The sequence below is a fragment of the Anomalospiza imberbis genome, chromosome Z, assembly GCF_031753505.1.
Source record: "Anomalospiza imberbis isolate Cuckoo-Finch-1a 21T00152 chromosome Z, ASM3175350v1, whole genome shotgun sequence".
Taxonomy (NCBI): Eukaryota; Metazoa; Chordata; class Aves; order Passeriformes; family Viduidae; genus Anomalospiza; species Anomalospiza imberbis.
Genome location: NC_089721.1, coordinates 58,346,948 through 58,416,644, shown reverse-complemented (window position 1 = coordinate 58,416,644; position 69,697 = coordinate 58,346,948). Strand labels below are relative to the sequence as shown.

At 47.8% G+C, this 69,697-nt stretch overlaps 4 protein-coding genes across 4 annotated transcripts in view; 2 read left to right on the top strand and 2 right to left on the bottom strand.

The window, feature by feature from the left end:
* FOXE1 (forkhead box E1) overlaps positions 1 to 708 on the top strand; it is a 3,800-nt gene extending 3,092 nt beyond the window's left edge. Inside the window, exon 1 of the mRNA XM_068175888.1 lies at positions 1 to 708. This exon is cut by the window's left edge and continues 3,092 nt beyond it. The gene's annotated coding sequence lies outside the window, so the exon portion shown is untranslated.
* Positions 709 to 10,149: 9,441 nt separating this feature from the next.
* Positions 10,150 to 14,869, bottom strand: HEMGN (hemogen). The gene is made up of 4 exons (XM_068175841.1): positions 14,677 to 14,869; positions 12,280 to 12,373; positions 11,586 to 11,860; positions 10,150 to 10,410 (listed from the first exon to the last, which is right to left on the bottom strand). Exons 1-4 carry the CDS (start codon positions 14,756 to 14,758, stop codon positions 10,325 to 10,327), a joined length of 537 nt encoding a protein of 178 aa, XP_068031942.1. The 5' UTR covers positions 14,759 to 14,869; the 3' UTR covers positions 10,150 to 10,324.
* A 6,807-nt stretch (positions 14,870 to 21,676) lies between these two features.
* SPINK4 (serine peptidase inhibitor Kazal type 4) lies at positions 21,677 to 24,242 on the bottom strand. Its single transcript, XM_068176366.1, has 4 exons — positions 23,981 to 24,242; positions 22,965 to 22,999; positions 22,543 to 22,655; positions 21,677 to 21,848 (listed from the first exon to the last, which is right to left on the bottom strand). Exons 1-4 carry the CDS (start codon positions 24,036 to 24,038, stop codon positions 21,794 to 21,796), a joined length of 261 nt encoding a protein of 86 aa, XP_068032467.1. The 5' UTR covers positions 24,039 to 24,242; the 3' UTR covers positions 21,677 to 21,793.
* A 12,492-nt stretch (positions 24,243 to 36,734) lies between these two features.
* On the top strand, positions 36,735 to 63,767 carry B4GALT1 (beta-1,4-galactosyltransferase 1). Its single transcript, XM_068176865.1, has 6 exons — positions 36,735 to 37,065; positions 49,205 to 49,440; positions 56,498 to 56,685; positions 58,126 to 58,248; positions 59,747 to 59,851; positions 60,420 to 63,767. Exons 1-6 carry the CDS (start codon positions 36,792 to 36,794, stop codon positions 60,553 to 60,555), a joined length of 1,062 nt encoding a protein of 353 aa, XP_068032966.1. The 5' UTR covers positions 36,735 to 36,791; the 3' UTR covers positions 60,556 to 63,767.
* The last annotated feature ends 5,930 nt before the right edge of the window (positions 63,768 to 69,697 follow it).

Below are 69,697 nucleotides of genomic sequence, written 5' to 3'. Positions count from 1 at the left end.
GTAGACCTGTCTGTGGCAATGCGGGAAGCTGCTGTCCGTACATAGAGCTGGGGAGGCTGCTCCATGTACGGAGCCAGTGGGGGGCAAGCACAGACAGCAAGTGTAAGCACCACTCAACTCTTTGGCGTGCTGAGGCCAGTCAGATTTTTCCCTTCCTATCCTTTCTGAAGAGGTACGTTTTATCTTCCTTGTTCTTCCTGGTCCTGGCACATCCAGAAGCTGCTACCATCCTGGAAAGAGCTGTCTCAGCCAGGGGCAGGTCTCCCCAGCAGCTGTGCTAACACGTCTCCCAACTCTCCCTTCACCATTTGGAAGAGGATCTGTACACTTAGCTGTGCCAGCTCCTAGTATTTTTGATAGCTGCTGGCTATGTTTTCATTGCCTACAAAGACTGGACTGTGTCACTTTGACAGAAAGCCATGCCAACCTCTTGCTCATTTGAGGGTAGCTGGGAGAAAAGCTGTCCTGCCTTTTAATGCCTTTCTTTCCTTCCTGTAGAAGCAGTTATCAATGTGGACCAGATAATTTTCATGGAATCATAGCAGTGCTGGGTCGGAAGGGACTCATCAGGATCATCAAGCCCAGCTGCTGTACCTGTGCAGGACACCCCGAGAATTGTACCGTGTGCCTGAGAGTATAATCCAAATGCTTCTTGAATACTCTCAGCCTTGGTGCTTGCTCCCTGGAGAGCCTGTTCCAGTGCTCAGCCACCATGAATCTTGTCATTGGTCAAGAGAGTGAAGAGCTTAGATGTCTTCTATGTCTTCTGGCCCTTGTTCCTCTCATTTTGTTTCCTCCTTCAGCCCTCATGCCAGTTTAGAGTTCAGTCTAAAAAAAGGTCACCAGTGATGATACAGGTTTTGAGGAAGATGCTTCTGAACTTAGATGGCATCTGTAGGTAGTTCAGAAAGCAAAACTCAGTGTCTGAAGGACAGGCCTGACTGATCTTGGTGACTTAGAATGCACAGATTAGGTAGGTTCAGTTGTGTATTGTTTGCAGAGAAGGTCTAGATGCTTGTTGTTTCTCTCCAGATCTTTTATACCTACAAACTAGGGAAACTGGGCATATCTAGATGGTAATTTTTTTGCAGCAGGTACAGTGATGATCTTGCTGTATTAAGAACCAGAGATATGGTCAAAAACTGCTTAAACTTTGGTCACAAACAGCTAGAAACCCTGGTCAGAACTGAAGAGCTACTGGGACCATTCAAGGGACTCTATATCTGCGTGGGGTCAGTGCTTCGAGCTTTTTTAGGCAAGACTAGACAAAGCTGTACCTGACCTTTGCTAGTGCTGGCAGTCCTCCAACCTCCTGCTTGCAGCAGGCCTGGAGACTCCAGCAACCCTTTCCCACCAGCACTGCTGTGGTTTTGTGGCTATTCTAACCTCTCTGAGCTGTCCTGTAGGCTCAGGTACCAAGGGTGTGCTGAACACTGCGGGTCTGTCCAGGCTGTGCGTTGTGGTGCTGAGATGTGCTGCCCCTGTGCCCACGTGTGACATGGGACTGCCTGACCACTGACAGAGGAAGATATGCTTGTTGTGTCCTTGGGGAGCCATGGGGTTGGGTCTCTCTGTGAGGATATGGGGATATGCCAAGGGGATATGTTAGACAACTGGATCTCAGTGTATTCTTGTGCCATGGGGATATGTTAAACATGTGGATCTCAATGTGGTTTTGTCTAGCACATTGCTTGTAATTCTCAGGCACCACCAAGAATAAGAAAAAGATTTGATTTCTATAAGTTTTATTGTAAATATCTGAGAGCCTTCCTTTTAGCAAAGTTAGTCTAAGTTTCAAACTACTCTTTTGATTTCTGTCAGAAGAATCCAATAAATCTGGATTGTAAACCTGTAGGAAACTCTTAAATGTGAGCACTGATAGAAGAGAAAGGGGCCTTGAAAATGCTCATTCCTCAAAGGACAGAGCCTCTCGGTTCCTCTTCTGCCCAGGTTCTGGTATAGTCAGGCCCTGTGCAGACTTTGAGAAAGAAGTGGACTGTACAGCCTAGGAGAACATTATATTCTGTATTGGAGATTTTTTTTTTTTTTTTACTCTTCTACTTCACTTGAAATGGAAATAAATCTTTGCATTGTTTGTAATAAAGTGTCTCTGAGTTTACTCTTTCAAGCCTTCCTTGTACTCTTGAGACTGGGAGACATACAGAGACATGTGTGACCTGTGCTGCTCATTGGTATTTTTTGGTGTGCTGGGTTGCTGAAGACATCAAAAGGAAGGAGGAGGGATGGTCAGCAGCGCCAGGCTACAGGTGGCATATCAAACGTCCACAACCCCTTGAGTCATCAGTCTGCTTTGAGGGTCTCCTGTCAGGCCACAAGCATGCCCCAGACATCAATGCATGGCTCCATCCCAGCCGCGTGTCTCTGCTAGAAAAAGGGACAGGCAGGGAAGGCTACTACCTGTGAGAGGAACAGAAGCTCAGAGATGGGCAAGGGGATTGTGGTTGGCATTAATTACTGTCTGATGCTCCAACATGGTGCTGGGCTAGCTAGAGAAGATGTTACTGCTGGAAATGTTATATTGCCTGTCCTGTGGCAGCAGCACCAGAAATGCTTGGTCTTGCCTCCTGCACCCCACATCAGTTAGGTTTTTTGGCTGCAGAGATGGAGTTCCCGCAGCCACAGCCTGACATTGTGCTCACATTTTGTAGCGGCAACATCTGTGGGAGCAATTCATCAAGCAGCAGCCATAACTAATGGGGGGTGTAACAGGCCTTCAGGGGCAACTCCACACCTCAGGATGATGAACTGGCTTTCACATGGGTAAGATGATGGCAGATGTTGCCCCTTCTCCCTCTGAGAGGGTGGTGACTGGCTTCCTGAGGGTGTTTGGGAGATAGTGAATTCTGCAGCTGTTGCCCTGTCAACAGCCCAGAGGGCAAGGAATGAGATGGGAACAGGTAGTTTAATCTGCCAAGTTACCAAAAAGCAGATAGGAAAGTCTTCTTCAATAGCTTTGGGACTCTCAAGAATGATTTATCTGCCTTTGAAAGTGAAAATAAGTGGATCAAATCTATGAGAAAGAGGAGGCAGGGGAGGTCCCTGCCATTTGGCCAGGAGGGAGTACCTTGGAGGGAGTCCAGAGCTTTGTGAGTTGTAATTGGAGGGCAGTCTGTGTAGCTGGAGCTGGATTTCAGCTATATCCTTTACCTACAGCTGCCATGTCAGTGACCAGAGAGGGCAACCCACTCATGTGGGACCTGGGAGTGAACTAATGTGAGCACAGGAAGGCTGATGGGGCTCTGACTTTACAGAGTATGGTGTATAAGAATATAGTGGCCCATGCTGGCACAAAGAACAACTTTACACACTTGTCGTGATGTAATCCTGAAGCCTTGATTTGCTGGAAGCCCTCTCTAGACAGTAGAGCTGATTTCTTGACTCAGTCCAGTTGAAATGTATGTCTTCTTATGTCCAGGGTCAAGAAGGCAAGGTGGTAGATGGTGGCATTTGCTATACCTGGAAGCTGGTGTTATTTATGGGAGTTACTTTTGGATGTGGTGCAGTCATCCAACCCCTCTTTGTGTGGGCAAACTTGTGGGAGGGAAGCCCAGCTCAGGGCTGCCAGACAGAACTCTCACTGCTTCTGCAGCATTGGAACACAGGGTGCAGAGGCCAGCATGAAGTACTCAGGCCACACTGCTTGGGCTAAGAGGAAAGGAGGCTGTATCCTAGCCTCCTCTGAGGCTAGGACACTAACAGGAAGTTAATAGGGCTATTGTATGCTCTGGCTGAAAATGACCGTGGAGAGGAGGCAGGAATATTAACTGTGGGCTGGTGCAGAAGAGCTTACTGAGCTCCCTGCTATCCCTTCTCTGATGCCAGGAAGCTAAGATTCATTAGCCATTTAAGAATTTGGAAAGCTGTTGTCTGGATGTGAACTGTGCAAAGAGATCCTAATTGATTAAGGAACAGCTTCTGACTTTTTTTTTTTCAGTATCAGCACCAGAGCTCTTGGTCCAGTCACTGAGATACACCTTGCTTGGTGCATGAACCACTCTGAGTCAATTATCCCTGTGTCTGGCTCTTGCAAGGACACCATATGCATCTCACTTCCACTTGGGAAAAGGTGCTCATGAATCCAGGCTGTCAACTTCTGAGGTTAACAAATGATGTCGGAGGCCTCGTTTCACTTCTACAGCCATATGTTTTAACACATAACCTGTCATCAGGCTCACTGGAGTGCTGGCCCTAGAATTAGCCAATTAAATAGGGGCTCCCTAGCCACTCTTTGTCTGTTCTCAGGTTTATGGTGGCAAGAATAACAGGGGAGGAAGACTTACAGGGTATCAGCATTTGATGTCTTCAACGGGCAGACCATTATGTTTTCAGAGGTGCATACTGATGATGATGATTTCTTCCTTCTCCATCTTTGGGTACACTAGAGTTTATTGCTGTATGTGTATTCTTTTTCAGTAGTTCTCAGATTGTTTTGGTGGTTTGGGGTTTTTTTGGTTTGTCTTTTTGTTCTTCTTGTTTCCTCTAAAATTGCTTTTACTTGAATAACATGGGCTTGCATTTCTGCAGCAATGAGTGCCTGACCACTACAATAGACCTGGACCCTGGAGTTACAGACAGGTCGGGCCACACAGAATAAATGCCTAAGTGATAAGTGCCACCCTGTCACAGTGTGAGAGGCCATGCCTGGGTATTACTGTTGATGTTGGTGTCTTTTTCATGGAGGAAGCAGAGGATGATTCAGAGCTTTGTCCTTTACGCAGGAAACATTTGTTTTAAAAAAATGTTTTCCTTCTTGGGTAATTTCTTTTGCATTTTGTTTTCATTGAGGTTTTCTCCACAATTCCCTTCTGGAGAAAAGGCAAAAGAAAAGCTCTCTTGAAGCAACCAGAGAAAATGGTTTCATGCCTTCCCATTTAAGTGGATATAAGATATAGTACCTCTCTGCCACATCAGGAACCGAGCTTAAATCCAGGAAGACCTTACACAGTTGGGGAGACCTCATAGCACCTTCCACTATCTAAAGGAGGCCTATAGGAAAACAGGAGAGGGACTTTTGACAAGAGCCATGTGCTAGGACAAAGGACCATGACTTCAAAGTGAAGAAAGGTAGATTTAGATCAGGTATTTGGAAGAATTTCCTGCGAGGGTGGTGAGGTACAGGCAAAGGCTGCCCATAGAAGCTATGGATGCCCCATCCCTGGACGTGTTCAAAGCCAGGCTGGATGGGTCTGTGGACAATCTGGGGGAGAAGAGATGATCTTTAAGGTCCTTTTCAACGCAAACTATTCGGTGCTGCCGCTAGGGAGCACTGCCGGCCGCGCCGGGCGGGACGGAGCGGGGCGCTCGGCAGGAAAAGCAGATCGGCCGGCTCGGGTCCCTGCGGGCGGAGGCGCTCGTCCTGCGCAGAGCGCGGTGCCGAGCTCCAAAGGCGCACAGGAGAATTGCGCCTCCAGCCCGCCGTCCGAGTTTGGGCCAACAAGCAGCCGTGCCCAGGGGCATGTGATTAATACTGCACCCCAAACTCCGCTTTAGCGTTTTCATGAATTTCCAGGAAGATGGGTCGGTAGAGGAGAGTTGATAAAAGCGTCATTATAAAGCCTGCAAAGCACAGATCACGCTGTTTACCACACAAGCTATATCCTGGTTTCTTCATGTTTTCTGTGTCCTGTCAGTGAAAACCTCAGGTTGTCTGAGGAAGACACAAGCACAGCTCATGCTCAGCACCCCAAGTCCATCTGGATGGACTTAATTTCAGGCAGTGGGCTTAGACAAGTGGCCATTCCCCCTGCCTTATGTGAGCCCACAGCAGGAATACTGGATTCAGTTAGGGGAACCCAGTGCCAGAAAGTAATTCTTATATTGGAGCTCAGCTGAGGCCATCAAGGCAGGGAGCTGGTGTGTAGGAAAGGCTGAAGGAATCACGGTTGTTCTCATGCAGAGCAGGTGAGCCTGGAGTCTAACTTGCAGTCTGAAAGAAGGTTACAGAGAAGATGGAGCTGGAGTCCAGCTGACACTAAGATGGAGAAAGAGGGCACTAAGATGGAGGAAGGGCAAGGAGCTAAAGCTGTGCTGAGGGAAAGCTTGGTGGGACATAAAGGAAAAACATTCTTTCCTTGAAAGTGGGGCAGCCTTGGGATGAGGACATGAGGGGGATGATCTCATTACTTGGAGAAGGTCAGCACTTGACTGGAAAAAGCCCAAAGCAGTCTGGTCAGATTTAGCCATGCTCTGAGTAGGGGTTGGACCAAGATCTCCAGAAATCTCTCCTCACTTAACTTTTCCTAAAGTTAAATTATTTCCTGGTGGAACAGGAGAGTCAGGCCAGGTGGTGGAGCACTGATGAGCCTAGCTTGACACACATCTCCGGCCTGTGGCAGCCCTGGCAGCATTATAAAAGTATTTATTTAAATAGTGAACACAGGATGGGAAGGAGCAGAGCTAACAAGCTCTGAGCAGGAAGTGGTGGCCAAAGAGGGAGGGGTATTTGCTGTCTCCAGGATTTACTGCTTAAAGTCAATATTTGTAAATTAATTAGCAAATGTTTCTTATCATGCAAGATTAGGCACTTATGGGGTGGAATGGCTTTCATTGACCTGTGGTGGCTTTTGGTTCTAAGTTGCTTGCCAACTTCTTTCTGCTGAGGCTTAGATACGACTTCAATTCTGCCAAGGACAGGAAGATCCTTCTGGTTCAAAACATCACCTATGAGCCTGCCACAGATCACCCCTGACTTTCAGCAAATGTGGGGGACCCCATATATTAAGAGTAATTTGAGAAGTGGGAAGCCAGGGTGCACAAATGAAACAACTTCCCTTGTCCCATACAGCTGGAAGCATATTTCCTGAAAGGATACTGAAAGGTAATCAGCATGGGCAGAGGACAGTCTGGTTCTCCAGGATATGATAGGTTTCCTCTCCTTAGCGCTCATGTCATGCCTGTCAGCACTCAGGATGGCTTCCCGTGCTCTGCAGGAGGGGGGTCAGGACCTGAAGCCTTGAGAAAAGCTCACAGGAACATGCTCAGTCCAGCCCAGTTGACATTAACTAATATCCTGCTGAATCTCACAAGTGAGGAGACAACTACAGTGCTCATGTCCACCGTGTACCACAACATGCCTTTATCTCTGTGCCTCAAGGAGCAGGTCAGAGTATCCTGGAGGAGCCTCAGGCAGCCCAGCCAGTTTACAGCACACCAAAGATCACTGTGTCAGGCACCTACCTGGCTCCCTGTACTGGCCCCATAGCTCAGAAGCTATTTCCCTGCACCCATATCCTTCTCTTTGCCAGTAAGGAGGCTGCAGTCAGTTAAAGGTCTCTTGCCTCCCCCAGACTTCCCCTGCATGTCAGAACCAGACCATAGCTGTTATCCAGCTTTCACCCAGAGGGCGAAAATTTACTTTATTGGACTCTCTGTCAGTGGCCCTGGCTAAAGACAAGTGTCTTGGACTCAGGAAGGAGAGAAGAAAGGGAGAAGGTGACTTGTTGCACTTGCAAAACAGCAGCCTCCCTGTTGATTTCTCAGGGTTCTGAAGGTCAGGGTGATCCCGAGATTGTAAAGAGTCTTTGCTTCCCTAGCCCGACGCAGCCAAAGAAGGAGCCTGGAATGCGTCCAATTGCATTTTCAAGGTTGTTTATTTCTTCTTATCTATACATTCTTTCTCTGACCTGCCAAGCTTTGCTAGCACGGAGGCCATAGCATTCTGCCCCGAGCCTTGGGCGGCTCCCACCTTATATACTCAAAACTACGTGTCTATGTTTACAATTTATTACCAAGTCCCATCATCTATGTTAGACTATGAACCTTGAGTCAATAGAAAAGTGTCACCATCACACCAAGACATTGAGGACAAGAAGAAGGAAAAGAAGGCTAGGATATGCCCAAATTCCTCCATCATGTACCCCCTTGAACCCCATTCTAAAAATCCCAAAATTCTACTTTTCCACCCTGTGTTAGTTCAAATATCACACTACTAAAACTCTTGTGGCTTGTAATTCCTCATACAAAATTGACAGCCTTTTCCACAGGCTAAAATAGGAGCCACAGATGTTTTTGACATCATGCAAGGGTCTCTGAGACCCCTGCCAGGGTCTTGAGACAGCCAGGGCAGCCAGAGGGATATCCTGGACTCCGACACCTCCCTATCCTAGATACAGCTGCCCTTACCAGCCTGTCCCCAGCTCCATTCAGGCAGCAGAACCTACCTCAGGGGTACACAGGGACCACTATGAGTCCAGCCTCACACCTGAACCCCATCTGTATAAGCAAGAGCTCTGTTATCTGTCCTCTCAACAGAGGAAGAACCAGTGCATGGCGAGTGAAAGTGTTGATTAGGAGGATTTTATCTTTGTCTTGTTCAGTTTGTGATAAGATTTGTTTGCACAGGCACACCTTTCTTACTGTCTGCCAAAGAAGACAAAGTAAGAGCGGCCCTGAGAGTGTACACTACCTGAGATGACTCCAGGACTTCCTAGCCACCAAAGGCATCTCCACAGCCATGGACAGAGGTGCTTGCTCTGGTTCCTGCACATCTCTGCCCTCGGAGAACTCTCCCAGCTCTTCCAGTGCAAGGATTAGCACTGCAGCCCATGTGTGCTTCAAGAGTGAGTGTTGCCCCATGTTCATGGACACCTCACTCTGCCAGGCCTTCACCACCTCCAACAGCTCCACTTCACAATGGAGAAGGTGGAATACAGTTGTTCTGTGCCCTCCTTGATTGATGTGAGCTGTAAGATGAATCTAAAGCCCCCCAGAAGTTTCTTCTCAAAAAAAATCTAAAGGGCTCTGGAAGCCAGGAGAGTCTAAATGTCTGCAGATGTGGGCAGCATGGCTGATTCCCCATCCCTGTCAGCACTACAGAGGATCAGAGAACAGGGAAGGGCCACTGGCTCTTGCTAGTCTCTGCCATGGCACATGCAGGGCTTCACCAAGTGGAAGGGTCTCCTGACCTGCCTGGCAGCAGCCACAGCCCAGCCTTTCTGCAGCACAGTGTGGGCACCACACTTGCAGGAGGACCCCAGCACAACTGTTGTGCTGTTGCTCATCCATAACATGACCTCCAGCCTCTGGCTCTATTTCAGGCTAGTGCAGCCTCAGCTGCCTTCCCCCAGTGCCTTGGTTTAAGAGCAAATCTCACAGATAGAAGTTCCTTCCATGCTGCAGGGCTTCCACAAGGCCCTCTTATACCTTAGATATTTGGGGTTGTGGGTGAGGTTTGAGTGATTCATGGCAGAAGCTGAGAGATCTTGTTCAGCTGCCACCAGTATCAGTGGCTCAAGCTCAATGCTGTGGCACAGAGCCTCGAGGGCTCTGGGACAGCAGCAGCAACATGTTCAGAGACATAAGAAAATCCCCCAAATCAGGGGTGCCTGCAGGATCTGGCCAGCCTTGTACTCTGGGAGACAGGCCCTTGGGAAGTCAGACAATGGCAATATGACCTCCAGTCCTCCTCAAGAGGAGAAGGATCCTCTGTGTCAGGATACTACAGGAATGTAAGAGAGCCTCTTCCCTCTTCCCTTTCTTACATCAAGGGAGACTCTTCCCTTCCAGGAGCAAAACCACAAGACCCAAAATATGCGGAGAGACACAGGGTGCCCCATTACCTCCTGGCTTCAGGAGAAATCCTGTGTGAAGACTGGGGAGACAGGAAGACAATGACTGTGCAGAGTGTCTCTTGTCTTTGCCCCAAATGGCATTTTCCTGATAAAAGTGTATAATTCAGCCAAATTTCAGCCCAATGCACTCAGCTTTTCAACCACCTTTTTTTTTTTTTTTTAATCTTCAAGGTTAGAGTGAAGCTGCCCAGAAAGCAAAACCAAAAAATATTTCCAGATTTAGGAGAGCAAGATGTTTATTGCAGATAAAAAGAGGCTATGAGAAAAACTTCCAGACTAAAGATAATAGCGCAAAGCGTGGTGGGATTTGTAGGGTGCAGTAAAAAGCCCAAGCTGGGCTTCTCCAGCCCGTTAAAAATCTTGGTGAGTGCTAGTTTTGCAATGCCACTCACATTTATGTAAATAAGAAATTACTTTCAGAAACACAGGTGGATGCTGGACTGTATGACTGAACTGTAGTGTGGCACAGCACTGTGAGGCCTTCCATGGGCCCAAGCAAAACAGCCTGTTTGCAGAGGGAGCAGGAGGCTCATAAGCCACAAGCCTATGGACTGCCTCTCTAGCCTGGAAGAAGCATAGAAAGCAGAGTGACAAGGAGAGTATGGGCTTTATGGCTCCCAGGAAAGCAGCTGATCAAAATCACTGTGCCGTACTTATCAAGTTTGTGAGGTGAGAGTAGAAATAAAAAATATCCCCAAAAAACCAGAAAGTTAATACAGAATATGAGGGATGACTTAGTTATCCTGGTGGTCATTTTCCAGCGGAGTATTCAGCTCTTCTAGTATATCTGCTTCTGCTGGTTTCAGCACATCCTCTTCACCTATAAAGCATGTAAGAGACAGATAATTTTGTACTGGGGGGCTCTCATGTGTTACCCTTCTGTCCCATGTTAAAGCCCCCCTGGCCAGTCTCTTGCAATTTCCTGGAGAAGGTGTTATGTAGCTCATGGTGGATTGCCTGCTTTTCAAGGGCAGTCCCAGTTGTGGAGGGGAGTTGGAGAAGGTAAAGAAAGCACTGGCAGGTTTAAAGCCAGAGTCAATAACCACAACCCTGATGGCTGCCCATTTCAAGACCTCACAGCTGGAGGCTGGACACCACCCCAGAGCCCAGGACACAGAATAGCTGTTTTGCATGGCACGTCGGCACCACATGCCTTGCATCAACAGGCCTTTTATTCCCCCCTGCACAGACATTGCTGGAAATGCAGTAGTTGATGGTCAAAGGATTGTTACTTCCTCTGAAGCAGATCCTTTGTTTTCCTGTTTTGAGGCAATCTGCATGCTTGACCCACTGACTGCTAAAGTGAATGTACTCTACTCTTCCCACTCCAGATCTGGGAGCATCTCCTTCTGCAGTGGCTGTAAATGGATTTTCTGAGCCCAGACACCAGCCTGCCATTTGGACCAGCTTAGTTCCCTCCATGCCTCAGTCCTGGCAGGTTTCAAAGGTGTAGTTGCCTGCACCTCTTTTCACCTTGCCTGTAGTTGCTTTGCCACCTCTTTTCCCAGTGCCCACTTTGCTCTCCCACCATCCCAGTGTCAGTCCTGAAACTGAATGGACTGTGGACAAAGCATGTCTTGACTTTGGCTCCTCCATCCAGCTGTGACCACAAAAAACCTCATATTCTCTCCACAGAGAAGAGATCTTGACTGAGATATATCACCCTCTACTAATATGGCTCTTAGCAGAGCCACAGAAGTGTTCTTATGACAAGGAGTTATAAAGGACCAGGTCCACAACCCCATCCAATGACTGACAATAATGGACTTGTTATCACTCCCCTGGACTCAGAGAGAGCTGTCTGTCCCCACAGTCCCACCATCCCATCCCCCCACCCTTTCTCAGATACCCAAGTTTTGTGGGGTAGGGACCCAACCCTGTAGATGCTGTGGGATTGTTGTTCATAAAGTGTGCACCCTTGGCTGACAATCCTCAGGAGGCAGCACTGCACTGCCCTCCAAGCCACCTGGGGCCAGCAGCTCTTCAGCAACTCACCAGCAGGGTCCAAGCTCCTGTCTGCCAGCTCCCCTTCCACTGCCACTGCTTGCATCCCACCGACCTTGTTCTGGATGGCCAGCACAGGTGGCTGCTCTTGAAAGCCTGGTTCAGGCAGTGCTGGCTCAGAGGGCACTGGCTCAGCCTTCTCCTGTGGGTCAGGCTGGGGTTCCACTTCTGGCTCTGACTCCAGGACAGACTTGACCACCACCACCTGACGGCCCCGTCCTCTTTTGGCTCTTCTGCCTCTCCTTTGCTGTTCGTTCTTATAGGCTCTGCCAGGGGATTTCACAGGGGTGATGACTTGGGAATAGGACAAAGGACTTTCTGCCCTAAGGCAGCTTTGCTAGGTCCCCCTGTTGTGATTGTGACCCAGTTCATCCCAGCAGAAGCTGCAATTCTTCAGCCCCCCCTCCTGAGCCCTGCACAACAGCCTTTTGCAGCTGCACCAGTGGGCAGAAGCTTGGGTAACAAATTTTTCCTCAGCTCCACGTTATGGTTGAGGTTTGCTTGCTACCCATCCATCTCTACCCCCTGTGCCTTTGTAGACCTTGAGTAGCTACTATCTGCAGGTCACCTTTCCCCACTGAAGACTGATGGCTCTGTCCTTGGGTGAAGATGGAGGGGATGGGCCATGTCTGGGCTCAGGTTAAGTGCCCCACAAAAGCAATATGACAGAAAAAGCAAGGTTTACCTCATAACCCACTGAGCTGAATCTTTCTCCAGGGCTTCAGCTTTTCTTTTCCTGAGCAACTCCCGGTCTCTCAAGCGACGGGTTATGATGACATCTACAAGGATAAAGTGAGTGCTAACATGACATCCTGATCCCTCCCTGCCTGGTACTAGAGCACTGATGCAAGAGGACATGATTTTTTTTGTCCCAAAGGGGTCTCAAGATGAAACTCCTTGAGCACTGTACTTCCAGCACAGCCTCAGTGGGTAGGATCTGATGACACAGCACCCAAAACTCCCAGGCTCCTAGCCTGACTCTAGATTTCCAGTTACAGTTCCCTGGGGTGACCCATGTCCAACCTACTCCCCACTGCAGGGACTTGGGCCGTGGTGCCTTTGATCAGGCATCAGTATAGATTGCAAGATAATTCTTCATGTTTGCTCCAGTTACCCTTTTTCCCAGAGAGCTGGAACTGGCCACCACTGAAATTGAGATGTTTATCTAACAACAAAGAGAAAGCCTTTACTCACAGAACAGACAGACCTTCAAAAAAGGAACAGCTCTGTGGGGGCAAGGATGAGCCAGAGGGCACAGTCTTACCCACACAGATGCTCACGTGCATTGGGCTGAGACCTCATGGGGAGATGGTGATCCAACCAGAGACCAAGACAGGACGAGTACACACTGCTGGGGTTGAGAAAATTGGTCCCAAACACCACAGAAACAGCCCCAAGCTGTCTGCAGCTGTGAGGAAGACAATGGCAGGGCCTAAGAAAGACTAACTGATGTGAGAAAGCTCCAACACTGGCTTTATTATTTGGGCAGGATGTGCAGGTTGCATACAGACAACAGCAGACAGGACTCCCCAGATCCCAGTCACCATGCCTTCCTTGGCCAAGGTCAGCAGTGTCCATTTCACTGATTGCAAAGGGCTTCAAATGGCTTCCCAAGACAAAGACCAGCCTAAAAAATGGTCTGAACTTCATTTGTCTATGTCTTTGTCCTAAAAGACAGCAATCCCTGATGATTTCTAGTGTAGACTCTAAGCTGTGATAATAAAAACTTGTCTCAAATCAAGCAGTATGAGACCCAATCCCAGGAGACACAGGGACCAACACTACTGCCCTGAGGCCTTGAGGGAGAGAGAATTCTTCCCAAATGTATACTGAAGAGAACACAAAAGAACTGATTTTCATAGTTTCAACAAAACCCACACAAGTGGAAAAGCAAAATTATGACCTGCTCCTTCCACATGTAATCAGATTCAGCTCCTTTCACAAAAAGCTTCAGCTCACATTAAAGTAGTGAAATCAGTGAATAATTGTAATTTTGTCATTCCCTTGATCAGATGGTAGAAGTGTCAAGACTTCTGAGGCTGAGCTGGGAGAAAGACTTCAGAGGCTGAGCAGGGATTACAGCTCTTTTATCCCAGGTATTTATTAAATGCAAGAGAAACTGTAGTCCAGGACAGGACAATGCAAAACTGACAGCAGGAGCCAATCTCTGCCCAAAGTAGACTTTTACACAAGACGCTTCTGATAATTAATAATAATCTTACAGAAATTTAGCTTGGAAAGTATGCTGGTCTATGCTTCAGAGACCTTATCAAAGCATAGTCAACTTTAAAATTACATCTGAGTCCCCAGGACACCCTCCAGGGAAGTTGAGAATAACTCCAAGACAAGTGGGAGGTTGTTCCCTGACATGAGACAATAACAGAGATAGTAGGGCTCAGCCAGCAGGAGATAACTCTGCCATTCACATAGAAAAAGTCAATAAACTCCCTGGGAAGATGAGGTTACAAGTTGCAGTTGCAGGATCTGCACAGGGCCTCAGTTCAGCTACTAAAGTATATAATCGCTTGCACATCCCATTTGCAGCCAAGGTTATTTTCTTTTCCTTTCAAAATGTCTTGTGAGCTATCAAAGTAGCTTTAACTGCTTGCAATCAGTCTCCTTCCAAGTCCATTCTAAGAAAACACCCCTAATTCACTTCTAACTGGACAAAAAAAGCAATCCCACAACAGCTCCAAAGCTGTCACCTGCCAGCACTAAGCAGGAAAGATCACAGTAAAGCATATGCATCCTGATGAAAAAATGTTTACTAGAGGGCACAAAGAAACAGAAATTAAATTAAAAGAGAAAAGAAAATCTATAAAAACAATGAGGTGGTACTGCCAGTCTGCAAACAATCTACTGATGCTCTCTGAAGAACTTTAGTTGAAAAACCTTTATATGTGCTTCTGCCTTTCGGATCTGGAACATAACACGTAAAAAGACATGCATTTGCAATTAAATGTGCATCTCTACCCCCAAGCATAGACTAATAATTATTAGTTCCTTTCTGAGAAACACTTGGTAACAAAAATCATGCTCTCCTCTCTCTAAAAACTCAAGTTAGGAATGTTCTTATCATTACCTGGCACAGCAAACTCCTCACAGGCTTCAGAGGGTGGCACGGAAGAGTCCGAAGAAGCATGGTCTTTTCCTGAACTCTCCATTGCTCTTTGCAGTTTTAATTAGAAAGCAGCTTAGTTCCCTGGAAACAGCATCTGGAGATACTGGCACAGCATAATGAGAGCTTGAAAAAAATGCAGACTGCCCGCCCCAAACCTCTTATCTGGCCAGGCCAGTAGGAGGGTATTAATATTCTCCTTATCGGAGTGCAAAGGTGTGTGAGTCTCTGTCCAGGATCTACTGTGTGGATTGCAAAATATGTTAGTGCTTTTATACTTCAATAATTCTATTTCAGATAGGAAATTTACACTCACTGCTGCTAAACTGTGACTCAAAAGCTCTCCTTTATAGTGGACATGGCAGGGCAGGATGTGGCACTGCCTCACTGCTGCTTTCCAGAGTGAGATGCAGGGACGTGTTGTTAGTCCTTAAGGACCCCTTGAGAGGTCTGAAATGGGATTTATGCTCTCTGAAGGTGTTTGCATAGGATCCTAGCAGTGCTGGTAGGAAGGGACATCCTCCAGCTCCCCTCATGGCAGGACTGGCTGCTTCACAAGGTCAGGATGGCTTTGTCATATTCTTTGGAAATCCCTAAGGATGGAGACAGTCATGGCACCTGTCCAAGAGCTGCATCAGCTTCCTGGGATCCAAACAGAATAATAAATCCATGCCAGCCTGGCTGTGCATGTTGAGGACTTCCTAATGATTCTTTGGTTCAGTCCCTAGTGGATCAGGACTATGAACAAAGCTCTTCACTGATGAAGCAGGATGGCAATGGGCAGCCCCAGAAAAACCAGTGAGAAGACCCAGCCGTTCCCTTGCCCCCCACAGGATGATTTGCTTAAGTGGCTGTTCCTAGCGGCTGGTAGCACCTTGCAGCCCCAGCCCTGCCTGGCCTGCAGGTTCGTGCAGGGACATCTGCAGGGCCAGAATTGCTGCAAGTGGAAGCTGCTGCCTGGTACAATGGCTTCAATGCTGAGAGCCTGTTCCTTGCTCTGTGGGAATGGCCAGGCCCTTAGATCAGTGCATAGGAAATGAGGAGATAATCTTGGTCTCTCCTGAAAACTGTCTTCATAGTTTCTTATGCCAGGATAGTACAGAAAAGCTCAAGAGTATATTGTGTGTAACAATTCAGATGGACCAGAGATACCTCTTTAGCCAGTTTCTTGTGCACTCAGCTGCTGTCAGCACTTTTCTCCGTGAGATACTCAACTACTTATGCACTGGTCAGGTGCTAGTGCCGCTAATCCTTTCCCTCCCTGCCTGCCATGAGTTCAAAAATGGTTCAAAGGTTAGTAGAAGGACTCAATAACGATAATGTGTCTACCCCCAGGTCCTCTGGGACCTGACTGCCTTTCACTGCAATCTGAGGACTTGCCCTGAGGAAAGCAGCTTCTCAGGGATGAGCAGATCTGGCTGCCTCCAATCTTTGCCAGTCTTTTTTTATTTTTAGTGTACATCCTAGACTCTAAGCAGAATCCCTCTCTAGAACCTTGGAAGCACCAGAGCTTGAAACTTCATGCATGTTGATTTCTTAAGATGCAACCTTGGAGGTCTGTGGTCATCTGTGCTGCCATTCTTCTTATCCCCTGAGCTACCACTTTACTCTAGGGCTCCTTCCCTGTGTCCACTGCAGATTACATGGTACCTCCAGAGAGGTGGGGTAGGTCTAACAGCCCAAAAGAAGCAACAGGGTGGTGGCAGCAGAGCAGATATGGGAAGGCTCTGATATGGGAGGGTGGGCCAGGAGCATGGATGTCATAAAGAGATGTGGGGCTACTAAGTCATTCACAGAATGTTTCCTTGTTGCTCAGTCACAAATGAAGACAAGGTGTGCCAATCTGGTGAGGGTGTCCATGTTCCAGCCCTGTGTGATGATGCACAGCACTAGAGACACCCTGGTCATGCAGACATCTGGAAACTGTATCCTGGCAGGATACTTCACTGTGCAAAAGCATTGCTTTGGAGGGGTAAACATATCAGACCTTGAACATTGTTTCTGTTTTTGTGTCCTTCATTGCAAAAAACACAGTATCACAGAACCACATAATATGCTAAGCTGGAAAGAACGCAGCAGGATCACTGAGTACAACTCTTGTTCCTGCACAGAACACCACAAAATCACACCATTTTGAGAGTGCCTGAGAGCATTGTCCAAATGCTTCTTGAACTCCGACATACTTGGTGCTGTGACCACTTCCCTGGGGAGCCTGTTTCAGTGCCCAAACAACCTCAGGGTGAAGAACCTTTTCCTGATATCCAGTCTAAACCTTCCCTAAATCAGTTTCAGGCCTTTTCTCAAATTCTGTCTCTGGCCACAAGAGTGAAGAGATCAGTGCCTGCCAGTCCTCTTCCCCTCACAAGGAAGCTATAACTGCAGTGAGGTCTCCCCTCAGTCTCCTCCAGGCTGAACAGACCAAGTGACTTCAGCTGCTCCTCATATGGCTTCCCTTCAAGGCCCTTCACCATCTTTGTTGCCCCACTTTGAAATTTTCTAAGAGCTCAATGTCTTTCTTACACCCAAAACTGCCCACAGCACTAAGGTGAGGCCACCCCAGTGCAGAGCAGAGCAGACAATCCCCTCCCTTGCCTGGCTGTGATGCAGTGCCTGATGCCCCCCAGGACATGGGTGGCCCTTCTGGCTGCCAGGGCACTGCTGGCTCATGTTCAACTTGCCACTGACCAGGTCCTTTTCTATGGAGCTGCTCTCATGCCTCTCATTCCCCAGTCTGTACACACATCCAGGGTTGCCCAGTGCCAGATGGAGAAACTGAAGTGCTTGGAGCATGTTCAAAGAAAAGCAAAGAAGCTGGCAATTAGTCTAGAAAACGAGTCCTCTGAGGAGTGACTGAGGGAGCTGAGGGTGTGAGGGTGTTGAGCTTGAAGAAAAGGAACCTGAGGGGACACCTTATTGTTCTGTACAGCTTCCTGATAGTAGATTGTAGACTGGTAGAGATCCATCTCTTCTCCCAGGTAACAAGCAATAGGACAAGAGGAAATGACCTCAAATTGCTCTGGGGTAGGTTTAGGTTGTATGTCAGGCTGCCCAGGACAGTGGTGGAGTCACTGTTACTGGAGGTATTTAAAAGATATCTAGGCATGGTGCTTAGGCACATGGTTTCCTGCAGGACATGGCAGTTAGTGGTTGAATTCCATGGTCTTAAGGGTCTTTTTCAACCTAAATGATTCTACATTCTGGGCTGATTGCAGGTGGTATCAAGCATGGAGGGGAGGTTGGAAATCCCTGTGTGTTTCAGTATTCCACAGGAACTGGGTGCATGCTTAGGCTGTGGCTAACTCAGCTTCTCACACCAGCCATCTACATAGTCACCCCAAAGCCTGGTGAGGGCTGATAAGTGACTCTTGACTCAGCAAGACTTTGCCTTAAGACACTGCAGAGCTGGTACTGTGAATATTTCTCCATTTTGTCTGTCTTCAACCTTGAAGGGAGCATTTATGAAAGAGAGTCACTGTGCCCCCAGGTTATTCAGAGGTGTTTCATGGACTAGATGGACTTCAAAATCTCACAGAGCTTGCACTTGCATCTCTCAGGATGGAAAACTCTGGAAGACACTTGTCCCTTGAGTGCAAATTGCTTTAAATGCCAAGGAAGTAATTTCAGTATCCCACAGAAAACTTTGGTAATGGTTAGCAATGTGGAAATTGCAGGCCACACCACCTACTTTCAAGTTGTCTATGCTCTGAAGTAGAAGGACTGAGATGTGGCCACAACTGCATCCCCTTTGCTGCAGAGAAATTTGTGCAAGTGGGTTAAATTTTATGGCCAGTCTTGGCTACGTGAACTGTTGTAGCTGGACACTTTACAGTGTGCCAAGTGCTACTTCCCTCCCCTTTCTTTCCACATTTGAGTTCAGCTAGCCCTGGGCCATCTTCACTGATGTGTCCAGTTTCCTCAGTTCCTGAGGCCCTGGAAGATGTCAACTGAGAGTTCAGCAACCTGAGCATCTCCAGTGTCACAGACTCCTCAAATGTCATTGGACCTGCTCAGTAGGGGAACATCACCAACCTTGGGTACATCTCACCATGCCCCCACACAGCTTTCAACACACAAATATCCTAGGAAAGTTTTGTCCAAGGAACACTCCTAGGGCTGGATCCTGCCATTGGCTGGACTGCTTTCACTGTAGACACAACACCAGGCTTTGGATCTATGTGTAAGTCAAAGGTCTTTGTGAGCCTCAAGGGTATCTGTTCCCCCTGTCTGGCAAGCCTACTGCAAAGCACTATCCAGAGACCTACATATCCCTCCCTGCAGTCACGGGCAGCCCTGGTCAACATGGGCAGCTGGGGGAGCTATGCTGCTGCCACTCTTACAGGGTGTCAGGCACTTCTTCCAGTTTTGTCTCACAGGACAATGACAGAGAAGTAACTTGCAGGCTTGTCCTTCACTCTCTGACTTGAGGAAACTTGTCTGGTTACAACACACTGCTCCGGAGGCAGGACTACTCATTGCTCTGTGTGACAAACTATAGTGCCCGTGAAAGCAGATAATCCCTTTCTTTCCCTGCCTTGACTGAAGCATGAAAATATGAGAAACAGACAAATAAATTGAATAGGAAAAGAGTATGCAAATGTGCAAATTCATACGTATACTCTCTGGCACAGGTCAGGGCATTGCAGACATCTTGCTGTCCACCAGCTGCTTCCTGAGTCTCACCTGACCTTGGCAAACACAGATCTGTTGTGCTTCAGAGTCAGGCTCTCTGCAGCAGGCTGGTCTTGCACAGGCCCTGAGGTCTGTGGTAGTCTTCAATTACTGCCTTCACCCTTCCCTTGGTCTGACACTTGTTTTTGAGCCATGTGAAATAAACAGCCAAATCCACAAGTCCCTGGGAAGGACGAGTATCTCTGAATTTGCTGTGTGTAAGTCAACACTGACCCTGTCCTGTGGCTGCCCACGCTCTGACCTTGCAGGTCTGGCCTGTTAGTCTGTGCTTTAGCTCTGCAGTTTCTGAATAAACACTCCACTTTGTGCTGGAGGCATGTGGTTTCCCTCTTCAGAAGAGCTTCTGGATGGTCTGTGTTACTTTTTCCTAGCCTCTGCACATAAATAGTCGTGGTTCTCAGGGCATACACAGCACACACACTCTCTTGGCCTGCAGCCACTCTGCTGGCACAGCTCAAGCCATGGCGTGGGGCTGAGATCCTGGTGACACTTGCCCACCCCAGAGGAGAAACCCAGTTATGCTAAGCTGGGCATAACCTTCCCCTCAGCCCTGGCAGAAAACTGGGATAGAGCTGCCCAAATAAATCCTGCCTGTGGCTTAGTTGGCAGCAGCAGGAGCAGAAAACCTCAGGGCAGAAGTGAGCAATACATTTGTGTTGCTCACCGTGGATGTGTTTTGGCCCTATCAAAGCCTTTCCTTATGGCACAGGGGAGACAAAAAGGTCTGCAGAGAAGAGCTATCAACACAGAGAGTAGCACACAGCCAGTCCACCTCTTCCATGCTATTTGGGGACTGGAAGGGGACAAACAGCCTTGCAGAGCCTTGGGACAAATGAGCAGGTAATAACAGCAGCCATGGATAGGTGTCCCCTCCTCTGCAGAAGTAGAAAGGGTTCAGGAAAAGAAAACAGGGAAAATCAAAGCTCTGGACAACCCTGAGCAATTAGTCAGGCTAGGACTTCTCAGCCTGGGAGAGAACTTTCTAAGGAGAATAAAGTTTTTGATGACAGCAACTGCCTCTGGGACAGAAAATAGTGGATACAATCCATCTGACAGAGCACAGCTGTTTTATGCTTCTCAATACTATTTCCAGTTGCAGCATTCAATCTGTCAGCAATGGCTTTGTTGTGCACTGTGGTGCTATGGGTGTCCCACCTGGTGGCTCCAGCAAGGTGCAGAACTGGGGTGAGAGGGTGAATTCTAGCTGACCAAGCACAATAGTCATAGCAGACACTGGCACATCTCCCAGATTCTGAGGATGGTCACTGACTTTGGGGAGCTCACTTGACCACATATTAGACCCCAGACTCCTATCAGATGACTGCAAATGAGAGCTGTATGTGATACTATACTATACTAGTATAGCAGCAAGTCAGAGCAACATGATCTCCTGCGAGTGAGCACAGACCTGTCCTTGGAAGGTTTCAACTCACCCTGAAGCACTCTTCAAAGCTGATCAGAAAACCCAGCTGGTAATTCTGTACAAATACAACATCTGATGTGGGACTGAAATGACCTATGATCAGCCCTCTGATCTCTGCCACTGTGTGCAAAGGGGGCCCCTTGCCCGCCCAAGTTGTACTGCCTTGTTGCAGGTGTTTTGTGTGTCCATGTGCTAGAAGTGGGAGATGAAAGAACAGAGGAATTCCCAAGGCCTGCTGATGCACACTGACACTATTACCTTGGCAAGACTGAACCCTGCTACAATCTCAAAGATGGCTCTGACACCAGGAGCAACCTACACCTGAAAATTCTTCACTTCAGGGTTTTTCTCAAGTGCTGGAGCAGACATCTCGGATCCCTGGTGTTCACCATCTTTGCTCAGGCTCTTTCCATGCTCCCATGTGTTATCTGATCTGATTGTTCTATAAAAGAGCCTTAGATAAAAAGCCGAATAACATCTAATATGACAAGTGCAGGTGTTACTATTTTCAATTGACATCAGCTCTGGAGCCAGTGAAGCAGTTTACTAGGGAGCCATGGAGTCATCTTCTTCCATGCCAGAGAAACTTTATTTTCCCTTCACTAAATTGCCTCCTACAGAGAAAAAGTTGTGCTTGTTCAGCATCTTCTTCATCAGGACGGGCGCATTTCTTGCTATTCCCCCATGGCCTTTCTTGCAGGAGTGTGGGTGAGATAATACTCTATGCAAAGCACCCTGGTTCATTATGTGGATTTGAAATTATTGTTTTGACTGTGCACTTTTAGTAGCACTTGGTGGGAACTGGATTATGCTGTTTTCCTCCAGCCATGCATAAAAATAGTGCTGTTGAAATACGATTGTGCATGTCAGTTTATTATTCACCATAGCTAGCTTAAGTGTGCAATCGGCACAGAGCACACAGGATCAATTAATCACCTGTTTTTAGGTTCAGGAAAGCTATCAGAAAGCTCAGGTATCTTGACACTCCCCATCTTTCAAAATTCGGATGTCTTGCCTGGTTTTCCTAGAGTAATATAGGAAGAAGGGATAAGAGATTGAAAAAAACCCATTCTGTGAGTCATACTTTGGCTGCATTCCATCAAATGGAATGGAGCTATTATAAAATTGACCTACTCATTTTCCTGTCTAAAGAGCTGAGGTGACTGCAACATCCTAGCTCATGCATGTGCCCTCCCAGGGCATGTGGTACTGGTGGTGCATCTGCAGCTCAACCTGCTCACAACAGGACTGTCCCTAACATGAGGCTATAGTGGCCATGGCTCTATCTAAGCCCCAGCCACCATCCCCAAGAATGGAGACCCCCCTCACACCTCTGTGGTGCACCACCAATTGGTGCCTGTGTCAAATTTTCACCCTCTTGGGGCTGCTGTTTGTGGATGTTGCTATTGTCTGTACCAAGACAACTGAGGCTCCATCCCATCTGCAACTGTAGATTGCTGCTGGATACCCCCAGGCATCCCCTTCCTCAGACTGGCTGGGTACAGCTCCTCTGCACTTCCTTGCAGCTTTGCTTGACAAGCTGGCCATCCTTCCCCTCCTGCAGCCCAGCACACGGTTTGTGTTACTTGCCATGCAAGTGCAGCCTGCCATAGCTTTTCCCAGGCTCTAGGGAGCCTGAATGACTGTACTTCACAAGCACCCAGTTTCAGACAGCCAAAATTAGACCCAGGAGGTCCCTGCCAAGGGCATGAGCTTACATTTTTTCCACACAGAGCTGGCATTCATTGGCATAGGTATTCCAATCGGTCCCACAGATGGGCAAGTACAGGAGGGGGCAGGCCTGCAGGTGAACCAGGTCTTCACACACTGGCTGGAAAGGAGAAACCACAGCATGCATTTCAGTGCCAGCAGCACCCATTTCTTCCCCCCAGAACACTCAAGCAGAAGCAAGTGCCACTGGCAACCTGGTTCCCTCTGTCTTGGAGCAGTGTGTGCCCACAGAGTAGCAGGGGCCACTGAATCTCTCAGTGGGACTCGTGGCTTGGGCTTTGGTGTGGGTTTGGTGCTGGAACACCAGTTGCCATGAGGCTGGGGATGATTTCTGAGAACAGTCTTTCTCCCAGGCACAGCAGGCATGCCCATCTCCAGCCATGAACAAAGAAAACCAGACACCTCTTACCCTTCTCAGGCCACCCCCTTCATTCAGCTCTGCCCCTGAAACAGAACAGAGACCCATGAGCATGGCACACCCGTGCCTGATGGCAGAAGCACAAGATGTTGACAGAGGATCACATCCAGACCAAAGGGAAGGCAGTGTTGTGCAGAGCCCACTTAGCACTGAATCAGCTCTGTGGGTTTCATAACGGGGGATCAGTTTGCTGCTGCATGTCACTCCCACCCCTCCCTGACAGCAGCACAGTACACAGCTTCCATCCACAGCTGAGCTGGCTGGGACAAACCTGCAAATAGCTGTTCCCACTCCCTAAACCTTCTCCTAACAGCCCTCTCTCCGAGTTTCTGGGTCAGAAACTCCACAGAGCATCCAACACATCTTGGGAAATGGGAAACCATACAATGCAGCATGTGGCATGGGGCATCCTCAGAGGGATGAGGCTTGGTGATATTGCACAGCTGAACAACTGCCACCTCTAGGGAGAGCAGCATCTGGTGGGTTCCTTTTTCTCAGGCAAGCAGAGCAGCAGCAACAGTTCACAGCTCACCTGTGCAGTGCACAAATGTCCTGGGAGCATGGAGGCTCACACACAGGCAGCTGCAGGACCACCACTACCTGCACATAGGTAGCAATGGCTTCCCAGTGCCTATAAACAGGTGCTTCCCTCATAAATATGCTGAGCACATACTATTCTTGCAAAGACATGCAAAGTTTGCATGGAGGCAGGAACTGCAGCAGCTGTGGACTCTCCTCTCTCCCAGATCACTCCCAAGTGCAATACATTTGATGAACCAGCCTGTAACCCTTGCCACAAACTGCTAATAAGAAAGGCACAGTGTGTTTGCTTCAATCCTTCTTCCTCACCATGCTGCCACTGTTTGTTTGCCTTAACCTCACCTCCTCTCCAAAGCAGAATTTCTGGGTCTTTATGCCCTATCACACATTCCCCTTCATCCCATTATCCGTCTGCCATTCCCAACCCACCGCCGATGAACCAGCCTCCAGCAGCAGAGCAGATTTACCTCTGGCAGCAACCAGAGTCACCATTGCCACCAGCAGCAGCAGCTCTCTCCCAGGCATGGTCAGTTCAGGCAGACCTGCTCATGCACCTTGCTCTGCTCATGGCTGCCTTTATAGGTGAGGGCACAGCCTTATCTCAGGAACACTGGGAAAAGCAGTGTTTTGTTCCTGCTGAGAGCAGCTGGACTGTACACCCTAAGGGATCACTTCGGCACTCTCACACATAAGATAAGCTTTCCCCTGAAGCTTCCCACTCGTCAACTTCAGGTGGCAACATCAAAAGCTGCTTTACAATCCCTTTGAACTGTAGTCAGGTGTTGTGGTTTGACACTGGCTGAATGCCAGGCAGCCACAGAAATCACTCGCTCACCCTCTCCTGCTGCAGCTGGGCAGAGGAGAGAAAAATTACATGAAAGTTTCATGACTTGAAATAAGGACTAGCAGAAAACACTCCAAGGGCAAAAGAGGCTCGGCTTAGAGGTACAAAATGAATTTATTACTAACAAAATCAGAGGAGGATAATGAGAAGTAAAATAAGCCCTTATAAACACCCTTCTTTCCCCACAACCCTTCCCTCCTTCTGACTGACAGCACGGGAGACAGGGCAGGGGGTTTTGGTCACTTTATCACCCAAGGTCTTCTTCTTCTGCACAGGAAAAAAGTTGTTCCCCTGTGAGCCCGTGGGGTCCCTCCCATGGGAGACAGTCCTCCATTAACTTCTCCAGCTGGGCCTTAATCTCAGGAGCAGCAGTAATCCCAAAGCTGCTGCAATGTGAATTCCTCCCACAGGCAGTCCTGTCAAAACTGCTGTGGTGTGGCTCTCTTCCCACGGGGTGCAGTTCTCCAAGGACAGGCTGCTCCAGCCTGGGGGCAGGGCCCTTCTCTCCACAGGGTCACAGCCTTCTCCAGGCATCCACCTGCTCCAGCATGGGCACCTCCATGGAGTGCAGGTGGATCTCTGCATCCCTGTGAATACCCATGGGCTGCAGGAGCACAGCTGCTTCACCATGGGCTGCACCACAGGCTGCAGGGGAATCTCGGCTGCAGTGCCTGGAGCCCCTCCTACCCCTTCTTCCCCAATGACCTTGGTGTCTCCATGTTGTTTCTCTCACACATTCTCACCCCCACCTCTTCTCTGATGGGAATTAACACTGCATACCCCACTTTGTCTTGATTTTCTTCTTAAATCTGTTATCACAGAGGTGTTACCAACCTCTCCAATTAGCCCAGCCCTGGCCAGCAGCACGTCATCTTCAGAGCCATCAGGGATTGGCTCTGCTGGATATGATGGAAGTTTCCAGCAGCTTCTCACAGAAGCCACCTCTGTGTTCCCCTGCTATCGAAAACCAGGCCGTGCAAAACTAACACATCAGGGTTGGGCAATGCTGCTCTCCTCTGCTTACCCCAGTCAGCTATCTCTGATTGTATCTCACCCAAACCATCCTTTCAGCCTTGCAGCTGCTGTTCTTCATACATGACAGGTATCTGCACTTGAGTTGTGAGACTAGACATAGAAAAGCCAGGAAATTCAGGCCCATCAGAGTGGTGGCACTGTGGCGTTATCCCATGAGACCCAGCCAGGTGGATACTCATCTGCCTGATGCACTGGTCAGGATCCCAAACACAACAGGAGGCATGTCACCGTGCTGCAGCAAGCCCACACAGTCACTGGATGGGATGGGACAGGCTGGGGGTGCAGAGGGTCTGGAGGATACAAAATTCAGCTGCCTGGGGGCAAGGAGCTGCAGGTGCAGTCACTGCCTATGCTCAGAGGAGCCATATAGTCAGAGGTGGTTTAATACCTTACTCCACTCACCACCTTGGCTGCAGCTGAGATTGCCAGAGCAAAATTACCTTTATCATAAGATCGAGTGTGTTGGAAGGGGGCAATGTGAATGAATACCCAGATTAAATACACAGAGGTGGCACACAGAGCAAGGAGAGGACAGAGAGGCCAGAGATGATCCTCAGTGGCAAGAAACACCGTCTTTTCAAAAAGAATCATGACCCCAGAATATCCCAGCTGCTTTGCCTGCAAGACTGGACACTTTATGTCAGAGTGAGCATTCTTATCTGCTCTTTCTCAGAAGCTTTATTTTCTACAGAGCTCCAGATACATGGAGCATTTGCACTCACTGAGGATCTGACTATGATTTAATGCTTAGGATGTTTTTTCCCCAGAGGAAGATACACACTGGCCCTCTCTGTCTGAGTCAGAAGAGAACAGCTTGAGCATCCCTTGTGGCCAGAGAGGTATCGGCCCTGCCAGAGGCTGCTTGCATCCTTCTATTGGAGGTCTGTTCATGCAACTCAGCAGGGCTGTGACCAGGACTTGGGAAGTGGCAATGTAACCAGCTCAGGGCTCCCCTGGCAGAGTCATTCCTCCACTCTTCCAAGGCAGCTGCACACGTTTTATATTCCCTCTTCACGGAGTTTACACAGTTCAATAACCTTTGGCTTTCATTATTATTCCACTTTGGAAATCCCTCAACTAAAGTAAATATTTAACTGCATTAGCAGTTGTTCCCAAGGCACATGGGGTCCTGTTAGTCTTGTTTAGTCTAGTGCAAGGGAGGCCAAGGGGGATCTGATAGCAGCCTACAACTGCTGGAAGAGAAGCTGATGGAGCCAATCTCTTTTTTGTGGTGCAAGTTGTCAGAATGAAAAGCAATTGTTATAAACTGCAGTTTTGAGATGATCAGGTCAGGAGTCAGGAAAGAAGCCTTAACCCAAAGGGTGAACAACCCAAACCAGCAGAGAGGTGGGACATCTCCATCTCAGCGGGACATGTACCTGACCAAGCCTCACTGTGCACAAGGTTTGTTGGGTGAGCCCTGTAGGACCCTGCCTCCAGCAGGTTGGGTCCATGGGAAAAGCAGCTGTCAGTCTCCAGCACACATGGATGTATGACCTTAGATTCGCATCTGGCAAATCTGGTCCTAGCCAACACTTGACAATATGAACAACATAGAGCCCCCTCCTGCAAATTGCTCACACAGCAACACACTTAACAGCTCCAGATGAGGGCTATCTTGGGCCTTTAAAGTCTTCTCCAAAGTTTTTACTACCAAGAAAAACATCCAAATGCTGATTGTAATGCCTCTGGTGCTCTGGCACCTCTGCTGCCTCTGATTCTAAGCATGGCCTGGTTCTCTGGTCATGCCAGCAGCAGCACAGGAGCAGCAGGCTGGGGCTGGGCTGCTGGACACATTGTGTACTCCAGACCGCTCTCCTTGGATAGAGGTTGGCAGGAAATGTCTGCTTCCCCTCTGTGCTGGAGGCAGCAAGGTCAGAAGGTCAGTGGTGCTGTAGCAAAGCTGTTGGCTGATACAAGGCTTGATCTTCCTCCACCTCATTCCTCAGTGATATTCAAATTCCAGTGCCTTCAAAAAGCAGATTAAAATGATATGCTAAGAGACGACAAAGGGTAAATGACCTCTTGCAAACTGTTTTTTTTCTTTTCAAACTTTTCTGCCAAGCACAAACTTGCAACTCCTAATGAAAGTCTCTCCCTACTGCATCCCTTGAAGAAGAGGTAGGGAAATTCTTCCTCAGGTGAGGCAGGAGGTTTTCTGGTGGCTGCTTTCCTCACACTGGCTGTGGAGGTCCAGCTGGCTCTGCATTTTCTCCTTGTACTTACACCAGCAAGATGGTGATGTGGAAGGCTTCAAGACATAGGATGGGAAGATGTGAAGGCTCTAGGTTTGTCTGAGGAGCTGGAGATTTAGTGTCACCACCAGCAAGACACATAAATTCTGCTGGAGACAGTGGTAACAAGCAAGGAGGCTTCTGATTCTGAAATCAATCTTAGGCCTGCTCCCTTGCAGCACTGCCCCTGCCTTTGTGCTTGTGCTACACCAGTGGTACCCACATCCGTGTACTCATCTGGGATTACTCATCACATCATAAACCCTTATTACACCTCTCCCTCCTAGGGGACTGCAGCTGTTTGCAGGCTTTCCATCTGAATGGGCACAGATGGCAGCTGGCCAGACCGGATTGCGTCACATCGCTCTTGCTCCACATCTGCCTGGTGGCCTTATCGGTGTTGTGGCCTTGGTGTCATCACCACTCCACCCAGCACCTGCTGTTTCCTTGCTGTTATCGATTGTCTTTCCTGGATTTCATGGCTGTTCTCGGCCTTCTCACGTTCTGCACCCATACTGATATTTTAACTCCTGTTCTGCTGCTCCTCCCAGAGCTATGGTGAACCAGTAGACACCAGGGTCCCACAAGTACTGCAGTGCCCTGAGAGAAGAGCGCTTCCTTGCTTGTGCAGCCCAAACCAGAGCCCACCATCTACTCTCCTGCTGCACAATGGGGCAAGACAAAAAGAGGAGGGCAAGTGCCACACTCATTTTCATCTTTAGCTCTTTCCCTGCACCTAGACAGCTTTTATAGAGAGGATAACAGTCTCTGTTCTGTTCCTCTGACCACTCTGAGGTCTCCAGACAAGTAAGAGAGAGAAAGAGCAATTTGTTCTCCTTTGTATGAATAAAAACACCAAAAAAAACAAACGAAAAAAACCCAAAAAAGCCCACCAAACAAAAAACAAAACAAAACAAACCCAAAAACCCCAACAAACCAAATCAATACTCAAACCCAAAAGCAACACCAGAGATACAAGTGACCACCAGAGGTTTGCCCTTAGATATACTGTGGATTCAAAACTCGACACCTGAAATCTCACTCTGTAACTGGGGAAAGGACCAGCCATCACCCCTTCCCAACAATTTTGCCAGATTCAGGATTTGTTCAGGATTCAGAATACATCTTTGGCCACCTTCCTCCTTTTTATTACTGTGGGTAAATACTGCAGTATGTCAGGCAGTGAGTAGTGCTCATTATTTCTTTTATGACAGAAGAATTACCCCGTCATAATCAGCTGGGAGAACACAAGATTGTGAGTACACAGATGAATCCTATCTGCTGGCACTCTCACCAGATGCACTCTGAACCATCAATCTGCCATCAATCTGGAGAAGACTAGAGCTTCCTGCCAGGCAAGGCTGTACAGCAGACCTCAGATGTGCAAGAGCCCAAGGGAATATCCATTGCATAAATTTTCCCCTGCTGCAGCTTACAGCTGTAGCTTGGCAGAAGTTGCTGCAACTTGTCCTGATCCATGGGCACCCGCTTCTCTTCTCCCTTGTGTTGACCACTGCCTGTTCAGACCTCTGTTCTGCAAGACATGCTCTAAATGCACGCTCTATCTGCAAATGCTCTGCAGCTCCTTGGCAGCTTAAGAATGGCCTTGACCTGCGTTTTTCCGCATGCTTGCACTTGAGGGCTGAGTGACCAAATTCCAAGCGCAGCAGATAAAACAGCAGAAAACTACAAATTTACTTCTTGCCCAGTAAATTCTTAGCCTGGGGCACACCAAGCCCCATTGCTGGTGTCAGGGATAGGATGAGGCTGTGTGACTGGGCTGGGTAGGCAGAGCTCCCTTGCTGCTGCAGTACAGTCCCCTCCTGCTCTGAGCTGACACAGATAACCTGGGTGCTGGCAGCAGCAGCAGGAATGCTGTCCCCAGCATACTGATGCTCAGTCTTGTTTATCTGGGAATTCACACCCACTGTAATAAAAAAAAAAAAAAAAAAAAAAAAAAAAAAAATTAGATGTCTCAGTCTCTTTTTCCCTGGAATTTGTTTCTGAATGAATAAATCTGTACTGGGCCCCAGTTTTTTATACCTTCTGAGAACAGTGTTGCTAATTCCAATTCAGTGTGGGACTGAATGCTGTCATCACCCTGCATTTAACACCACGCTGGAGAAAAAGGGGTAGCACATATGCCAGCTCCCCCCTTCAAAGTGACAGCTGCTCTTGGTGGGATTTTGTGGAGAAGGCCCCTTGACTTCTGCAAGAGAGGCCCGGTCTTCCCAGTCTGCCAATTGCTAAAGTCCCTGAAGATACCCCAGAGTGAATTGATGTAATAAGGGACACAATAAGGATGCAGTAGTGTAAGAGAACTGGGGAAGTCTTTCTTTTTCTCCTTGCATTTTGAGGGAATACTGTTCTGTGATGCTGCATTCGTGTAGATCTTTGACAGCAGGGTCACCCAGCCGTGCCTGGCCACCTTTCCACATTGCCACTGGTTAACATTCATATGTCTCCACTTTCTCCTACACATCTGCAGGTGCAGCATCCTTCTGAAGAAAAACACAGGGAATAAAATTCTCTCTAGTGTTCTGTTTATCCAGTGAATTTATTCTGTTTGTGTGCAGGCACACAAACTGCTCAGCACTTCCCCATTAGTTAAATTGCCAGAGAAGGAAGATGCAGGTTTACACATTGACACTAAGAGCAGAAATGTTGCCTACTACTTCTGACTTCAGAGCCCACCTACTGTGCAGGTGTAATTTTTTCCAAATGATCTATTCACTACTTGGATATGTATGAATTAACACCAGGAGGGAGCCACAACAAACCACTGAACAGAAGGGCACCAGTCACCCTTGGTGAAACCCATCCTGTTTCTTGGAACACATTCCTGCAACCTTTGCTTTCATTTCTCTTAAAAGCTATAGAGAGAACTTGGTAGTCTCTGAGATATCTCATTTGCTTTGAGACAGTGATATCCTCTGTTAACTCATGGAAGCTCTGTTTTTTACTCCAGCACTGCAGTTATCTAGATGTGTATTGGCAGATCAGAGCAGAACTAGAAGTTCTGAAAGCAGCTTACTCTTAAGTAGCCAGATGCTAATGCAAAGCTTTTCCTTCGAGAATCGTCAGGTAAAATCAGGTCGACAGTGGGAAAAACCCTACCTTTGAGTATAACTGCCATCCCAGATTCTCCTCCAGGAAATACACTACCCAAGGGTCCAGCCAGGTCTTGGCACCTCTGGACAGATGCTATTCTTGCTGCTGTCTGTCCAGGGAGGCAAAGTACTGCATAGAGAAGAAATGCACTGCTTATAGGCACAAAGGCTGAGCACCCTTGTAAGAAATGAATTTGTGTGATTTGTACATTACATTGCTGTGACAAATAATCAGGCTGTATGTTAGGCACTTCAGCAGGAGCTACCCAAACCAACAGAAGATGAGCTAGGAACTGGGAACATGCAGCAGTAACCAAATGCAAACTGGCTTTGGAGACAGATTTTGGCAAGGCCCTTTTAACCTTATTCTAGTGATTAGAAAAAGTTGTGTATGACACAAAAAACCCCAAAACAGATAAAGAAAACTTTCAAATTAAAAGCTATCAAAGACTGTAACTAAGAAATGGCAGATGTTTTTCTTCACTTAGATGAATGTAGCTGCATGTACAGAACATATCTTCTTGCCTGGCGATGAGCTTCTCTGCAGAGGAAGCTATTTTTTTCCCCTGTTCTCATCAACCTACACACAACCAAATCTTTGCAGGCACCTTCCTTTGCTCTGGCAGACCTGACTCTATGCCTCGTGCAGAAGATTATCATCACTTCACATCCAAGGCAAGCACACAAAATGACGCCTGAGACATGGGGTACATGCAGACCTTACAGGACTGGATACAACTGAGAGGAAAGGGGGAATAAGCCTGGTATGGCTGGACAAAGAGGTACAAGGTCATGCGTCTTTCCTGTCACAACTATGGGTACCCCAGTTCATAACAGAACCAGACAGAACCATTCAGGAGGCAAGGAGATTAGGATTAGGATCTGGTCTGTATCAATATTCTCTGTATCAGGGCTGCTTGGGACCTTTCCCACTGTGCAAAACCACCCCACAAACAGGTCAATGCTGGCAGCAGAACTGTGCAAAAGGACTTCCAGGTTTGTAAGATGATTCAAGTTCAAGTCTTCAAGTCTTTATTTCAAGTAATGATCATTGCAAATTGTAGACAAAGCTTGTAGCCTGGGTTGTCATGAAACTTTTTCCCATGGAGACAGTGCTGTTCCTGATTTGACTTCTCTGAGCTCTCAGCAAAAGGCAGCTGGATGTTGCAATTGGATCTCCAGAGCATTCTGCCTCTCTTCTCTTGCTCCTTTGCTGCTCCCGGTCCCTCCAGATGAAGTCAGCCCTTCCCAGTCCTTCCTCTAAATCAGCATCCTGGCATAAGAGCTCCGCAGCCCACACAGGAGCAAGCGGAGTCGTGGTGCGGGATCCCAGGAGCAGGGGGCTGTGCTGTGATACTCAGGTTCACGTCCCCGCAGCAGGGTGACCTGCAGGCAGCACGGAGCCATGCCCTTGCCTCGGGGCCCTGCCCTACGGAAGTACACTGCTCTGCCCTGCTGCCACGGCAGCGCTAGGAAAAAGCCAGAGGAATGTGCCTGAACTGCCGCATGGTGCGGCAGGGATGCCGCCCGCCCATCCACAGAGCATACCCCAGAGTCAGTGAGCGGGAGGCAGGCACTGGGGATATGCCTGGGCTTCTGCCGGCCTTGAAGAGAGCAACAGAAGAAAAAGCATAGATTTATTTGGGCTGAAAGGGAGCTACAAAATATTATCTAGTCCAACCCCCTGGCATGAAGAGGGAGAACTTTCACTTGACCTGGTTGCTGTAAGTCCCATACAAGCTGGCCTTAAGCACTTTCACAAATGGGGCATCCACAACTTCTCTGGGCAACCTGTTATGGTGTCTCACCACCCTCACTGAAAAAAAAAAATTCCCCATGAACGGTCTAAATCTAGACTCAATTTGAAAGCCTTCTCGTCCCATCTTTCTTGTAAAGCCCCCTTTAATTATCAAAAGGCTGCTCCCTAGAGCCTTCTTTTCTCCAGGCTGAACAACCCCAACACTCTGAGCCTGTCCTCATAAGAGAGGTGCTCCAGCACTCTCATCTTCTCCATGGCCTCCTCAGGACTATGCTCTAAATAGGTCCACATCTTTCTTCTGGGGACCCCAGAGCTGGACACAGCACGCCAGGTAAAGTCTCACCGGAGCAGTGTAGAACCCCCTCGCTCAACCTGTTGGCCACAATTCTTTTTTATGCAGCCCAAGGCACAGCTGGATTTCTGGGCTGCAAGCACACTCTGAAATAAATAAACACAGAACAAATTCTTTATATCATTAATCTGGGTTACTGCAGTTTTGATAGTAAGAAAAGCTATACCTTATGGAAAGCTATCAGATCACTTTAATAGGTCCTGTAAATCTGAAAAACAAAGATGTCAAAGGGAGCATGTTTCTGTTCTGCTGGCATCCCTGGAAGCAGCATTTCTATGGAAAGAGATGGGCTGGATTTTCTGGGGAGTTGCATGGTGCCTGGACTCCCTGCCAGCGCCTGGGAACATGGTGCCAGCAGAGGACACCTGCAATCCAGGGTACCCTGGCACAGAGCCCCTCACACCACAGGATGCACAGCTCTACTGCCACTCACCAATCTGTAAAAGCCTTCTTCATCTGGCCAAGCCCCAAATCCTGACAATATCTTCTGACCTTTCCTCTTGCTTCCTTCTTGGCCAAGCAGTCCTCATCCCAGGCACCACTCTCATGCTGTGGGGACATGCGCTGCATATTTTTTGTTCTTGCGAGTGACCTGGGGCTGTGGGATTCAGTCTAGCACAATCCAAGTCTATTCACACATGTGGGGCCTGCTCTTGTCCCATAGATGCTCAGGGCTGCCACAACCACGCTGAAGAGCAGAGTCACAAGCCCAAACTCCCACTCTTCCTGGAGGAGCTGACATGATGCATGCTGAGCTTGGAATAAGCAGACAGGAGACCTGCTGTGGGGCTGTGCTTCTCTGGGTCTTCCCTGGCCAGAAAGGGTCTTGAGAGGTTTGATTCAGAAGGGCTAGAACAGCTACTGCACCTCCACTGTCCCAGCCACCTTCAACTCCACAAGACCACACACCCAGATAAGCCATGTTTTGCTCTGTGTCACTGCATTTTCATGTGGATATGTCCCTGCAGTGCTGGTGGTGACCACACACTGCTCTTCTGCTGAGAAGTGGTTGCCCAGTGGAAATACATGCTGCTACTGCTCTGGCGAAAATACTGACCCCAGCACATGACCTGCCTGACCGAGAACCTCCCATTTGATTAATATTCACATCCTTTCCTGGATTATGCCATGCTCCTTGAGAACTCTGCTTTTCTTCTGGAAATACGGGGCTTATAACTTCCTTCTTCCTCCTCATACTTTGATGCCTAACTACAAATGTCTTGCCACATTACCAGTGAACTTTCATTCTGTTGCAACCTGATGGCTTGTTTCAGCAGGTATTCTAGATGTTTACAATCTCTTCCAACTGCCAGCTTTGATTAGAATCACACTTACAAGTCATTAGGCATGATGGATGGACAGATGTATTCATGTGTAGCAAAGTATTATAGTCAAGCAGTGTTGTTTTTTTTTTTTTTTTTTGGTAGGGAGAAAAAGGAAAAGTGAGATCTCCAAGGACTCCTTACAGGCTGGGCTGGAGTGTAGACAGCAATGGTGAAAAGCTGGAGAGGGCTGGCATGCAGTGTGAGCAGCCAGATCTTGCACAAACACGGGCTCATTTTTACTTCTCCTGTAAGGCCTATATTTCTCTTTCCTCACTCATGGGTTCATTAGGACACATTACCTCTATGTAAAAAATAGGTGTGCAGTTACCTGCTTGGATCTGTAAGTCTGTATTTACCCTTTCACACATTGTACACTTGAGTGGTACAGAGTGTAAATGATCCTTTCCAGCAGCAGGGCTTTTAATCACAAAGCCTTGCTCTTCTTCCAGAGACATGTTGAGACCAAGCAAGACAGTGGTCCCATGGAAAAAACTGCAATATTTTTATAGGATTCACATAAAACATAGCAGGCATTCATGGTGGGGAGCTACAGTGGACCCATGGAAAAATGTGTTAGACGTTTCCTAACTCTGATGTTTTTACTGAACACTGTGCTGTCTCTTCTTTTGCTGTTGATAGTCAAATTTGAAAAATGGCATATATGATAGTGTCATGGGAAATCAAATTGACTCTGCCTTGAGGTCTGGTTCACAATGCACCATTTTCCCTACAAGTGCTCAGTTCAAAACTGAAAGAAGGGAAAAACAAATTTCACTAGCACAAGTCTCCAGGTATTTTCTAACAGTAGAGAAACATGGAAACTTTGGACTGACCTGCTAGCCCTGAAGAATGGATTTTCTGCTGACTCACATTGTGGGTTGCCTTTTACCAATTGATACATAAAAGATGTCTGAAGAGATGGAAAGTTTTGAAAGATAGGTTTACTCATTGAAGAAGGCAATTATTGAGCTGATGTTTGTTTGAGTGTTGACTGAGAATATCAGTGCCATCAGTGATGGTGTCATTATAGCGTCATGGACACCGGCATTGCCGTCATGTTGCTCACAACATCACATTTAAACAAAGCACAAGGTGACTATTGGACTGACTTGCAGAATGTCTCAGGAAGAACTGAGAAATATCTAAGTGAACAGAAAAGAGGAAGCAGATATCTCTGGTCATGCCCTTTGGCAGTAGGATAGTTCATTCTCGTCACTTTGGCAGCCCACCAGGCAGCACCAGAGGGCTAAGGACAGTACGAGTAGCTCACGTGCACATGGGGCTGTGGGTGTGTGTGAGTGTGTGGGTGTGTATGTGTGTGTGTGGGGGGGTGTTACAAAGTAGTTTTTACCAATGAGAAGAATGAGATTCACTTTCTCCCTGCAGTTACTTTGCTTTCGTGAGACCAAATGAACAGCGGCATTAAGGGCTACTAGCAGGAGCTATTTATTGTACTTGAAAACCACTTGAGTGTCGCACAGTGTACGTGAAGCACTCTGTAGCCCAGATGCATGCAAGTCTGCCAGACCACGAACAGGATTTTGCCGGTGAGCTGTCAGTCTCACCCTGTGAATCACCAATCACCCACAGCCGACTGATTACTTTCCAGTCAGCTGTGAGTGAAATGCCTACAGCACCCAGGGGAACAGCAAGGTTAGTACTGTCTTCCTGACTGCCCCCTGCTCCTGCAGTAGGGCAACTCTACAAAACCTTCACCATCATCTCTGCTGGCCAAGACAGGATAGGTTTTTTCCTGTAGAACCAAGGCAGTTTCTTTCCAGGCTCAAGGACTTACTAGTTATAAGAAACACACGTAACTAACTTTGAGGGATGTTGGATGGTGCCCAGACCTGCATGCACTACTACTGGCTTGATGATGGACGTCAGGAAAATCTTTCCTCAGAAACGTGGATCAGTTCTCGGACAGGGCACCAGAGAGGTGTAGATCACCATGCTGGGTAGCTTTCAAGACTCAGTGGGACAAAACCACAGCTGATTTCACATGTTGCTGGCAATAGTCATACTCCAAGCAGGGTTTCACTGAAGACCTCCAGAAGACCCTACCACTGGCACAACTAGGATGTTGTGATATATTTAACAAAAAGCTAGTCATGATGCTTTGTAGGAAACGAGCTGAAACGTGCTCCACCGAGCTGACAGAAAAGCTACAGTTTATGTAGAGTTGCTCCAAGCGAAGACAACGTGTAGCCAGCCCTCCAAGGGGCGTGAATACAAACATAGCCCTCGCTGCCCGGCAGCAGCTCGCTGCTGCCGCTTACAGCCTCTGCTACAGGCGAGCGCATCTGGGGGCTTCTACAGCGACCGTTCCAGCATGCTGCCACGGGGCACCATGTAGGAGAGCCAGCCAAGGCGGGATACGTTCACAAGCGCCGGCCGGAGCGGCGCGGGCTCGGGGGACACGGGTGGGAAGCCGGGACGGTAGGAGGATGCCGAAGCCGGGCGGCGCTGGGGGTCTCGCCGGCGCTCCCGGCGGAGGCGGGCGGGGCGCGGGGCTCGGGGCCGCCTCGGAGGGCGGAGCCACCACCGCCCCCGCCCCGTCCCCGTCCCCCGTCGGCGGCGCGGCGCGGGGCGGGCGGCGCTCCCCGCCAGCGCAGCGGCATGAAGGAGCCGTCGCTGCCCGGCACCTCGCTGCAGCGGGCCTGCCGCCTCCTCGTCGCCTTCTGTGCCCTCCACCTCTCGGCCACGCTGCTCTACTACCTGGCGGGCAGCGCTCTGGGGCCCCCGGGCAGCCCCGAGCCGCCGCGCCGCCCGCCGCCCGCCAACCTCTCGCTGCCGCTCTCCCGCCCGTCGCCGCCCGCCGCCCGGGCCCGGTCCCCCCCCGCCGAGCCGTCGCCGCCGCCGGGCCCCTGCCCCGAGCCCTCCCCGCTGCTCGGTAAGTGCCGTCCCGGCAGGGTTTCGGGGGGACGGGCAGGGGCCCCCGCCGCCCCGGCGGAGGAGGCGCGGGCGGGCGCCGCCGGGTCCCCGTGCGCCCGTGGGTGCCCCTCCCGCACGCTCACGATGTGAGCGGGCGCGGTGTGACAGCGGCGCGGCTGCTCTCGCCTGTGCCGCCGGCGGAGGGGGATTGTGGGAGAATCCCCGGGGAGCCGGTGCGCAGGGGAGCGCGGCGCGGATGCTGCCGCAGGCACGGCAGCGGCGAGCGGAGCCTCTTTGCTCTCGGGAAGCGCTCCCACCCCGCCCGGCTAGGTTTCTTTCTGGTTGTCGTCGAGGTTGGGTAATTTCCTCTCGGAACTCTACCCAAAATGCTGCTCTTGCGCAATGCCAAGCTCAGGAGGGCTTTTTGCGATGTGCAGGCTTTTCGCGGCCTTTCTCTGTCCGCGGACATGCTGAATGAGCCGCACGGGTTTAAAATGAGCTGTGAGGCAAGGTCATGAGTGCAGTTATTATGTATCCCAGCGGCGCTTTCCACTGGACATATTTGGTCCTGTGATGCAGTACCGTGATACGTGGCAGCCTGGCGTGTGTTTTATCTTCACTGGAGCTGTGCTCCCCATAGGCCTTTTCCATGACCGCTTGGGTGCTGGAATGCTGGCAGGATCTCGGTGGGTTTGCAGCCTGCTGGTGGTCTCATTTTTACTATGTGATGACCTGGAGCTGTTTTGATCTGCTGATTTTGTGAATAGGCAGAGTTGGGGACAAGGGGAATTTCAGATTTTTTTCGTACCTTTAAAAGGCTCTCCCACCCAACTTGTTGCTTGTAACTGCTGCTCTTGAACAGACTCTCCTGTGCTGTAGGTAGGGTTGATACCATGACCTGCTGGCATCCCAGTTGACAGTAGCCTGGCCACACCTTGGGCCCTTGAGCCTGGGGATAATCTCCTTCATCCATCAAGTGTGCCATTTCAGCACAGGTACCTCTGTTACCAGAGATCACAACAAGGGAAGAGACTTCAGAGAAGCTACCTGTGGTTTTCCGTTTATGTAACGAACAAAAAAATTCATCGCTTCTCGTTGTGCTTGCTGGTCAGCCCTTTATGGATCAATGCATCTGAATTACAAATGACTGTTTTGTTATTTTAGGAAGGTGGTTTTGAGGTCACTAAAAGAAACTGTCCTGTGTTTTGTGTTGCTGTTTTTGATTAGTATCTTTTCCTTTTTTCCCCCTACATCACTTATGTTGAAAGTGGTTGTGCAAGCTTGTCCTCAGAGAGTGGATGTGGGATCCCTTTATGAATTTGGCTTTGCTTTGAATGGTCTCCACTTAGTCTGATCCTGTCAGGAGTGAGTCATGTGGTTTGGAAATGCCTGGAGTTTAGAGAAATGCTCTTAGTGATTCCAAGATTCAAAGTGTTTTTGGAGTTAGTTGCTGAAGGATCATTTAAGATGTTTTAAATCATCTTTGTAACATCTTCAGTGCTGTTCACTGAATCTGCCAAAGGCCATATGAGGCTACTGGTCGTGGTTACAGGTGGTCAAGAGAGCTACAGGGCCATGGAAGAAGTAGCTCCTTACAATAGAGTAGGCAAATGTTTTCTAGCTGTGTTACCTTCAGTACTTGTGGGGTGGTGCAGTCACATGCAGCCTGGCACCATCACAGCATCAAGATTTTTAGCCAGCATGTAGGTGAGAAACTGCTTGTTCTTTTTTCCCCTCTGTTCTTTTCAGATTTTGGTAGCAAACAGCATTTGTTAAACAATTGTATCATGCCTCTCATGTTGGTCAGAGCTGAGTCTGCCCTGCTTAGCACCTCATGTGTCCCAAAGGCCACTGTGAGGAACAGAGGGTGTGCACTTTGTGGGCACTTCTGACTTGTAATTTCATCATCCAGAACTCAGAAATATTCCTTTTTGAGCTCAAAACTCACTTATCAATATGAACATAAAAAACGGGAATTATCCTGTGAGTCCTGTATTCCCAAAGGCACGGGAAGTGCTCTGATGAGAACAGGTAGTTCCAAAAACTCCATTTCCTCAATAAATCGACATTTATTGCAACATACATGATTCTGGGTTTGTTAATTTCCTGCCTGCCCCTCCCCCATCGTTGTTGGGAAGCATGTGATGACTCACACAGGATATGTGTGACTGAACTGCTCAGGCTTTTTGAATGGTAAAATAGCCAGGTACTCATTTCAGAGGCCCAGAGTTTTCTTCCTAGCAGTCTGTAGAGAGTAATTTACAATCCCTGCTGTCTGGCTCTGGAACAAATGCATTAGCTGAATGAGGTTTAATCTTTTACAATAAGCTGCCAAATTTTAAATGTGCTTTTATGGTTCACTTGCTATTATTTATAATTTAAAAGAATAAATCAGGACTGGGGTAATACTATAATTCAGCTTTGAGCTGAAAGTTCTTAAAAACTATGCAATTCTGTAATACAAGACAATATAAGCATTTTGGATTTATGCTCCAGTTTAAAACTGCATGCTAATGAGTATCTTAAATGGGGTATGAGGAAGCAGAACCTGCTTGCTGCAGTAAAATCTCAAGAATTCCAAGAAATTCTGGTTTCTCGGAGAAGCCCAAAAGCAAGTAAATCCAGGTATTTCCTGCAGATGTCCATTCCCCAAATTGTTACATTCTTTAGGAGATGCTGAACAGTATTGTGGTATTGGTTTTGGTTGGTTTTCTTGGGTTTTTTTTTGTTTATTTGTTTTGTGGTTTTTTTTTTTTAATAAAAAATTGCTCTCTAGAAGTAGTATGTGGGTTGGCCTAAGCACTTTCAAACCAGTCAAATGTGTTTCTTCTACCATTTCCATGTGGTTTTTGTATTTTGGTGTTGGGGTAGTTACATGTCTGCTGGTTTAAGGAGGGTATGCACAAAGGGTCAAATTCTTCAGCTGAAAGATCCCTTTCCCAAAGAGCTCATTTCAAAGCAGTAAAAGTCTGTAAAGCAGAATTTCATAGACATGCTTATCTGTATTTCAGGGATGCAATTTTCAAGTCCTTCCCAGGTGAATGCATGTACTTATGGAGGTTATTTTAGAGTACAGCTGTCTCCTTAGCCAGTTCTACCCCCATTTAGACACCGGGTGTGGCTGGGATGGCAAACATAAAAGATGCACTCTTGCCCTTTTTGCCATGAGCATCTTCTGGGAAAGTTCACCCAAATGTGCTAAATATTGCAGTCACGTGTCTGTCTTAATAGCTTTTCATGCCCAGATATAGAATAAGAAAACTGATAACTATGTACACTAGTAATAAACGGATATTCACAAAACGAAAGACTCCCTGGTGTGGGCATGCACACCTTTACCTAGACCAGGTCATCCAACTTGGCATTCAATAAACAATTCCAGGAAAAGAGTATCCAGAACTTCCCTGGGCAACCTGTACCTCACCACTCTCACAGTAAAGAATTTTTTCCTAACATCTGACCTAAACCTGCTGCACTTAAAAGCCATTGCCCCTTATCCTGTCACTATCTTGTCAAAAGTCCCTCTCCAGCTTTGTTTTCTCCCTAGAGCCTTGTCCTCTCCAAGCTGAACAGTCCCAACTCTTTCAGCCTGTCTTCATAGGGAAAGTGCTCCACCCCTCTAATCATCGGAACTCCAGCAGGTCCATGACCTTCCTGTGCTGGGACCCCAGAGCTGGATGCAGGGTTCCAGGTGGGCTCTCACCAGAGCAGAGCAGAGCAGAGGGGCAGAATCCCCTCCCTCCCCTGCTGCCCACGCTGCTTTGGATGCAGCCCAGGACACGTTTGGCTTTCTGGGCTGGGAGTGCCCATGGCTGGGTCATGTCCAGCCTCTCACCCACCAGCACCCCTAAGTCCTGCTCGTGGTTCTTGGGCATACAGGGAAAAGAACTGTTTCTCCAAGATGTCAGAGTTCTGGATATAAACTCGTGCTTCCCACTTCCATGTTAGTGAGGTATGTTTAAAAAAAACAAGGATTGAAAGAAAAATCTCCTTTGGGCAGCTGTCACTCAGGGAGGAGAGGACCTATTACATTGGCTATTTCTTCACTGCACTGCTGATGGCTGTGTAGTCAGTACAAGCAGGTGCTCTAAAGTGTTGATGCTGAAGATAAGTGATGAGGGTTTTCTGATGCTTTGAGGTAGCCTGTAAAATCAGCAGTGATGCTTAGTGTCTGTATTACAGAAATGTTTAGAGGTTATGTGCTGCCTGAGATGGAATAAATAAATAATACAGTTGGAGGTCCTGTATATGTGGACATTTAGTGGGCAGAGGTAGAAGATGTTCTACTGCTGGCAGAATCCTCGCAGGACAAAATTGGGGCAAGAGGGTGAAAACCTAAGAGATGATAAACCCACCATGTTTTAGGAAGAATTCTAGTGCTGACAGTGCTGAAGGGATTTGGGAGGTTTGGCATGCCTGGGATCTGGTCATCCTGTCACAATGGCCACCTGCAGTCATAGGCTCTCATCTTGCTGTGAGTAGTTTCTACCCCAGGAATTGGAAGCCTCTGAATCTGTGGGGTCACTTGCAATACTAGGCAGTGGAGAAAACATTTGCTTTACATGTAGCATCTCCCTTTCCTCTCTCATCTGGACCTGCCTTTTTTTAACCTTTTTTAGATAGCCAGTCTCTGCTCCTTCCTGCCTGCCTGGGTGCTGGAGGCATTGTTCTGCTTACAGAGACAAGATGGGGTTGTGCAGTGTCCCTCTACCACCTTCTTTTGAAAATGTAAAACAGAAATTCAGGGCAGAGCATGGAGAGGGCAGGGGCGGGGGAGATAACACATGAATCAGTTTGCTCAAATTTAAGCTTTCTTGGCTTCAAAAGAGGGTTTGAGAAACTGTTAAACTTCTCCAAAGAATATGCTTAAGATGTTTGGCAGCAGTTAGGGAGCAGACGTGTGATCCTGGCAACACCACGGACAACTCCACAGCTATCTATCTGTGTGGCTGGGAGCACACATCATACCTCTGAAGGACAGGCTTCCTTGGCAGGCAGGGAGCAGCTTCTGTGAGGAAAATATCACTAGCATCCTCTTATCTGGTCAAAGTGGAGGTCAAGGAGTGTTAATTAGGCTCGCACAGTAACTTGGAAAGGTACTGTGCTGTGCTGGAGAGCAGCTGTTTCAGGGACAAAGCACAACAGATGGAGGAGAAAAGGAAAGTTTTCTGTCTCATGCATGTAGTGTTATATGACATGCTTGTTTCTCTGCCAGCATTGATCTGAAGCAATAGCTAGTTTCTTTGGAAATTGGGCCGAGTTTGTGTTTGGAAAGAGACAGATAACTTGCAGCTTCCAAAACTGCACTTGGACGCATAATTCAGTTAAGCTCTTTCACTTTCCTCCTCTGGTGTGGAGCATCTTAGTCTGACTTCATTCAGCAGATAGGGAGCATTGTCCCTGTCTTGAGGGCCATCCTCATTCCAAAAGGGCAGGGTGCTGGCGGTGTACAGTCCTCAGTAGGGAGCTGCTCTAGGTCTGATGGCCTCACATACAAGCAGGAGGTGCTGGGCTCCATGGCTCACCTCCTTTCCTCACCAGAGGACACTACTCTCCAGCCAGCCACTGCTCCGCTCCCTCTTGCACACCCTTCTCTGCAGGGCAGAAGGGGGATTTGGTTCTGGGGATAAACCCAGCCAGTCCACAGCAATACTGCAGTGAGGTGGCCAAAGATTTGGGGTGTTGGAGCATGAGGATGGAGCAGTGTCAATGTTCAGCTTGCTCCTACAGGCTTCCAGCTGAAGTGCAGGGAGCTTGGGGCAGTCCCCAAGCCTCTGCACATGTTTGTCTGAAAGAGTTGCTTTTGTCACCTCCCCCAACTGGGGTGTCACTGGATTTGCTTTGAGGGCAAAGAGACAAGTTACCTGCAAACCTGTCTTGCTGAATTTGGAAGTGGCCCTGTAAAGGCCTTTATGGGATGGGTCCGCACAAACCTTTGTGCTCCAGGGCAGCACACGAAGCAGCAGCCATCTCTCCAGGCATGCAATGCCCTCCTGCTGTCCTGGCCTCCTGTGCTCCCTGACGCCAGCAGCAACCCGTGCTTTTGGGGTGCACCAGCCCTGGCAGAGTTTCAGCCAAACACACACACCTCCACCCCACCTGGCACTCGGTGCTCCCCCACCTATCTGGAGAGTGCACCCCAGCCCCGGGGCAGTGTTGGAATCCAGGTGCACATGCCACAGGCAGGATGGGGTGGGGCACAGGGAGAGGGGCTGCATGGATTGCCTGGTGATTTGGGGCTGCCACTGGCAGAGACATGCCTGAGATGCCACTCGACTCCACACATCCCATCCTGCTGTGTAGTGGGGGGTTTGTGGCTGATGGCTGCTCAGCCTTTTTCTGATCCACATTTGTTTGTTTGTTTGTAGTTTGCTGTTAAGAGAGCCTGGAATTTAATTTTGTGGTGAGTGGGAACAGCTAATAACATGCAGATTGCCTGGCTCAAAGGGAGACAGTTCAAAGCCGCCTCAGTGAGCGTGCACTGGATTTGAGCCATCAAGGAGGACTTTGCTTCTCTCCCAGAAGTACCTTCTATCAACGAGACTGTCTCCCTTTTTTTTTTTTTTTTTGTTCTAAAGATGCCACGTGCTAGTGTCAGTGCTGGGGATTGGGTTAAGAAACTTTTTTCTCTGGCTGTAGTTGCTGATTAATCAGGCAGACCCAATGTTGCCAGCACATGTGATGCATCCTCATTTTTTTCAGCCTGTTTTCCTTTGGGGTCCACAGTTGCAGATGCCAGACCATGTGCAAGCCTGCCCAGGACAGGAGATAAGCCCATCCAGCAGGCTTCCCTTGCCTTGGCGTAGCTAACATCTGTGGGGGTATGCAACTTCACAAGTGTAGATCCAAATGTAGAGCCAAATGAAGTGTATCCCAGCCTTTGGGAGAGCACATTTTTTTGTGACTAGGATATTTCTAGAAAGACTCAAGGAGATTTTCTTTAAACTCTCCGAGGGAAGCAATGGCTGCAGTTAGCAAGAGGCAGCAGCTGCCAGTCAGTTGGCCATTTTGACCAGTGAGTTGCATGCCAGGACACGGCTGCTTTGGAGACCCAGATGGGCAAGGGACATGGGGGCTGCCCCGTCCACCCACCATGGGCTTGAGCCGTGACTTGAGTCTGTCTGGTGCCATCTGAAAAGCTGCTGGCACAGCTTTGAAGTTTAGCTGATGGGAAATTATTTTAATGACCTTAAGAGGAAATTACTGCTTTGCTGAACTGAGGGATGCATCTGCCTGCCTGCCCTGGAGCTGCCATGTGGGGCTGGGGTCCAGCCTTGCTTCACAGCCTGGGGTGGGGGAACTTGTTCTCACATTGTCTGGGGTGGAGCTGATACTGTTTTTACCAGCCAAGACAGGCTTGGTGTGTGGCTGACGGGCCCTTCCTTCCCTTTTCTGTCGGGCTCCTCCAAAGAGAGGGTTGTGTTTTTTTTTTTTTTTTTTTTTTTGTTGTTTTTTTGGTTGTGTTTTTTTTTTCTTTCTCTCTTACAAGCTCTGCTTCTCTTTTCCAGCTTTTCTTTCACATGAGGATTGTCTGAGTGTGGCAGTGTGGGTGTGCACACGGCTCAGCAGATGGATAGCAGCACCCAGCTCTCAGCCAGGGTGATGGAAATGTTCTTTTTAGCTCTGTTTGGGGAGAGCCTTTTTCCAACTCCTGCTATCAGTTTTTGCTTTCATTTTCACTAAACTAAATGTCTGAGATTGATGCCTGTCTTAAAGCATGCAGGTGGATTTTGCTTGTTTTCCCAGTGAAGCTCTCAGGAGGGTGATTCAGATGGCTGGATCACCCTTCCTTCACCTTTCCTTCTCCCAGGGCAGCACTACCTTCCTGAAGAATAGGGTTCCCACAGATCGTCCTGCCTGAGCCCCCCAGGGCTGCCCTTTGTGGCAGCAGCCCTGTTTTGTATCACCTGTTCCCACCTTCTTGGATAGAGTGTGGTGTCGTCCCATTTGTACCCCCTGTAGGGATGCACGAGTACACTTCTGGCCCTGCAAGGCATTGCTGCCTGAGTTTTCCCAACATTTCTAGTATTGGAAGGGTGTTCCTAGGAGCCTCCCTAGATCACTTCCTTTGGTCTAGGGAGGCTAGAGCAGTCTCTAGATTTATTTTAACATCAGGCTGAGTGGATTCTGGGCTGCTTATGTGATGGTCCTCTCATTTTGGCTTAGCAGGATGAGCACCAGGAAGGCTGTGTGCTGGCAGTCTCAGGTGGCAGGAGGTTTAGGTGTTGCGGCAGGCATGGCCATTGGGAAGTGGGGATGGGAAAATCACTGGCACTGTGGGACAGGCTCCTGGGGCTCCAGCACTGAGCTGCCTCTGATTTGTGCAAGCCTCAGTTTTTGCTTTGTGTGAGAAGCTGTGTCCGGTTTGTGATGGCCCCTGGCTTTTCCTGTACACCTTCCCTGGGAGCAGAAATGCTTCTGGGGGTCAGTGGTGAGGGACAGGAGTGGGATTTTTTTGGTGTATCTTTCTCTTACCCTGCCATTGCCAGCTAAAGCCTCCTTTGACAAACTCTGAAATGTTTTGATGTGATGCTGTGCTTTTGTGCTTTTTTGCAAGCTTCCTGCAGTTGCTTATTTATGTTTTTGAGGTCTTCTTTTGCTAAAAATACACAGTGGAGGTTCATAAAGCTGCTGTGTTAGAGCTTTGTGATGCTGAACCCAACAGGCATCTGCCTACAGATGCCGGGCTGCATGGGTGACCAGAGTTGCAAGTCCACACAGCACTGTCATGCCTGTCTGTTTTTAGAAGGGACTCCTTATACAGTGATTCCTATGTCAGGCAGTCAGCTTGAACAGAATCAGAAAAGATTCAGATGGAGTGAATCGAGCTGGAAAGTTTACCTAGTAAACACAGATTGGGACACAGTTTTGACAGGTGGGACAGAACTTGCAGCAGACTTTGCACGTTTTCTTGGCATTGCAGATTACATCCTGAGTCAGCATCCTTGGGAAACAGCAGCCCTACGGCTGGCTGCTTGCTATCCAGGTAGTCAAATTTGAGTGAAAATTATTTAAAGTTAGTAGCTGGAACTATGACTATTAAGCTGTTGGATGGCCTGTTTGTGGATTTGGCTTTAGCCTTGTCCTGCTTGGGAAGTGAACTGAAAGTGTCAATTTGCAGTGGGTGGTATGTTGCTGCTGCTTTGTGTCAGCCACATGGCTTTATGGAGTCAAGTTTGTTTTAGTCGTTCTGTATTTCAAAACAGCTTATTCAGCTTTTTACTGGTTTTGTATTTGGTGATTGTATTAACTGTGTGATTTGTGTCCAGCCTGTCTCAGAGGTGCCTGCCACACATGGATGGCACTGGTGCCTGGGGACTTCTCACTGACCTACGTGTTGGCTGCATCCCTTAGGGCAGTATTTGTGAGAAGGTGTGCTGCCCTTAAAACTGATGCATTAAGCAGGAGGTTGGAGCAGTAGAGATTGTTTCTCACTAATGCCCTTCAAGACTATGAAACTGTTAAATCTCTGCCTTCTGCAGGTTTTTTTTTACAATGAATATGCTTTCTGCTCCCATCTTTTCCTTGCCAATGTTCCAGTCTCCATAAGGCAAGCAAGAGTAAGTGCTGGCAGGATGATATTTCGCCTTGGGGGGCTGCTGGATGCCAGCCAGCAAAATGCTGTTTGCAGTTCCAAATGCTTGTGGCTGTCCTTGCCCAGCTGGAACTCACAAGTCACCAGTGGGAGATTTCCTCTGTAAGTTCACCTAAATGGCAGACTTTCATTTCCTCCTGCCTTACTCTGAGTGGGTTCAAGACATTAAAAGAACCTTTGTTTGTTAAACTAGAAAGCATTCTCCAGTCTGCTGGGGCTCGCAGTCACTTCTTGGGAGCAGCAACTGGGAGAAGAGTCCAGTAACTGGGAACACAGAGCCCAGCTTGTCCCAACAGGAACAGGCTTGTTTGATGGGACAGCAGCCACACCCAGTGCCTGGCAATGGACTAGGCTGGCAGGACCCTGCGAGAGGATATGTTGCTTCTGCCCCTCTGCTTCCTGAAGCATCCCAACAGGTCCTGCTGCTGGCAACCAGGTCCAAGAAGGATGGGAAAATAAAGTCGCTGGGCACAGATGCCCAACATAATCCCGTTTGCTGGATGTGACTGGTTAGGTGAACCATGTCCAGTGCAATGCCCTCTGCTGTTTTAAAATCACAGAAGTGTAGCATCATCCTAGCTCTGAGTACTAGTCTCCTAATGGATGTGACACTGATGGCCACAGGGACGGCTGGGGGAAGTGGGTGTGCAAGTGGGCTGGGGCCAGAGGCTGTTTTGGGGAAATACTTGCCACCATGGTGTGGAAGCAGGCCCCAAATCCAGTGGAAACATGAAATGTGCTGCCTCCCCCTCCTGCCACCTCTGGCCTCACTGATATGATGCCTGTCCCACAGGCACGAGGGTGGCTGTGCCTGGCCACTGATCCTGTCATCACTGAGCCCCAGTCCTGGTCATTCCACTCCGTGTTCCTTCCTGCCCCGGTTCCTCCAATTTTTGCCTCTTCCTCCTGCTGCAGAGCACCTTCTGAGCTCTCCCTGCAAGCCACATTTAGACTTCAGAGCAGGGAGGCTTCGGCCCTGGCACTGCAGCTGCAGGGTAGCATCCACGGGGCCCAATTTATACCATGAGGCAGAGAGGGTGCAGAACCGGGCACAGGTGTCAGTGGTGCTGGGAATTGCTGGAGTGCTGGGAGCGTGGGCAGACTGATCCCAGTGCACCCGGAGTCTGAGAAATCACTGCCTTCTCCTCACGTCTGAGGGAAACTTGCCCATTTAAACAGTGCAAAATGCCGACATCACAAGATCCCTTTGCATCCTGCGACTATGTAGCTGCTATGCAGCAAAGCTTCCCTGCTGCCTCTGGAGGTACACCGAGCATCTCTGCCAGCTTGGCCAGTCTCCTCTTCGTTTTCTCCAGTGTGAATGAGCACAGGTTAGTGAAGCAGCACAACCAAACTACAGTTGCTTCTTCTAAATAACCAGGGAATGAGCCATGAGTCTGGAGAATTATTTGTGCTTTTTTTACTAGTCAGAAATTGTGGAATGCACAAGGTTGGTTGTGATGGCCGCTGCCTTTTTGAGCTCCATAAGTCACTTGTGCTTGTTCTCAAGGGGCACCCCCAGGGCCGTGTACCCTGCCTTGGGGACCTGGGGATCTCTGCCACAAATGTGAGGCAGTAGCATTCCTGAGGTAGGACACTCAAACACATCCAAATGGAGGAGAAGGGGATGGTACAGCAGCCATATCCTTAAGGGGTGATCCTCAGACTGGTATTTAGGGTTGATGCTTTATGCCTTATGCAGGGGGCCCTCAGCAACCCCCCACTGCAGAGTTTGTGCCAAGTGTAGTTTGTTGACTGGCTGGTGCTGGATGCAGGACATGGCAGCAGGAGAGGCCCTTCCTTGGGCTTTTGTGGTGAGTCGCTCCATTGGTGCTGGAGCAGCTGGAAGCAAATAGAAGGGCCCCCCTGGCCATTCTAAAAGCGTTTCTCTGATGCCATCTGGACTTCTCACTTTTAACCTGTTTTTGACACATTGTCAAACCTGCCACTTTTGAAACCATCTGCGGGAATTGCCAACCGGAATGCAAATCTGGATATGGGGTTTTTTAGCATTTCTAGTACAGAACTTCTAATAAATAAATGGCATGTCTACAGAACACTGAAAATATCTCTAAGAAAAAAAAAAAAAAAACAGGAAGGGGATTTTATTCACTTTGCATGTGACTAGCCATAGGTGATTTTGTTGGTAGGAGAGAAGAACTATTTTTGAAGTTCTTGACTCTTGTGCTGCCTGAGGTAGGTGAGAGCCCAGAGGGCAGTACTTTAGGCTGGTTTTGTGGTGCATGTGCCAGTGGGAACACAGCTCTTGGTTGGCCACACAGACTGTAGGATTTGCAGGTCTCAGTGTCAGTGACTCCTCTGGGTTCTGATACCAAGAGGACACATTGTTCGTGAGTTTACTGTGACTTGGTGGTGTGAGATTGCTTTGGGTATGGATGGTTCAAGCTTCAGTACCTCCAAGCACTGATGGGGTTGTGTTTGGACCAAAAGCTCTGTTTCCTAAAAACCAAACTCAACCAAAACCCTAATGTGTGTAAAGGATGTATGCTCAGAGAAGTAGATTGTGTGTGTTAATTTGCTTTGTGTTATGACTCTCTTCCAGTTGGTGCACTACGTGTCGAGTTCTCCCAGCCCGTAAACCTGGAAGAAGTGGCAAGAATAAACCCACAGGTCAAAGCAGGAGGTCGTTTTGCCCCGAGGGACTGTATAGCACTTCAGAAAGTAGCAATAATCATACCATTCAGGAACCGAGAGGAGCACCTGAAGTACTGGCTCTATTACCTGCACCCGATACTCCAAAGGCAGCAACTAGATTATGGAGTATATGTTATCAACCAGGTAAGATGCTAGAGACAAGTTTTTACACAGCTGTCACAACAGTGCCTGTGCCTCTTAAAATAGAGGAATGGTTACTTTACTTTGAAAAGCAATAGGCTGACAGGAAGGTTGTAAGCTTAAAAATAGAAAAAGGAAGAAAAATTTTGCTTCAATGCTTTTGATGGAGAACCTGAGATCCCCACTTCTTCTCAGGTACAATTCACTCTTAAGAGTTTCTGCTTAAAGAAACTACTTGGTGAGGAGGGAAGAATTCCTAATAGCATAACCCAATTAATTACCTCTTTCCAAGTGTCCTTTTTCCCCAGCTGCTGCAGGAATGGCATGCAGAGATTTTTAAGGTGGCAAGTTTGTAGGTAATGCCTAATTTGTCAGTAGATGTGCCATAAATGTGTAGGATTTCACTTTATCAAGCACCTTCTGTTCAAGCTAGTGCACAAGGTCAGGATGGAGAAAACAAAGCTGTGGTAGTGAGGCAGGTAAGTGGTTGTCTTCAGGAGAACAGAAAAGAAACAAGCAATCATGGGGAAGTTCTTAAAGATTTTGGTTTTGGGGCTTTTTTTTCTTGATATCTTGTGGCCTTCAATCTGCCTTTTAAAAAAAGAAAAGCATAAAAATGCACATTTCACTCAGGACAAGCTGTCTTAATTTATAGCATAATGGTGTATAAATAAGTGAGTGTTGTTTGCCCTTGGAAAGGCTAAAAATGTGCAGGCATTTGTATAGGCTGCAGGGTGAAAGGGCAGATGCAATTCTGAGAGACTCAGCAGAGACCACCTTCTGGACAATTGCACTGCAGTTTCTCTCTAGGATATGTATTTTTATCCTATTTTCTCAGCTCAGTAAGAACTGAGATGAAATAACATGCTTCTTTAAGTGTTAACTCCTTAAACTTCTGCTTGGATCAGCTGGTGTGTTTGGGCATATCAAACACCATGAATATTTAAAATAGTCACCCAAGTGATGAATTTCATCACAGACTTGAAAGTAGGGGCAGACTTATCCCGAGAGAGAAAACTGATACTCCATTACTACAATTTCTCTTGCTTTGCTCATTTCCAGGGTGCCAGAGATCAGGACAAAAGAGATTTCTGGGGAATTAGCAGTAGTTCCCCGGCACAGCAGCCAATATGGTTAGGTGTCTGCCTCTTGACTGTGCTTATGACCTGGCAGCCACACTGCTGAGGACACAAGGCATTTCTGCAGCATGTGGACTGGCATGCTGTGCCCTAAAATTGAGCCCTGTAAGGAAACCCATCCTGTGTAAAGCAAGGAGCAGCTGGTGCCGCTGTGGTGCAGCGGTGCAGGGCCAACCACAGCCCTCCATGCTTCGGGCTGCGTTTCCTTGCACATGCAGCATTTGCCTGTGTGAGTTACCACAGGGCTGGCTGAGCCACAGACCCTGCTGGTCAGGAGGTGCAGGTGGTGCCTCCCTGCTCTGAGCACAGCTCGGAAGCGGAAGGGTGGTGTGGCATCCAGCAGTGGTCCTGTGGTGGGGGCTGCTGCTTTCCCAGGCAGGTGTAGTCACCTGCCAGCTGTGAGAGCTGCCTGCATGTGGTCTGGGGCATTGCTTGTGAGAGAGCAACCGCCTCCACTGTGAAGAGCTGGCAGTGCAGCTGGCAGGGGTGTTTCACCATCGGTGGTGCTCCAGGGAGAGGAAGGCAGTGCTGGTGCCCCTAAAGGCAGGCAGTGTCTGAAGCCTGACTGGAGTCCCTGCTGCTGCTGTGATGGTGCATGCTGGCTTGCATTGCCCTGTGTTGCTGGCTACTCCTCTTCTGTGGTCCTGTTCTCCAGCACTAGGGCTGTGTCCTTTACAGTTAACTCTCACAGAAGTATATATGCCATGCTGCAAGTATATATGGCAGGTATATATGCCCTGGCCACACCAAGCAGATATAGGTTAGCGAGTAAGACTACTTAATCTGTAAAATAAGTGTTCTCCTTCTGCATGCCTCTAATAAGTCATGTCTAGAAATAGTGGAGTGGTCAGTGGTAGTAAAACCTCTGGATGCATCTCCCAAGGGTGACTGGGAACACTGAATAGAGAGAGAAGCAGAAAATGTATTAATTCTTCCAGAAGTACAGTAGAAAACAGTCTTATTTCTCTGCTGTCTTGACAATTGCTTTTCTCTTTTTCTTGTCTGTCCTTCCCTTTGCATCTGCCCTCTTTTTTTTATTTTATTTTTCCTTCTAGTGGGGAAATATTACCTTTACTTGTTAATCCTGTCTATATCAAAGCAATCACTGAAGCAAGGAGAATTACTGTGTGATCTGGTTCTTACACGCTGCCTACATGCTCTTCTGTGCTCCGCATCTCATAGAAAGAAAGAGGAGTGCTGAGCCCTGCTACTGCTGCACTGGTAATGTCAAACTTCTTCCTTTCAGCGCAATCTGTTTCTGTCACGAGTCCATTGTGTCTCCACCGTGCTGTTCTTGCGTGCCTGAATGCCTCTGAGTAGGACTTGGCTGAAGTCAGGGGGATGATGTTTGTAAAATGTCCAGCATGTAACAGGAGCCTGTGGAAAATAACGTATTATGTTTCACCTTGCACACTCCACCCCTAGATAAAACCCAAACCCTGTGTGTTGGAGGATTTTTCAGGTAAATCTGAGATGAGGACACATGGCTGGGCACGCTCTGCCCAGGGACGATCAATGCCGCACAAGGGATGAATTTGCAGCGCCTCCCTCAGCCTCACTCACTCCCACCGTTATCCGTGTGTTCTCCCACACCTGTGGCTGTTGCCACGTGGGTGCTCAGGTCTAGAAATTAATCTCGCTGCACTTCAGCCCTTGAAAATGCCCATCCAGCCAGATGAAAGTTTGGGAAAGGGAAGACTTAGCCAATTCCCTGAAAACTGGGCAGTTGTTCAACCATTTTCCAATGGCCCCTGGTGCTATTTGCAGTGTCTTGGTAGTAGTTTTCCTGAGAATTGTGTGTGCATGTGTGTGTGAGATGGCTGGGGCATCACTCTTACTCGTGTTACTTTGCAGGGGGTATCAGGTATGTGGGCAAAAGAGGGACTTGTGCTCAGCTCCTGCTTACCCTTGCAGTGGCAAGGGAGGCAGGTTTCCACTGTGGTTGCTCTCTCCCACTGTCCAGTGTAATTGTGCTGAGGCCTCAAAACACCCTGTGGCAGAGAAACACCAAAGTATCTCCTGATATCTCTCTATGGCTCTGGAAATTTGTTTCTACCTGGTCAAGTCCACTGGAGGAAGGACATCCCCATGGGTATTGTGTGTGTGCTTCAGGCTATCTCAGTGTATCCCTGACTTAGCCAGCAAGCTCCCATTGGAGGCGATGGCTCTCCTCGTTGGCCAGAAACATACATCGTCACCGTTAGCTCCATGATATCTGAAGAGCGTAGGAATCAGGAGAGAGATGCAGCCACATTTCATCTGTGCTCTCTGCAGGAGGAATCACACAGCTGCCTCCTGTATAGACGTGGGAGGCAGAACAAAGTCAGGACATGTGGCTTCTTGCTGGTTTGCAACTCCTTTAGTTTGAGTAACGATTCCAAAAACCTCAAATTTTTCTGTCTAGCACTAAAAAAAAAGGAATCCTCCTTTGGCAGGTCTGGCTGAACAAACTAGATTTGGCTAAGGTAAGGGATGGGAAGTAAAAAAGCCTGCATATTGTTTTGCTCAGGCTGATCATTCACCTCCAGGTACAAGCAGTGTCAGTGTCAGACCTTGGAGGACTGAGGCAGCAATTTGTCCTAGGAGTGACAGAGAGAGTTAATTCAGGAACCAGAAGCAGGTGCTGGGCACCAGCACTGAACTCAGACATGGTTTAAATTTCAGGACAAGAGAACATTGGGACAAAATTTTCAGGAAAAAGAAAATAGAAAAAATGAGCTTGGACTACATATTTTCTGTCTGAAGGCCTAGGAAAGCATGGAGGCTACGTCTAGAGCTTGACTGCATTGGCAAACTAGCAGTCCTCTGTGCGCTGCCTCGCTCTTCAGGATAATGCTCCTCTGTCTGAGCAAATCCAAACAAATCTCTTTCTTTGTGACAAACAGCAGCATTCATGAGATGACAAGCTACCAGGCAGAGGCGAGGGATGGAGGTTTTTCAGTTGTGCTTTACCTGCTTTCTCAAGGGTCACCAGCGGGTACTGCGCTCTGTGCTAACCTGGACGGAAGTTTTCACAGCTCTGGTTTGTTGTTGGGTTGTTTTTCCAAAATGTCGGGGATCAGTCAAGGATTGCAGTATGGGAGTTTTGAGAGATTTGAATCTGAGATACCACAAGCACACCAGTGCTTCCACATTGCCTTAGGTAAAGAAACAGAGCTTCTGCAAAAAGCAAAACCTCTTGTCAGTCTTTTTTTGTTCCAATATATTTTGTTAAAGCCCCACATACCTTCTGGGACAGAAAACCAGCCTCCTGCTGTCACAGCAGTCACAGTTGGTAACAGCCTTGCAAAGTTTGCTGCATGAGCTACATGCTCACTGTAAAGTTAGTAAAAAATGGCTTGTAGAGGGTTCTTTGTTTTCTAGTATAGGTCCTGATTCCCTTCTTCCTAGACTTTTGGATGCCAGAGTGTGAAGCTGTGTGGCCATTTGGGAGGAGAGTGGCAATGCCCACATGAACTGTTTGTGCTGTGTCCTGTCCCTCTCCATGCACAGGGCTCACAGAGCTCTGCCAGGTCCTGTGGGTCCTGTGGGTGAGGTGGCCGGAAGGGTCCTGCATGCTCTTGGTGCAAAACTCTCTGTGCTTTGAGATTTTTTGGGGAGAGGTTTAAAAACAACAGCTCCTTGTAGCACTGTTAATCCCCATGTGTCACCTCTAACTCTTCTGAGTTAGAGGCTACCTGAAGGCTGTGGTTAATTACAGCCGAGTCTCTGCTGGTAACAAAATTGGTGCCCTTTGCCTTGAATTTCATTAGGAAAAGAGCAGCCAAAGGGTATGAAATGAGGCCACTCTCCTAGACTGGCCCCAGCAGTTGCTTTAAGGTGTGAGCACATTGCACTTTGCACCAGCACCAGGATGAGTTCCCCTCAGAACCTTGGAGCCAAGTTTGGGTTTGGTGCTGTGGGACCTGAGGAGTGCTGGGCAGCAGCCTTTGCTGGAAAAGGAAAACCCTCCAATCTCATGACCTCAGCTGGTTCCTCACCCCAGCCTCTTTGTTCCACTTGCCTTCATTTTCTGTACTTGAGTTTTCACTGCTCTTGCTTTATGCATGATGGTGATCATCCACCCACCACCTTATTGTTGTGTGAACCCTTTTGTTTTGGGTGAGGATGCTGAGAATTTGCTCAGATCCTCTTCCATGAAAGCTTACTCCTCCCTGTGAAGTCATTTATGCCCAAGGCAGGTGAGGAATGCTTTTGAAAACTGGTTTGACACTTGCATTTTAAAACCTTCATTTGGAATATACTTGGGGCTGTTTCAAGAACCTGCATTGGCTCTTCAGCAGCAGATCTGTTAATCAGTCTGGATTAAACAGTTACCAAAATTATTGATTATTAACCAGATAAAGCTGTTAGAAAGAGTGTGGTGTTTCAAACTGCTGCTCCTTGGGCACAGTATTTTATCCATCCTTGATTTGCATCCCATGTCGGGTGTGGGTAGTGCAGGTTGGGGGGACAGCTTGCACACTGGAGGAGTCCTTTGTCTTAATACTGCTCAGAGAGTGTGGAGGACTAAAAGTGGAATGGATTTGACAGTCTTTGTTTCCAGGCTGGCAAAAACCTTCAGTCTCTTTGAGCGATGCCCTATGAGTTTCTTTCTACCTGCTCTGTTCCCTTGTACAGGGTTTGGGTTTGAAGCTGCTGCTGCAGAGTGGGGTCTTTGATTGGAAATCCTTACTCTCAAACCACCAGTATTCTGGGGTTTGGGGTATGATCTTATAGCTAAAAAGCTAAAGTACTCAGCAATTTGTAAGCCTGTACTTGTGCTTGAATCCACATGTGCTTTTGAAGTGTTTTTGCCTGAAAAAGGCTTGACAGGTTCTCCTCAAGTGCTTCATTACTTGAGGAGGAAAGAGGAGATTTTCCTGCCCTGCTTTTTGCCAGTCCCTTCATTAGCTGTGCTTGCCCTGGGATAAATATGCCCTGCTGTAGTGTCAGCTCTTTTCAAGCCCTTCCCGTCATGGTGAGAGCCTTCCTGATTGCATTTTCCCATCAGTGGCCCCCAGGACAGATGAACAGTGGTGGAAGAGCACCAACTAAGGGGATGCTGCCACTGTGGTGGCAGCATCCATCTCTCAAGCTGTAGCCCTTTCAGGAAGCAGTTCATGCTGGCCTGCCATGCAATAACCAAGGCTGTGTGTCACAGCCATGTGCCAAACCTGCTGCCCAGGGCCCAGGGAGCATCCTACTCCTCTGCATTCATGGCTGCTCAGGGCTTGGCAGAAGGTCAGAAATGAGCAGCAAAGCATCAGACCTTGGCTCCTGGTGCCATCTCGTGCTTTGCAAATCAGGTCTGGCATGTGATCACACATTGCTCAGCAGTGGCTGTGCCACAGTCTCAGAGCCATGTTGTGGCAAAGCTTAGGAAGAGGATGCTGAAATTCTTGCCACAGAAATGTTTTGGTGCATGGTCCTGGTCATGGCTGCAAGCTAACGCACTACCAATGTTTCTCTCTGTAGCAAGAGTCCCTTCTTCCAGAAGAGCTCACCTCTTTTTGCTTTTCTCTGCTGCTTCAGGAAGCCCCACCTGCTTGCCCTGTATAAGAAAATTCAGTCCTTCAATGCCTGTGCATAGAGTGGGACATAGGGACTGCTTACTATCATATCAAACCTGCCCTCTTGGGGGCTCGTACCAAGAGATGGGAGCTGAGCTGGGTCTAGCCTTTCCTCAGCCATTTTTCTTGCCTCCACGGTTTGCAGCTGTCCCAGGTGTCATTGTCCCACAGGCAGCATTTAGGGTCACTGGAGGTCTGCTGCAAACATGCCATGGGTGCTGCAAAGGCAGTGCTTGGGTTCAAGCTCAGTCCATCATCAGGCATGTCAGCCCAAAGCAGCAACACTGGCATCTGGCAACAGGTAAGAAACTGCTGATGTCAACTGTCATATTTAACTCACTTAACTGTTTGGTTTTTTTTTTAAATTAGGATGGAGAAGAAGAATTTAACCGTGCTAAACTGCTGAATATTGGATTTGCAGAGGCCTTGAAGGAATATGACTATGATTGCTTTGTGTTTAGTGATGTAGACCTCATCCCAATGGATGACAGGAACACCTACAAATGTTACAGCCAGCCACGGCACCTCTCTGTATCCATGGATAAATTTGGATTTCGGTGAGACACCTTTTGAAGTGGCATCTGTTTCCTAATACCATTGCCAGCCTAGCAGGGCAGGCGCAGTGTTAAACATCCCCGCCTACCACTGAAAGCATGGGAAAGCATCTCTCCCAAAAGCCTGTCTTAACGTGCACAGCTCTGCATGGAGCGGGTGGCTGCAGGGGAGAAAGGCGGAGAAATGCAGCTGAGCAGTTTATTAAAATTCACAGCTTCTGGAAGGTGAAACGAAGGGTGAGGAGGAGCTAAGCAGCCTTCGTTTTGCAGATGCCCACATATCCCTTCTTGTGTTTCAGTCTGAAAGCTGGGAGACAGCTAGTCTTTCCACCCAGTCTGAAAAGTGAGACACTCTTACACAGTGAGAATTATGTGCAGCTTTAAAAAGACTGCATCAGACACTATTTTAAGAGCAAGACAAAAATTTTTTGGCTGTTTGGTTTTATGCCACTGAGAGAACTGCCCTAGTACATGAGAGCAGCAGACAGCGAAACTTCTTGCAGCATACATTTGGGTTCAGCAACCTGTTCTGAATGAAAACATGTCTTGCTTTTCCTTTCTGTTTTTTTTTTTTTTTCCCTGTCCCAAATCCCTAAGGAGGAGTTTAAAAGTTCATCTATAAAGTGAAGACTGGTCATGACCCTGTGGTGGCCAGTAGTGCTAAAGCTATAGCACTGGTGGTGTTGGCAGGGTCTCTACATGTCTCCACTCCTGACCCAAGCCCTGCTTGGAGCAGGATTGCCACAGGCACTGCAGCAGCTGCAGTTCTTTCTTGCACAGAGGTGAAACTTAAAACAGAAATGCATGGCCCTGGGGATTTCTCCGCTTGTTAAAGCAGAGACAAGTCTGCACTAGGTCCTGGTGATCCCTATGTGGACCCTCTCCTTATGCTCTGGGTCTGAATTTCATCTGTCCCCTATCTCCTGGTAATTGTCCCGTTTCAGGTGGGAGCTGGTTGGCAGTATGCAAGGTCACACTGCCAGCTCAGTTTTGGGCTGCAGACTTCATTCTGGGGCACTGAGGAGTGTGGAGGTGAGTGGTAGAGCTGCAGGAGGAGAAGGCTTTGTGGCACATCCAATGCGCCTGTCTGAGCTGTCTGAGCTCGTGCGACTCCTGTGGCATTCATGTCACCTTCGGTGAGGTGATAGGCATTTCTGCCTGTCCTTTGAGGATAGCGTACTGCTTAGTAAAAGGCTGCAGCTACTTCCAGTTGCAAAATACTTCTCAGATATATTTGGGACTGAGCCTACCAGTTCCCTCTCCCTCAGCTGAGTCCAGAGTACCACAACACATGGCTGCTTCCTATGGCAGGAAGGTGCCTTGCAGTGGGTGCTGGCTGTGTGTGGGCTGGGTAAAGGGTGGCAGCAAGCCCTTTTCAGGCAGGCAGGCTGCCCCTTGGCTAACACCTCTTCTCCTCTAATATGCTCTTTTCTCTGCTTCCAGGTTGCCTTACAATCAGTATTTTGGAGGTGTGTCTGCCTTGAGCAAAGAACAGTTCACAAAGATCAATGGGTTCCCAAACAATTACTGGGGCTGGGGTGGTGAAGATGATGACATTTATAACAGGTAAATAATTTTTCCTCCTTGGCACCCTGGGGTGCATTCAGGGTGGGGATGAACACAGACCTGCTGCTCTCACCTGAATGTGGGGGGAGATGGGGTGTCTCCAGGCAGGAGGTGAAGGTGGTGTGTGGGCAACCTGCTGGCTCAGTGAGAGCTTGTTCCTTCCTGCTGGGTTTCTCACCCATTTCTCAGCTCCCAGGGTGCAGTGGGAAGGGCCTCTAATTGGAAAAGTCACACCCCAACCCCCTCCCCCTGCCATTGTTCTTTCTACCTATAGCCTCACCAGCATCCACACCAGTGCACTGGCTGGAGCAGTGTGTTTCTGGGTCTCCCAGCACTGGCTCAAAGAAGGGGATTCAGGACATGCAGCTGAAGGTGGATGAGACCTTAACCCACCTTGCCCAATGCAACCCAAGATTTGTTTGGGTCTGCAGCCTTGTAGCAGATCCCTTTGCTCCCAGAAGAGTTCCATTTGTCAGGCTGTCTGTATAATGCTGCGAGCCATGTAAGCTTGACTGGAAGGAAGCTGAGCAAGGCTCAGAAGTGCAGGAGAGGATGAAGGTGTACTCACAAGGGCAGGCTGGGAAGAGCAGGGCAAAGGACGAACGTGCTACCTTGCAGCTTAACATATCCACAGCATTCACTGAGAGAAATCATCATGAGGGCCTTGTATTTGGAGACCTTCTTCATGTTTCTTGGTAACAAAACTACTCTGTGATCTTTTCTCTGGGATTTCTGAGCTCTTCTAGGCTTCAGGAAAGGTGTTTTAAAAAAAATTGTACCTTCCTGAGGTTTTACACTTCTGTAAAAAACTAAGAGAGGGACAGCTTTCCAATAGGACATTCAGAGCAAGGTGGCTGTCCTTTCTTTTTGGGGCACTTGGGTTTTGAGGAACAGAAGATGCCACACAGAAATGAAAAGGGAGAGGCAAAGAAGAAATCAAGTACTTTTTCATCACTGATATCCATGAAAAAACACTGCAGGTGCTTTGTAGAGAGCATACCAACAAAGACAGGCTGTCCCTCACCCAGTAGGTCCCAGCTGGGACCACTGTGACACTGACCATGTGTTTCCTTTATGCTGTTTCACCACCATTCACTTCAGTTTCCCCCAACACTGCAGCATTCACGTCACAAGAAATAAGTGCTCCTCTGGCTCCTATCCAGATGGGTTAAAAACTAGGTGACTCCCACTCAAATTCGAGTCTACAGCCTGGACCAGGGTTAACGTGGCATTGGGTGCTGTTTAAAGAAGATGGAGGTGTAAGTGAGGGTGTGGTGAACTATCTTGGTGTTGGCAGGGGGAAGTCTCTACTCTGCACGATACTGTCTGTGTGGAAAAGGACTGTCTTTTCTTCCTTCTGTTGGCAAGCTTGGAAGTGCATTAGTAACATCCCCCACAAAAAAAAAAAAAAAAAGTAGGTAAAACCAGTGGTTGTTTGTGGAAGGTGCAGCAGAGCATCCCACATCCGCCAGGTGTTTAATGTACTTGCTTTCTACAGGCTGGTGTTTAAAGGCATGGGGATATCCCGTCCGGATGCGGTCATTGGGAAGTGCAGAATGATCCGGCATTCCCGGGACAGGAAGAACGAACCCAACCCTGAGAGGTGTGTCTCACCCTTTCCCACAGCAGGTGTAGGGGTGCCTCCTGCCCTTGCTGCTCCGACTGCTTGGCTTTCTCTTTGCTGGGCACAAAGGTCCAGTGTGGAAAGGCTGCAGCATCTCCTCACTGACTGAGCTCTCTCTGTAAGCGGCCACCTTCCCCTTGCCAGTTTATTATCTGTTTATAGACCATTTCCCCAACATTGCACTATGGCACGACGGCCTCTCCTCTTTTTTATTTCTTAAACCAAGAAAATTAGATTCTGAGCAATTGTTTCCAGCTTGTCTTTGGGATACAAACCTTTGCTCTAGTGCAGAGCTGGAAAACGACCTGTGTGATGTAAAAGCTTGGCTGCTTCTTCCTAGCTAAGATTTGACCCCATAGGAATGCATTGGCCCATTGCTCAGGCTGGCCAAATCTGGGAGTTTATAGCACCGATACTCAGGTTTTTCTTGAAACACCTGCAATGCTGCCTGAGAGGCATGCAAAGATCAGATTGTTTAAACATTTTTTTCTTCTTTCTTTGTTGTCTCCTCCCTCTCCCCCACTTTTTTTTCCTTCCCCTCCTGCAGGTTTGACCGAATTGCTCACACACGAGAGACAATGAATTCTGATGGCTTAAATACACTATCCTACAAGGTGTTAAGAACTGATAAGTACCCTCTGTATACAAAGATCACAGTGGACATTGGCTCCCCCAATAGCTAACATCAGAGACACAACAGAGACTTGCCTATATTGCCCAGGATATCTGGTCTCACTGATGCATTATATGTGCTGGTTTTATAAGAGTTGCAGTGAACCAAAAAAAAAGGCCTCTTTTGGCATGCCAAAGTGTCTCCAAATTGGTTGGACAAGTGCTTTTTAAAATTTTTTTTAAAGTTTCAAACTTGACTTTACACAACTTTCTAGCTCTCTGTTGTTTTTTAAGTCCAGAAGCTGTACATACGAGTTGTAAATAGTTACTTTGCCAGAAATTGTTGAATCTGATCTATTTGCTGCGGTAGTCCCCATGTTGAATTAATAGCTGGACTCAAATTTTTCTGATTACGACTGTGATGTATCAACAGTTACTGCCCATGATATTTGGTATTTTGAAAGAGGTGTGTGCAGGCATTCTTTTTAATTCATTCCTGGTTTTACTTTATGAAGGACTGTAAAATGCTGCTAAAATTGTCCAAGTTTACGCTTTGTATTAGATTTTTTTTAAATGGAGACAGCATAATACAACATTTTTCTCAGTGACCAAAACAAACATCTCCTCTATGTGCAGAGCAGGTGTTGAACAATCAAGTCTGGATTCAATGAATGTCATTATTTCTTTTAGACTCAAAGGAGGCTTTGAGTGAGATGAGACAGTTTGCCAGAATTTGTGGGTAAGCTCCCTGGATAGGGTGGGAAGCTATACAGATGACCTCTCTAAAAACTGCTGGCTTCAGATAACCTTACTTCTGGATATGATAAAGATTATTTGCTTCAGCACAACACCACCTGGGATTTTTTTGGGGGGTAGAGGAGTTCAGAGAGGGGTTTGTGGTGCTGATCTGTCTTTTGGGTTCATTTTTTTCCATGAAGTAGAGATTAATTTAATTGCACAAATAAATTATGGCCTTAACATTTGCTAACACTTGTTAGCAGTGGTAGGAGGTTACCACGCTATTTAAGCATCATCTGAAGCTTCCTAAAACCAAAATTTTCTTTTGCAAGGTTGTGCATAAAACTTGAAATATTTTATTACTTTTCCTGTTGTTGTAACATTTTAATAACTTTTAAAAGTAACTTGTGTATCATAAGCAGTATATTTAATACCAGATTAAAGTAGGGTGCAGTGTAATAGGATGTGATTCAAAGCCTCCTTTATCTTTAGACTAGTAGGCTTTTTATGTGCGTCATTATATATAAGCCATGTATTTTATTTGCTCTGTGTATTTGTCTATTAAATCTCCTGCGGTGCTGAGATATTCACAGCAGGGCTGACATCCAAAATGATTTTTCTTTGCCTAAAGCCTGTTTGCAATGTGTGTCCTCTATCTGGAACCTCCCTTCTGATTGTCTCAGGCTTGAGGAGCATGCACATTCTGCAGTACTATTTTCTGTCAGTGCACCAGGGCACCACCTGTACAGACCCTGCTTTTCCTCCCCTTGACGTGTATGTATGAAAGCCTCAAGCGCTGACACCCAGGGAGCTGGTTTAAGTAATTTAAAGCTCTTAGCCAGAACTCAGAACTGAATTCCTTCTGGTGAGTATTTGCCACCAGCTCTGACCACAGCAATTTGCACTTCCTTGGCCTGTGCTGAAGGTTGTTAAAATCAGGGACATTTTGTTGTATTGGGGATCATCTTCAGCACTGCCTTTTTTTTTTTTTTTTTTTTTCCCTTTGTTTGGTTTAGTTTGTTTTTTTTGTTACATTTTTTGAGACCTGAAGGTTTTGCTGAACCCTTGCACTGCAGGGGTGGGATCCTGCAGGGACCAGGGAACAGTGCATTTCTTCTTAAGCCAGCAGTGGCTCACAGGATGCATAGGGACTTTAATTTACTAGATGCCTTTTCAGTCTCACTTTGGAAAAGTCTTCACCTCCTTTGGTTCAAAGCTCTTTCTGGCTAGGCTTGCTGCTCCAGTCACGGTGGGAGCTGTGGAAAGATGGTCTTGCATGGAGCAGGAGCAAAGTGCAAGGAAGGAGGCTTGTAGTTAAGAGCTTATCCCTTGTATTTATCATTGAATATTAAAAAAACCCCAAACAATATAATAGTCCTTATGGCAGATCAGGCTCCAGGTCTTAAAGATGCAAAGGAGTACAAGATTATGTGTTTTACAGAAATCAGGTCAAATGTCTCCCTGTAAAACATTGGCGTGGGTGTAGTCTGTAGGAATAATGGAGACACAGGAGAGGACTATTTTTTATTTTTCTTATAAAGCTGCCTTAGAAGGAGGGCTCCACTTCCACAGCTAGCAGCAGATAACCAAAAACTTACGAAGGCTGCACGTCAAAATGCCATGTCTTTGCAGAGAGCACGTCGGTTTTGCGCTAAGCCTTTTGTAAGTCAAAGAGTTGGGATCTTCTGCTGTAGTGGTGTGTGTCTGCTATCAGGTGGGTGGGGGAGATGCTGGCAGCATTCCTTGCAGTGAGATTCTTGGATGGTTAGAAAAAAGTTAGTGCAACAACACATTGTTCGGCTGTATGTTGAAATTACTCAATGTCATGGAGGTGGGATGAGTGCTTGTTTCTGGCTGTTGTGATCAAGCATTTCTACAACATGTGCCTTGAAAGAGGGAAGAAATGGAAACTGGAAAGTCAGGAAACCTGAAAACCCTTTTCAGCAGATACTAGTAGTGCAAGAAGCTGCTGCCTAGTTTCTCTTCCACTGCTAAAGCCACAAGCCATGGTAAAGAACTGAAGCCACCTTTTGTAGCTCATGTTGCCCTTTGGTGCTGACCTGTGATTTCTAGATCTCATTGTCTCTGTGTAAAATGTATCAGTCAAACTCATTAAATGCTCTTGACTTGACCTGGCCATGAAATTTCTCTCCCTGGGATTTTCAGGGGCCACATCTACAAACACTGATGTTGCACCAAAGCCAATTCCGACTGTGTCCTATGGTGGGTGGTGTTTTTTTCCTCTCCCCTACTGGTGAAAACACTCAAAGTGATGCTGATTGCAGCTAATGGTTGAAACCCAGAAAAACAGCTTCAAAGAAAATGCTAATGCTTGGATTCTTTGGGATGACTGACTGCTTGTTAGCATGAGGGAGGGTCCTGATATGCTGCTTTTCCCCAGTACACTACTTGTATACTGGCCTGCCTTTGGGTTTCCTGTAGATGGTTTTGCCTTTGCATTCTTATAATTTATATATCAAGGGATGTGTAATCAAATGTGTATTCTTTACTATTGATGTCAAATAAAAATATTTTCAGTTACAACGTTTGGCAGCATTGCTCTGGATTACCCCTCTGTCTTGATGGGTTTCTGGCTCATGGGGTAGACTAGGCTGTGCCTTAATCTCCTTACATTAACTTTCTCCAGCTTTTCCTCCCTCTGGCTACCCCCTGAATTAATTTGTCTGTGCTGCAAAATTTTTGCCCGCTACAGACACAGACCTAAGAGTCCTCAGATGACACCAGAAAACTGTAAGGTGGTTCTTATATCTGGGTAGGGGGACAGCATGCAATCCATCCTGAAACCAGGCAGAGGATGCAAACGCTCAGTCAGGCTGTGACTGCTTGGGTGAACAGGCCACTGCTTGCTCCCTGAGTGCTTGTGGGTTTGGCTGGAGTGTGGAAATGGAGGAGTAATTCCTGGGAATCTGAAGTAAACATTTGCCTGTGTTCCTTGGCAATTTCTCACAAAAACAGTTTCTGTGGAAGAGACCTTTCTGGCCAGACTGTGGCTAAGGCTAGGCATGAGCTCCCCAGTGCTCTCCAGGGAAAGGTGGGCTTGTTTCCAGCTGAGACCAAGTACCAGCCTCTAGGCCCAGGCTGGCACAGTGAGCAGGACATCCCCAAGCTCCTGCAGTTGCTTGAAGACCGTATTGACTGAGGGATCTGGAAGAGAGCAGTGGTCTCTGCCTGCTTTGTCCCTTCACAACTGCCTCCTAGGGCTCTGGGGACAATGCTGAAAGCAGCAGAGAAGTGTCACCAGGATTTCACCCCTCTCCTCATTAGCTACCAAGGCTTCCCTTTTCCAGCACGTGGCTGGTAAAGGATCCCATGACTTTTGCTGCGAGACCTTACTTGCTCTAGCAGAGCTTTCTCCAACTTGTGCTCCACCTGCCTGCCAAAAGCCCCAATGAGGGAGCAAAGGTTTCTTACATTTATCCCACATGTTTACCTGGCTACACTTTACTGTTCTCCAGCCCACAGGGGGAAAAAAGAGCCAAAAACCCACAACAAAAAAGAAGCTGTTGTTAAAAGGAAGGAAAGTTCTAAGCTGGAGTTTGCTAAACCTTTTCACCCTCTTGGAAGGAGTCTGAAGTAGGCGTGCTTGTCCTAGCACAGGACTGCTGATTGCTGGATCTGTTCTTATTTGACTACATCCAATGTGCAGGATGTCTATATACTCAGGACCATGCACTTATATGACACCTATATTTTCTCTCAACCCAAGGCAGCAACCCCACTCCTGAAGCCTGTTTTCCTTATCCATCCACTGGTCTAAATATAACTACCAGCAATGAAGATGAGTGCACAAAAATCTCTGTAGAGTCAGTGGTGACTTGACTTCCCAAGTCTGCACTAGACCTCGCAGTGATGAGCTAAGCGGGGAAAATAAGGGGTTTGGGTTAAATCCAAAGGCTGGACCAGCAGACTTTTTCCTGATTACCTTCCTGCCTCTCACATGCATGAAAATTATTTCCAAGAATTCTTGCTCTGTGATTTTTCCAAGGATGGAGGTATTACTCATAATAATTTTGTAATTACATTTTGTAATTACTACACAAGATGGAGGTACTACTGCTGTTTCACATGTCTTTCTCCTTGCCCTCCCTAAAGGTGGGCATCATATTAGGTTTTTCATTCAGCCTTTTCCCATTTGCCATGATACTCCACCATGGCTGACAGCAGCTTCATTGACATGAACTGATAACTCATCTGGGTTAGTGTCAGCTATTCTATTCTTTAAGCAGTCCTTAAGCCTCACGTTTGGTCTTCCCACCCACTTCCAAAACCAAGCTGGTGAATGGAGATATCTGAGAGCCAGCTTTGCCTCTGAAGATGCTGCAAAAATTCATTGATCATTGTGGTTTTTTTCCATATTGTCCAGTACCACAGTGTATCCTCCATCTGCCAGTGGATGTGCATTTTCTCCAACTTCTTGAATATCTGTAGGGTCCTGTTGTACTACCTTTAATGATCCTTTCTAGTCTGAGTTGTAGGTGGAACTTGGCCATGCTCAATACCGTCTTTAAGTACCCAAGTAAGCAATGTTTACTACATTCTTTTGCTGTCTAACGTATTTCCCACTTTTACATGCTGCTTTGTTGTTCTTGTTGTTGTGTTTTTGTTGGTGGTTTTTTGGTTTGGTTTGGTTTTTATTTATTATTTTGCTACAAGAAGTGCCCTTTTTAGTCAAGCAAGACTTCTAGTGAAATTCCCAATTTTCCTGCCAAAGGGAAGGCTTGGGATATTCAGGATGAACACTGTGAAAAAACCCCTCCCAAGGAGGGTGATGCAGTCCTGGGACAGCATAATGAGGTGACACCTTGGGAGGTTTCAAGGGTTGATCAGCCGTTCCTGGGCTGTGTGACTGACACAGTGATAAAGCAGTCCCTCAGGCGCTCCAAGCCAGAGCCAGTAGAGCAGCAGGAGTGCAGTCCCTCTGTGATGGGACACTGCTGCACCAAGGTCATGGACCATGCCAACAAGCCTGGAGAAGCCTGCGTAGTACTTCCAAGGAAAGAGCAGGGAGTCACACAGTTGCCTGTGATTTCCAAACCTGCTTTACACTATATTTTACTAATCAGAACTTGACATGGTCTTTACACTGTGACCATCTGCCGTGCTGCAGGAGAGAAAGGGAGGAGCTGTGAAACTTTCCAAGATTGTGTCCAACTCATCCAGAGCTGGCAAACCTGTTAAGCCCATGTCTGGGAGTATGTGGAGGTGCTCCTGACTCTTGGCACCTAGAAAATCACATTAAGAGCTCAATGACCACGTTTTTTTTTTAACATCCTCCAACTGTCTCTCAAGAGGGAGTGAAACAACTTAGTCAAAAATGCAAAACATTGGTAGATTCCTATGTGAAAAAGAGTTTGAAAAGTCATCTTCCAGCAAAACCCCACCTAGCAAATGCCTCAGTTTTCTTTCCAAGAATACAACAATCTGGAACAGAAACAATTTTTTTTTAATGGAAAAAATCATAGCCACTGTATCTCTCTCCCATGGGATTTAGTGACCCCTCTAAGGGAAATGTGGTGACAAGTCTTCACAAGGAAAAGCAGCACTGATGAAGGGGGTCTAGGTCTGAGGTCACAGCACTCCAGAGCAGCATGTGTTCCAGCAATGTGGGAGAAGATGTCTCTGCAGCATAACTTTCTCCCCATTTCCAGAAATACTGTCAGAGATACATGCGCCCAAGGAAGGGTGAGATGTGCCAGAGAAGAGACCAGGTCTGGGAAACATTGTATTGAAGGGAAAAGAGATAATTCTTCTGTTTGTGGTCCAAATTTCTTTGTCTTTCTGACTCTAGTACGACCAGAGCTGATGTGTTCTTACAGAGGACACAGTGGTATGGTCAGCCCTGGCACTGGGGTCTGAATGAATTTAATGCATCCCACTCATCAATCATCAATGCCTGGGGATGTGCTTGAGACAGGGAAGTGCAAAGGCTGTGTAAAGACATCAGTGGCACAGGTGAGGTGGGCTGTGTTGGTGATACAAGTCCACAGAGGCAGCCTCAGAATGTCACAGAAGCATAGAATGGCTGGGGTTGAAAGGGACCTCTAAAGACCATCTACTTCTAACTTCCTTGCCATGGGCAGGGACACCATCCCCCAGAGCAGATTGCTCAAAGCCCCATCCAACCTGACTCTGAACACTTCCATGTCTCTCAAGTTTTGAGAGATGTCACATGAGACAGCGTCAAACTCTTTGCACAAGTTCAGGTAGGTAACATCTGATGGCCAAGTCTTGCTCATTTCAGGTGGAAAACATTGACTTTCTGCCTGTGTCTCCAAAACTTGCTTTCTCACCCAGCTGCTAGAAATTTGCCTCACATATTTACCAGGCCTGGGTGGTTTTCCAAACATAGGTCTAAGCAGGAGTCCTACAAGGGAGCACAAAGCTAAGGGGACAAGTTGGATGTCTCTGAAGCAATAGGAGGATGAAGACTACATCTTTCCCTTCAACTGGACAAATCCCTGAGTGATGATAAAATGTGAATTCATATTTACACTAGCTTTGAGTAAAGAGATTGAGCAAGAGCCCTCAAGAGATCTTTCCCTGCCATAATCATTCTAAACCACCATCATACCCTTAGAAAACACAATTACAGAGGGATAAATTGACTGTGTTTTGATTACCTCTAACTTACATGAACATTGTGGAACTTCTCAGCAAGAATCCCGGAGAAACAAGGTCTCAGCACACCTTGTTGATGGAGCAAGGATTCCCCAGACAATACAGAAACAGGAATTGGAAACTGGGATTTCTCAATCTACTCAGCAGCCCTCCAGGTTGTGATCTCACTGCAATGAGAATTTCTGGTGGACAAGATGACACCTAATTGCAGAGGTGGTGAGGGCCTTTAACATGTAATGGGCTGCTGAATATCAGAGTCAGTGTTGGCTACTGCAAGCAGCAAGGCTGTAACTGGCTAATGTAGTTCTCTGCCTGAGAGTCTGCTCGCTGCAAAATTAGCTGCTTTGAAAATCAGCATGCCTAAACCACTGCCACTGGCCCACCTCTGAAGCATTTTGCTAGGTGCTAATTATAGTACTGCCCAAAATCATGATTACACGTTGACACATATGTATTAAACCCATTGAGAACTGGAGCATTGTCGGAATCTGTGATATTTAAATGATCCCAAGATTGTAGAAAGTCTCTGTCTTTCAGCCCCGCTGCCAAAGAAGAAGTCGTAATTCGTCTGTGCTGGTTTTCAAGGCTGTTTATTCTTGCTTATCTATAACATGTTCTTTCTGACCTGCAGCAGGTCTGTCTTGCAGGACAGTGTGCAGGGCTCTGCCCCTCAGTGGGATGTTACAAACATTATATACTAAAAACTACATGTGCTATATTTACAATAATGTGCCAATATCTGTCACTCATGCTGAACAGTGTGTACCCAGCCTAAACCAATAGAAAAATGCCAACACCACAGTAAAACATGGAGGGCATGAAGAAGAAGAAAAAGGACAAGGCATGCCCGATTTCCTCCACCTTGCCCCCTTTGAACTCCTTATCTAGAATCCTAAAATTCTACTTTTGCACCCGTGCCACACTAGTTGCTACTTATATCAAACATTCAGAGCTAGTAATTCATCCTGGAAGATTGAAAACTCTTTTCCATGGACAGAGATCAGAGACAGTGTCTCTTGGGGCTCTGTACAGGGGGGTTCGTGACCCCCTGCCAGGGTCCCAGACCTTCCAGGGCAGCCAAAGGGATGCCCTGGATTCCCACAGAGCATTACATGGGCACAAAAAGCCCATCATTCAGATACACTCCTGGCACCATGCACCTGCTTGCTATTGCCAGCTCAAAAGGGTTTTGCATCCAGGCAGATGATGAGAATATCCACCCTTAGAGATGTTCAAATGCCATCTGGACATGTGCTGGGTGACTGATTCTGTGTGGCCTTGCTTGAGCAGGGGGCTTGGACCAGATGACGTCCAAAGTTCTCCTGCAGCCTCAGCTGCGTGTGGTCCCCATGAGAGCAGAGATGCAGCAGAGCTATCCACAGCCCCACAGATGTGGCACAAAAGCCCCCAGAATCACACCACATTCAGCACCCTGGCACTTCTTCAAGGTGTCTGAGCTTCTAGACAGTTCTTAGCCCTTGTCCTCTACCCCCTTTCCTGCACAGCACTGGCAGGTGTTGCTTTCCCAGACCACAGCAGGTGCCTGACCCTGTTGCTCAGATGTGTTTCTCATTGCTCAGCTGCCGCTGCTTTTCTTTGGAACACTTAACACAGGCTTTGCCCAGCTTTTGAGGCTGCACACCTAAACCACTGCCAGTGAGTTATTTATAGTCCTGGAGCCTCTGCTTCTGGCCTGTTCCAGAACTCTCAAGGTCCCTGCTGCTATCGTGCTTACATCACACATTAATAACAAGAGACACCTGGCACGACAGGCCAGTTCACACACCAGGCACTCATGAGGAGCTGGCAACATGTATAACAGGCCACAACAGGGTC

Bases quoted from the DNA above. Each gene is read 5' to 3' on its own strand.
- HEMGN (XM_068175841.1), bottom strand. From the start codon at position 14,758: ATGGAGAGTTCAGGAAAAGACCATGCTTCTTCGGACTCTTCCGTGCCA. The intron at 11,861-12,279 runs GTAAACCTTGCT...ATCCCCTGGCAG, and splicing joins TCAGCTCAGTGGGTTATGAG to AGCCTATAAGAACGAACAGC. The intron at 10,411-11,585 runs GTGAGTTGCTGA...CATGCTTTATAG, and splicing joins CAGGAGCTTGGACCCTGCTG to GTGAAGAGGATGTGCTGAAA.
- SPINK4 (XM_068176366.1), bottom strand. From the start codon at position 24,038: ATGCCTGGGAGAGAGCTGCTGCTGCTGGTGGCAATGGTGACTCTGGTT. The intron at 23,000-23,980 runs GTAAATCTGCTC...GTTCTGTTTCAG, and splicing joins GACTCTGGTTGCTGCCAGAG to GGGCAGAGCTGAATGAAGGG. The intron at 22,656-22,964 runs GTAAGAGGTGTC...TCTCCTTTCCAG, and splicing joins AAGGGGGTGGCCTGAGAAGG to CCAGTGTGTGAAGACCTGGT.
- B4GALT1 (XM_068176865.1), top strand. From the start codon at position 36,792: ATGAAGGAGCCGTCGCTGCCCGGCACCTCGCTGCAGCGGGCCTGCCGC. The intron at 49,441-56,497 runs GTAAGATGCTAG...TTTTTAAATTAG, and splicing joins GAGTATATGTTATCAACCAG to GATGGAGAAGAAGAATTTAA. The intron at 56,686-58,125 runs GTGAGACACCTT...CTCTGCTTCCAG, and splicing joins ATGGATAAATTTGGATTTCG to GTTGCCTTACAATCAGTATT.